General features: G+C 40.1%; 2 protein-coding genes across 2 annotated transcripts; both read right to left on the bottom strand.

The window, feature by feature from the left end:
• Positions 1-12,453: 12,453 nt before the first annotated feature.
• LOC106607533 (beta-1,4 N-acetylgalactosaminyltransferase 1) lies at positions 12,454-48,032 on the bottom strand. Its single transcript, XM_082976117.1, has 11 exons — positions 47,951-48,032; positions 31,731-31,858; positions 31,361-31,510; positions 30,962-31,068; positions 30,781-30,818; positions 28,195-28,372; positions 28,009-28,095; positions 25,238-25,419; positions 18,080-18,223; positions 16,981-17,212; positions 12,454-12,915 (listed from the first exon to the last, which is right to left on the bottom strand). The coding sequence occupies exons 2-11, from the start codon at positions 31,856-31,858 to the stop codon at positions 12,731-12,733; spliced, it is 1,431 nt and encodes a 476-aa protein (XP_082832243.1). The 5' UTR covers positions 47,951-48,032; the 3' UTR covers positions 12,454-12,730.
• Positions 48,033-55,073: 7,041 nt separating this feature from the next.
• Positions 55,074-65,017, bottom strand: nags (N-acetylglutamate synthase). The gene is made up of 8 exons (XM_014204458.3): positions 64,518-65,017; positions 61,314-61,591; positions 61,000-61,213; positions 59,892-60,072; positions 58,802-58,841; positions 57,235-57,366; positions 56,719-56,901; positions 55,074-56,369 (listed from the first exon to the last, which is right to left on the bottom strand). Exons 1-8 carry the CDS (start codon positions 64,881-64,883, stop codon positions 56,195-56,197), a joined length of 1,569 nt encoding a protein of 522 aa, XP_014059933.1. The 5' UTR covers positions 64,884-65,017; the 3' UTR covers positions 55,074-56,194.
• Positions 65,018-72,089: the final 7,072 nt, after the last annotated feature.

The following is a 72,089-nucleotide window of genomic DNA, read 5'->3' as shown; positions in this document are numbered from 1 at the left end:
TCAAAGTTTAAACTGGCCCCAGATCTGTGTTTGTTATGAGAAACATCCACTCTCACCTGGGTCACTCTCAGAGGTCAAAAACGGGAGAAAAAAAGTTTGAAATGGAACACGAATATGAGCATTCTGATTGACCAGGAAATCATTTTAAAACAGCCTGGCCCACTTTACAGACCTTCATTCACACACTGTCTCAGCGCCAAACTCAGGCCCCCAATTCAGTCAACTGATTTGGAAAGGAAAACTGCACTGCACTGTGTTCACTCAGAATGTTAACTCTGTATTGTAAGGACAGGTGAGGATTGTGATGGATTTAATTGGGGGGGGGTAGTTAAGATAAATTTAGAGAAGGGATGGTAATAACAACATGTAGAGTATAAGACCTATACAGTATGACATAGGCATGCTGTTTAAAAATTCTTCGGGATCGGTGTCCCTTCCATGGGACGGTTGAGCTAACGTAGGCTAATGCGATTAGCATGAGGTTGTAAGTAACAAGGACATTTCCCAGAACATAGACATATCTGATATTGGCAGAAAGCTTAGATTCTTGTTAATCTAACTGTACTGTCCAATATACAGTAGCTATTACAGTGAAAGAATACCATTCTATTGTACGAGGAGAGTGCACAATTTTGAACATGAAAAGTTATTAATAAACAAATTAGGCACATTTGGGCAGTCTTGATACAAAATGTTGAACAGAAATGCAATGGTTCTTTGGATCAGTCTAAAACTGTGCGCATGCACTGCTGCCATCTAGTGGCCAAAATCTAAATTGCACCTGGGCTAGAATAATCCATTATGGCGGCAGGTGGTCTAGTGGTTAGAGCGTTGGACTAGTAACTGAAAGGTTGCAAGATCGAATCCCCGAGCTGACGGGGTAAAATAATCTGTCATTCTGCCCCTGAACAAGGCAGTTAACCCACTGTTCCTAGGCTGTCATTGAAAATAAGAATTTGTTCTTAACTGACTTGCCTAGTTTTTTAAAGGTAAAATAACATTTGAAAAAATTACACATTATGGCCTTTCTCTTGCATTTCAAAGATGACGGTGCAAAAAAAATACAAAAGAACGGTTGTTTTTTTCTTTGTATTATCTTTGACCAGATCAGATAATCTTTGACCAGATATATTCTGTTATATTCTCCAGATGGTGGTGCGGTTTGCAGAATGTGGTCTGCAAAATACCTGCCCTCAATGACACCTACAGCACCCGATGTCACAGGAAGACCAAAAAGATCATCAAGGACAACAACCACCCGAGCCACTACCTGTTCACACTGTTATCATCCAGAAGGCGAGGTCAGTACAGGTGCATCAAAGCTGGGACCGGGAGATTGAGAAACAGCTTCTATCTCAATGCCATCAGACTGCTAAATAGCAATCACTAACTCAGAGAGGCTGCTACCCACATTGAAACCCAATCACTGGACACTTTAACGAATGGATCACTAGTCACTTTAAACAATGCCACTCTAAATAATGACACTTTAATAATGTCTTCATATCTTACATTACTCATATCACATGTATATTCTGTATTGAGAACCAATCACTGGACACTTTAATAAATGGATCACTAGTCACTTTAAACAACTGCACTTTAAATAATGCCACTATTTGTTAGATATTACTGCACTGTTGGAACTAGAAGCACAAGCATTTCGCTACACTCGCATTAACATCTGCTAACCATGTGTATGTGACCATTAAAATTTGATTTGATTTGATTCCTTTCACATTTCCACAAACTTCAAAGTGTTTCCTTTCAAATGGTACCAAGAATGTGCATATCCTTGCTACGGGACCTGAGCTACAGGCAGTTAGATTTGGGTATGTCATTTTAGGTGATTTTTTTTTTTAAAGGGGCGGATCCTTAAGAGGATTGTCAGGCATGTTATGAGTTGGTTTCTTGGCAAGACCCATTCAAACCTTTCAGGATCCTTCTGGACTTCACTTGCACGAACAATTCCAATCCCTCATCCGTGTTTTGCCACTTAACAGTGACCTTCCTGGTTGTCTGCTTCTGTCCCATCTGAACCTGAGACCTGGCACATTTGGTATCTGGCCCCATGTCACCTCTTATTAAAGGAGCAATCTTGGACAGATACAGATGTAGGGTCTTAATTTGATCAGTCTTTTGTTGTTGAGAATTTTCCTGCACAGCCGGAAACGCAAACTTATAGTGTATTCAATGTTTAAAAAGGCTTCTAAAGTTTGTAATTTTCACTTTAAAATGTCAGACTTGATTTGCCCTAATGAAAAGTGTATCAACCCCTCTTATGTTCCTGCTGTAGCAAACTGGCTCAAATTAAGATCCTCCATCTGTAGGGCTGGAGAAATGAAACGCTGTCAAACGTATAGACGGTCAGTTCTTGCATCCATAGCATATCTATGAGATCAAAATTATAGTTTTAACCATGTTTTGAAGCGTTACACTGATGGTTTACAATTACATTATTTACAGATAATTTAGTTCAACAATCTAATATTGTTGAGGCATTTATTATTGATATTCTTCAAAAATCAATGGCTATATATCATCAATCCAAAATTATGTATCAATCCCAGATTGTCCCTTTAAAGGCCACATCCTGAATGATCAACCCCTTTAGCCCAAAGACAAATTGCTTCCTGAGTCAAATCCTCCCAATCCCATTTCAGAGTCTTGTCTGTCTTAATCCATTAGATTAATGACTGAACCCTGCAACTTATTTTTGTATGTGTGGGAGGGAGGGGGTAATCTAAAATAGATATTGTGTGACCACTGTGTTACAATGCACATTGCAGCTGACACACAAAAAGACACTGGACACACACATACACACACAATTTAATTTTTATGAAGTTTCAGCACTTTTTGGGAGTATTTTTTGGGGGAGTAAAAATATTTTTTCTAAACCTAACCCTTACCGTACTATTCCCAAACTGAGGTGCAATGCCGTCGGTGGTACGCCAAATAAAAATGTGATTCACATTTTCAAACAGTTTCACTGCCAAAGTGAAATAACAACACAATGTCAAATACAGGTAGCCTATTCAAATAATTAACACCCAATCACATTAACCATTACTCTCTGACGGGAACTCTCTGACGGGAATGTAGCCATACGTAGCTGCTGCTCATTCAGTTTGCTCGAAAATGGATAAATGGTTAAAAAAAGTAAGACCCTCGTCCATAGAGACACATACCAGCTCTACTGGTAGTACTATAATAATAAGGGGCTAGAAGCGTCTTATATGGTGAGCTACCGAGTGGCTCAGACAGGCAAGCCCCATACTATTGTGGAGGACTTAATTCTTCCTGCTGCCGCGGATATGGCTAGGACAATGCTGTGGGAAAAGACCAAAAAAACAATACAGACAATGTCTTCATCAAACAACACTGTTTCAAAGCGCATCAGTGACATGGTAGGAGATGTTTTGAAACAATTACTGCTTCGCAAGCAGTTGCTCCAGATGCCACTTGGGTACACTGCAGCATCCACCGAGAGGCTTTTGCTGCCAAGGGAATACCTGACAGCTTGAAATACGTTTTGGACACTACAGTGAAAATGGTTAACTTTGCATTATGCAATGATATGGTCAGTGACCATGTAATGCTTTTACAACATACAGAATTGCGCTGGTCATCAAGGGGCAAAGTATTGACACGTTTTCTTTTTTATTGAGAGACGAGCTTAAAGTTTTCTTTACTGACCATAATTTTCACTTGTCTGACCGCTTGCATGATGACGAGTTTCACGACTGGCCTGTCTGGGTGTTGTTTCTTCTCGCCTGAATGATCTGAATCTAGGATTACAGGGACTCTCTGCAACTATATTCAATGTGCGGGACAAAATTGAGGCTATGATTAAGAAGTTGGAGCTCTTCTCTGTCTGCATTAACAAGGACAACACACGTCTTTCCATCATTGTGTGCAAATTAACTCAAGCTTATGGACAATGTCAAATGTGATATAGCGAAGAACCTGAGTGAGCTGGGTGCGCAATTACGCAGGTAATTTCCCAAAACGGACGACATAAAATAGTGGATTTGTTATCCCTTTCATGCCCTGCCTCCAGTCCACTTACCAATATCTGAAAAAGAGAGCCTCATCGAAATTGCAACAAGCGGATCTGTGAAAATGTAATTTAATTAGAAGCCACTGCCAGATTTCCGGATAGGGCTGCGCTCAGAGTAATCACGCTGTTAAGACACTGATGCCCTTTGCATCCATGTACCTATGTGAGAGTGGATTCTCGGCCCTCACTAGCATGAATACAGGCACAGACTGTGTGTGGAAAAGGATTTAAGACTGAGACTCTCTCCATTACAACCCAACATTGCAGAGTTATGTGCATCCCTTCAAGCACACCCTTCTTATTAACCTGTTTTGAGTTATTTACAATTTTTGATGAACAAATACGGTTTTACATGTAAAATGGCTAAATAAAGAGCAAAATTATTGATAATTATAATATTATTATTTGTGCCCTGGTCCTCTAACCGAGCCGAGTTGTGGCAAAAACTCACAATCATTCTTATGTTTAATAAATGTATCGTATAGTGTGTGTCTGGCAGGCTTACAATGATGGCAAAAAACAACATTTGAGAGTGCGCTGACCCTGGTGCTAGAGGGAGTACGCAGCTGGAGGTTGAATGTTTGAAGGGATACGGGACTATAAAATGTTTGGGAACCACTACCTTCACCTAACCCTTACCCTAACCTTAACCTGTGTGGGTCTTGCTTGCATGGGGAGGTGTCAGGATAAAAGCTGTGGGTTTACAAGCAGAGGAAAATACTAATATTTCTAAGAAAAAATACATTTAAAAACAGTCTTTACACCTAAAAGAACAATTATACATATAAACATTTATTTTGTTTTAAGTTGTAGTTTTATATAATAATAATATGTAGGATTTATACAAAGGTTTCTTGTCACGTCCTGGCCAGTATAAGGGTTAATTGTCATTGTAGTTTGGTCAGGACGTGGCAGAGGGTATTTGGTTTATGTAGTTCGGGGTGGTGTTTTGGTAGTAGGGCGTTTGATTTAGTATTTCCGGGTTTTTGGTTTATGGTCTATGTTTATGTATTTCTGTGTGTTTCTATGTTTGGTTAATTGGGGTTGGGACTCTCAATTGAAGGCAGGTGCGGTCTATTTGCCTTTGATTGAGAGTCCCATATATTAGGGTGTATTTGTTTGTCATTTGTGGGAGATTGTTTCTTGTTTAGCGTGTGTGAGCCTAACAGGACTGTCTAGTAGATCGTGAGTACGTTGTTTATTATTTTGTGTTCACTTTTGAGTTAATAAACTTCAAGATGAGCATTCACAATCCTGCTGCATATTGGTCCTCCTTTTCCGACGATGATTTCGCTATATCGTCTGACGACGACGATAGCCGTGACATTTCTTAAAAAATATTAGGGTTATAGTTTAATATTGCATGGTAAACTTAATATGTATGCATTTCTGTACTAATGTGTGTGTGTAGCTAGTGACCTGACACCTCATCATGCAACCAAGACCCCCCAACACACACACACACACACACACACACGTTAGTACAGAAATGCATACATATTAAAATTATTTTATTAAATTAAGTTTACCATGCAATATTAAACTATAACCCTAATATTTTTTTTAAGAAACCTTTGTATAAATCATACATATTATTATTATATGTGTAGCTAGTGACCTGACACCTCATCATGCAACCAAGACCCCCCAACACACACACACCACACACACACACACACACACACACACACACACACACACACGGAACCAAGCCTTCTCGGAAAGGGGTTTGGTTGGCCTTCTCTCAGACTTGAGTGTAAGGCTCTGATTGTCCACAAGAGGTCAAGATGTCCTTCTTCGTAGTTGTCTGTGGCTTCAATGACTTGTCATGCAGTCTGGAGCAGAACTAAAAGGTGGTGTTCCCTTCCACTCGTTCTGGAAGAGTGGTCCTCTGAAGACAGGCTAATCAGCCGTGTCGATGACCCCCAGTGGGGTGATGAGAGCAGCGTGGTAGGCGATGGTCTGAAGAGAGTAATAGGATGGTCCTACTTGAATTCACTTTCCTAGATACCGTACTTAGGACAGCTAATCAGCTGTACCAGTGATTGTCTGAGGTGAGCTTCTCGCCTCTTCCTCCTCGTGTTGGTCTTCAGGATTCGAACCATTACATTTTACATTTCATTTTAGTCATTTAGCAGACGCTCTTATCCAGAGCGACTTACAGTAGTGATTACATACATTTCATTTTCATTTCATGCATTTTTTTGTTTGTTGTGATGGACATTTTTTGTGATGGACATGAGCTGCAGCTCTTTGTCTCTCTGGTCTAAAGGAAGGTGAGTTTCTTCACCTTGTGTTGAGGTTCAAAGTTTCAACCATTTCTAACATATAGCTAATGCCTCATGTTTTCTGGTCTGAAGGTTGATTTCTCTTCCAAGCCTTTAGGCACACATAGTCAAAAGGGGCCATCTGTCATGCTGACAAGCTCCCTGGCCTCACTCGGGGTGTGGCTACTTAATGTGCAAAGGATATGATTAGAAGTTCTCTCTTATGACTCCTAAAAGCAAATTCCTATCTTAACAAAAATACTGTAATCATGTATCATATCATATACACAAAGTAATGGAAACTTGACAGATAAAGTTACAGTATTTTGTCCATACAGTGTTTGATGTCATCACAAAATGAATAACAATATGAGCTTAGTTTTCCATAGTTCCTCACTGACCATTCCCCACGTTATGTTAGAAATATTGTTCCATTATTCACTTTTAGGATGACAGAGTTTTGGGTGGAAAATGGACACCAGTTCTATCCTCCCCTCTGCGGGTGGGAGAAGGTCTGGTTCATCTGACCCATTGTGATCCTCACAGAACAGTCATGACGTGTTAGATAGTGTCCATCTGTGTTAACTTTATGTAATTGATTCTCTCTCTCTCACACACACACAATGGGGTAAATGAAAAAGGTTATATATGTATTAGGTTGTATAAGGTATTAGGTTGTATAAGGTTGTATATGTAAAAGGTTGTATAAGATCATAGCTTACATGTAGAAAACAACTCAACGCGTAACTAAATCCAAATATGTATTTGTATTATAACCTCTGAAAAACATGTCTACAACTCACAAGTACTATTAAAAATGTGTAACAAATTGAAAGACATAATAATATATATGTACCACGTCTCAATATTCACAAGAGACATATTCTAAACTTTTAAACAAAATTGTAAACTCTTTACACAGACTTATGCTACTTTCACATAACAAAATGCAATGTCAGTGTCAGTGTATTCATCCTTAGATGATGTGGGGAATGTGTTATAGTGTGCACATGTCCCCCCCCCCCCCCCCCAATAGATATTCCTTAACATCTTAGATACAGTACATTAGTAGTACGTAACAGTGTAATGGTGCAGTACTACAGTACGGACCTGTCTTGACAGTCTCGTTTGAAACTTTAAAGCTTCTTGTTTATTGTCAGAACGAGCCTTCTCGATATGCGTAGTACTGTATATAAAACATCAGTGACTCCTTGATTCACCAAAGGTTCTTGTTATCTACAGTTTAACATGAACAATATTTCCCTCCCCTCTAAAAACATACTTTTGGATTATAAACGTATAAATAAAAAAAAGATTACTAAAATAGCCAATGTATCTTGTCATGTCATATACATCATAACCCAAGGGAGGTCGAAATTGTTGTTTAAATGTGGAATATACATTTTTAAGTACCTACGCATTGCGTTATATGTCAGAATGTCTAATAAACAACTATATTGTACACATTAACAATATTTTTTGGTCAGAAAAATATAAATATAATAATAATAAAGTTTTACCTGCACCTTTATGCAGACTATACAGTTGTGTACTCTATTGCCCGCCCCGCTGATCATGATCTATCTGAACTACATTATGCTTTCATTATTTTACAGAAAACCTTTATTGACCTTAAATTATTATTGAATATGTGCAAAACTAAGTATATGTTGTTTTCTAGAGTGTACGCACAATTTTTCTAATGATTGAAGTGTATGTACCTTGTATGGTGTATCAGTATAGACGTTAAGTTGTCTTTAAAAAAAACATATTGATAAGTTAGTTAATTAAGATGCTGAATATAGAAAGGGGCTTCTTCTATAGAAATAGGTCAGGCAGTAGTCTTCTGTAACAAGCAATATCTGTTACATACATACATCCATGACTGAATGGTTTCATGAACTCCTTTAAAGGTTTTGTAAGTAAGTTGTAACAGGCCTCATTCAGCAGTCTGGATTAACCTAGAGACACCAAAACATCAACGTTTAGAGAAGCTTGGAGATTGTTCCACAAGTAAGCTGCAGAGAGCTGATTGACCTAACTCTGTACAGACCAAAGGAATTTCCAGAGCTAGCAATCCCTGAGACTGTGTATGATAACTCCAACTAGTACGTCTAATGGTTATTGTAGATGCTAGCTACAGAGGGAGATTACAGTATGTCAAAGAGCTTTATAAATGCAGAGAGCAATGAATTGACTTACGTGACCTCAAAGAAGGTCAGCCTACTTTATGATAGAGAATGCAGGGATGTGTACTGAACTTGTACCCATACTAAAGCAAAGTGATCTATGGTCAAATGCATCTAATGGCTTTAATGTAGTGGCAGCTGCATTCATATAAATTATTTTGCCATAATCTAGGACCAGTAAGAACATCAACTAAATGATCTGCTTTGTACTATTAAGCAAGAGGCCTGACCTATTTCTATAGAAGAAGCCCCTTTCTATATTCAGCATCTTAATTAACTAACTTATCAATACGTATCTCACATCAACAACAAAATCTTCTAGAATGTACCTGTTTTCAGTAGAGAACGCATGCTTATTATTACAACTTTTTGTGTTTTGTCTTAATGATTGTTCTTTAGTAAATAGGAAACTCAACAGTGTGTTAAGTCTGAGAAACATTAACTAGATAGTTGTTTTATGTTTTTGAAACCTTGAAATGTACACAATGAGAAGTGATTTTGAAACAACATTTTTGAATGGGTAATTGTTTCAAATATATATCATTGTATGTTTGAATTAGTGCTCATATAAACTGTTTTCATTACTGTCCTGTAAACCAATTCTTGTAAGTTGGAGCTACTGTACATGATTGTCTGGGGCTGCTGTACAGAGAAATCATAGAGCATCTATTTTTTTTTATATCACTCATGGTCAGCTTCTCCAAGCTCATAGTCTTTTTGGGGGTTAATCCATAAGGCCCGGGTGAACAAGCCTTCCTTCATGAACTGGCCTCTGTAAAATAGTATAGAATCAGCTTGATGCCCTCTGTCGAAGACGCTTGGGCCTTCTTTTTTTATATTTTCAGTGGTATTGTGAACAAACACGACCCCATAAAGAAAATAAGAATTAAAAACAGGTTCAGCCCCTGGTTTCGAATGTGATCTTGCTGAGTTACTCCTGTGGCGGATGAATCAGAATTAGTTGGGTAACATAGATAATTAGGATGTTTTATTTGCATATTATGCTTATGTGAGATACTTGTCATTAGAATGTATCCCTTTGGACTCTGGTGTTGGCAGTGGCACTTTTCCACAATGTCTGTGCGCAAGTCACTCCCCTCAGTGAGCTTGTCCAGGAGCGGGATCAAGAGGGGGTTTACTTGAGATGGGAGTATCTAGAGCTGACAATTGATATATGCCATTGGATGAGTTGGTGTTTTTGTACTATGAAGTACCAGGTACGAGATTAGAACCTCGTCATAGGGACCAAACTGAACGATAATTTATAGCGAATGTTATCTGGCTAAGGGATACTCCTTTCTCAAATATGAAGTCCCTTTGTGAACTGTTCTTAAGATCTGTGGTTCGTCATGTACGTTGAGAGGGGCGTATCTTGGCTATAAAAGATCTTTGTACTTTTGTGTTGTCACTTTCAATGGTTCATTGGAGATAGCCATCATTGAAAGTCAAGTGCTTTTGCAAAGCGCTTATTATTAAAGATGAAATTTAAGTAAAACTCTGACTGGTGGTGAAGTTTGTAACTCTCCTCATTTGGTAATGCAGAAATTAGCCACCACACTCAACCTCAATAATTGCATTTGGCGAAAGGCTCGGAACACGCATACTCAGGCTGACTGGCTCTCATTTAGGCAAATTAGAAATATGGCTATCCGGAAGGCCAAAGTTAGTTAGCAGTTCTCTCTTTGTGGGTATAACCCCAATAAATTCTGGAAAATAAACACTCCTCGTCACAGCTGCCCATGTCCTTTAATGTTGATGATGTGGTTGTTACTGACAAGAAGCACATGGCTGAGCTCTTTAATCACCACTTCATTAAGTCAGGATTCCTATTTGACTTTGCCCGTCCAACATTTCCTAATCTCCCACCACTTCTAATTCGATTAGCCTGACGCTTCTCCCTCTTTTTCCCCTGCAGGCGGTCACTGAGTTCGAGGTGCTAAAGGAGCTCCTGAAACTTTACCCCCAAAAAACATCTCGGTCAGATGGTTTAGACCGCTTCTTCTTTAAGGTTGCTGCCCCTATCATCGCCAAGCTTATCTCAGAACTTTTTAACCTGTCTCTCCATTATGGGGAGGTTCCCATTGCTTGGAAGGCAGCCACGGTTTGTCCTTTTTTAAAAGGGGAAGATCAAGTTGATCCTAACTGTTATAGGCCCATTTCTATTTTGCCCTGTTTATCAAAAGTGTTGGAAAAACTTGTCAATAATCAACTGACTGGCTTTCTTGAGGTCTATAGTATTCTCTCTGGTACACAATCTGGTTTCCGCTTAGGTTATGGATGTGTCACCGCAACCTTAAAAAAGGTCCTCAATGATGTCACTATTGCCCTTGATTCTAAGCAATGTTCTGCTGCTATTTCTATTGACTCGGCCAAAACTTTAGACACGGTAGACCATTCCATTGTTGTGGGCCGGCTAAGGAGTATTGGTGTCTCTGAGGGGTCTTTGTCCTGATTTGCTAACTACCTATCTCAAAGACTGCAGTGTATAAAGTCAGAACATCTTCTGTCTCAGCCACTGCCTGTCACCAAGGGAATACCCCAAGGGTCAATCCTAGGCCCCACGCTCTTCTCAATTTACATCAACAACATAGCTCAGGAAGTAGGAAGTTCTCTTAGCCATGTATATGCAGATGATACAGTCTTATACTCAGCTGGCACCTCCCCGGATTTTGTGTTAAACGCTTTCTCTACCCTTAACCTTGTTCTGAACACCTCCAAAACAAAGGTAATGTGGTTTGGTAAGAAGAATGCCCCTCTCCCCACAGGTGTGATTACTACCTCTGAGGGTTTAGAGCTTGAGGAAGTCACCTCATAAGTACTTGGGAGTATAAATAGACGGTACACTGTTCTTCTCTCAGCACATATCAAAGCTGCAGGCTAAAGTTAAATCTAGACATGGTTTCCTCTATCGTAATCACTTCTCTTTCACACCAGCTGCCAAACTAACCATGATTCAGATGACCATCCTACCCATGCCAGATTACGGAGACATAATTCATAGATCGGCAGGTAAGGGTGCTCTCGAGCGGCTAGATGATCTTTAACATTTGGCCATCGGATTTGCCACCAATGCTCCTTATAGGACACATCGTTGCACTCTATACTCCTATGTAAACTGTCATCTCTGTATACCCGTCGCTAGATGCTTATTTATAAAACCCTCTTAGGCCTCACTCCCCCCTATCTGAGATATCTACTGCAGCCCTCATCCTCCACATACAACACCCATTCTGCTTGTCACATTCTGTTAAAGGTCCCCAAAGCACACACATCCCTGGGTCGCTTGTCTTTTCAGCTTGCTGCAGCTAGCGACTGGAACGAGCTTCAACAAAACATTCAAACTGGACAGTTTTATCTCAATCTCTTAATTCAAAGACTCAATCATGGGCACTCTTACTGACAAGTGTGGCTGCTTTGCGTGATGTGTTGTTGTCTCTACCTTTTTGCCCTTTGTGCTGTTGTCTGTGCCCAATCATTTTTATGCCATGTGTGCTGCTACCATGTTGTGTTGTTGTCTTAGTTCTCTCTTTATGCAGTGCTGTTGTCTCTCGTCGTGTTGTGTTTTGTCCTGTATTTTATCTCTTGAGGTTTCTTGTCACTCATGGTGTTCACAGGACAAGTCTAACACTTACTTATACTCAGGGAGACCTACCTAGAAATTACTTTTTCATTCTATAAGGGGTCACAAGCTCACTACACAGCAGCTCCATAAATTCACTACAAAAATTCCCAACTGTTTCAAATGTTCAAACACATTTTCTTTAAAGTTCAACAAGGTCACTTCCATTACTTTTTATTTCAAAACATGTGCTTTACTTCAAAGAGACAGGTGCCCTATCAATTTACACAAGCACACCCGAAATAGCGAGAACAGGATATCCTTAAAAGGGCATAAACACAGGAATAACGCATCACTTTTTGGACCGCAACCGTCTACTATACTCTATCGCTCTTGTGAGCACAGAACTCAGTAGAGGAGAAAGTACCTAGAGCAACAGTTTTCAGACCGTTCTAAATGTGACTCCGTAAAACCTTTATTTTTTTCACAAACAGTAAAAAAAAGATACTGGTTTTGTCGCCTCCTACTCATTTGCTTCCTGTACATTTTTTGCAGAGAACTGCACCACTACAGACGGGATGCCGCGATTACATATTTGGAATGGTGCACCTCACTATTGCGCCTCTATTTTCACTGTTTACTTCTTTGTAAACTATCCATAATGGATACATTTCAGGTGGTTCTTGAAGAAGTGGTGGGCTAGTTTGTCTTCTACATCTTTTGATTGTTGATGTCGGAACGACGAGTACTTTGCGTTTTCAATTTTGGGTTGGTGGTCAATGCTGACATGACTACAGCTGGCAACCAGCAAACTGCCCAACCCATCCACAAAGAACTCTGAAACAGACATATGGACAGGGAAAATGGAATGGAGAAAAGATTAATTACCAAAGACAGCAGTGCCTTAAGCATAAGAACAGCAACTTGGGTTAAAAAAAAGCAACATGTTCATAATCGTCTATAGCAACAATTGACTTTTTCAAAACTTACCACACGTAACCCAACAACACTGAAACGGAACATCACTCTTGAATTTGTTCATTGTCTTTCTTATTGACACAGCTTTTCAGATTTCCTATTGACATAGTTTACAGACTTGCTGCAATCTGTCGATGTGCCGTTGAGCAAAGCACTTAACCCTAATTGCTCCTGCAAGTCACTCTGGATAAGAGAGTGTCTGCAAAATTACTAAAATGTAAAATGTGTGCAACGGTTTTTACGGGGATTTAACGGCCCTCTTAGCATAGGATAAACTTTAATGTCACTGGTGGGAAAATTGTCTTAGACACACAGTACTGCTATAAACACAGTACAAACAGACTGAAAAATACACACTCAACATTATACGATACCGCCGCCATCCACATTGTGCACTTCTCATACTGTATATCTACATACAGATGAAGTAGGAAGTTTACATAAACTAGTTTTAATGACTCCAACCTAAGTGTTTCAACCACTCCACAAATTTCTTATTAACAAACTATAGTTTTGGCAAGTTGGTTAGGACATCTACCTTGTGCATGACAAGTAATTTTTCCAACAATTGTTTACAGACAGATTATTTCACTGTATTAAAATTCCAGTGGGTCAGAAGTTTACATGAACTAAGTTGACTGTGCCTTTAAACAGCTTGGAAAATTCAAAAAAATGACGTCATGGCTTTAGAAGCTTCTGACTCAGTGCCTCTTTGCTTGACATCATGGGAAAGCCAAAAGAAAATCAGCCAAGACCTCAGAAAAAAATTGTAGACCTCCACAAGTCTGGTTCATCCTTGGGAGCCATTTCCAAATGCCTGAAGGTACCACGTTCATCTGTGCAAACAATAGTACACAAGTATAAACACCATGGGACCACGCAGCCGTCAAACCGCTCAGGATGGAGATGTGTTCTGTTTCCTAGAGATGAACGTACTTTGGTGCGAAAAGTGCAAATCAACCCTAGAACAACAGCAAAGGACCTTGTGAAGATGCTGGAGGAAACAGGTACTAAAGTATCTATATTCACAGTAAAACGAGTCCTATAAACGAAGAAGCCACTGCTCCAAAACCACCATAAAAAAGCCAGACTACGGTTTGCAACTTTACTTTTTGGAGAAATGTCCTCTGGTCTGATGAAACAAAAATAGAACTGTTTGGCCATAAAGACCATCATTATGTTTGGAGGAAAAAGGGGGAGGCTTGCAAGCCGAAGAACACCATCCCAACCGTAAAGCACGGGGGTGGCAGCATCGTGTTGTGGGGGTGCTTTGCTGCAGGAGGGACTAGTGCACTTCACAAAATAGATGGCATCATGAGGAAGTAAAATTATGTGGATATATTGAAGCAACATCAAGACATCAGTCAGAAAGGTAAAGCTTAGTCGCAAATGGACAATGACCCCAAGCATACTTCCAAAGTTGTGGCAAAATGGCTTAAGGACAACAATGTCAAGGTTTGGAGGGGCCATCACAAAGCCCTGACCTCAAATCCAATAGAAAATTTGTGGGCAGAACTGAAAGTGTGTGCGAGCAAGGAGACCAACAAACCTGACTCAGTTACACGAGCTCTATCAGGAGGAATGGGCCAAAATTCACCCAACTTATTGTGGGAAGCTTGTGGAAGGCTACCTGGAACGTTTGAGCCAAGTTAAACAATTTAAAGGCAATGCTACCAAATACTAATTGAGTGTATGTAAACTTCTGACCCATTGGGAATGTGATGAAAGAAATAAAAGCTTAAATAAACTCTATTATTCTGACATTTCACATTTTGAAAATAAAAGTGGTGATCCTAACTGACCTAAGACAGGGAATTTTTACTAGGATTAAATGTCAGGAATTGTGAAAAAGTGTATTTAAATGTATATGTAAACTTCCGACTTCAACTGTACATAACACATAAAATAATCAAGAAGCTAAACAAATAATACATATACACAGTACCAGTCAAAAGTTTGGACACACCTACTCATTCAAGTTTTATTTTTTACCATTTTCTACATTGTAGAATAATAGTGAAGACATCAAAGCTATGAAATAACACATATGGAATCATATAGTAACCATAAAAGTGCTAAAGAAATCCAAATATATTTTTCAAAGTAGCCACCCTTTGCCTTGATGACAGCTTTGCACACTCTTGGCATTCTCTCAACCAGCTTCACCTGGAATGCCTGTCCAACAGTCTTGAAGGAGTTCCCACATATGCTGTGCACTTGTTGGCTGCTTGACCTTCACTCTGCAGTCCAACTCATCCCTCGTGTTTCTTGGTCCCACATCTTTTTCTAATTGGTGTCCTTTAGTAGTGGTTTCTTTGCAGCAATTCGACCATAAAGGCCTGATTCACACAGTCTCCTCTGAACAGTTGATGTTGAGATGTGTCTGTTACTTGAACTCTGTGAAGCATTTATTTGGGCTGCAATTTCTAAGGCTGGTAACTTAAATTAAATTATTCTCTGCAGCAGAGGTAACTCTGGGTCTTCCTTTCCTGTGGCGGTCCTCATGAGAGCCAGTGTTGTCATAGTGCTTGATGGTTTTTGCGACTGCACTTGTTCCATATTGACTGACATTCATGTCTTAAAGTAATGATGCACTGCCATTTCTCTTTGCTTATTTGAGCTGTTCTTGCCATAACATGGACTTGGTCTTTTACCAAACAGGGCCATCTTCTGTATACCAACCCTACCATGTCACAACACAACTTGATTGACTCAAACGCATTAAGAAGGAAAGAAATTCGGATTACAAAAGGGACATCAATGGGGCTGTAGTGGAGCGGGTCAAGAGCTTCAAGTTCCTTGGTGTCCACATCACCAACAAACTATCATGGTCCAACCACACCAAGACAGTTGTGAAGAGGGCACGACAACACCTTTTCCCCCTCAGGAGACTGAAAAGATTTGTCATGGGTCCCCAGATCCTCAAACAATTCTACATCTGCACCATCGAGAGCATCCTGACCAGTTACATCACCGCCTGGTATGGCAACTGCCCAGTATCTGACTGTAAGGTGCTACAGAGGGTAGTGTGTATGGCCCAATACATAACTGGGGCCAAGCGTCCTGCCATCCGAGACCTATATACTAGGCGGTGTCAGATGAAAGGCCCAAAAATTGTCAAAGACTCCAGTCTCCCAAGTCATAGACTGTACTCTCTGTTACCGCTGGGTAAGCTGTACCGGAGTGCCATGTCTAGGACCAAAAGGCTCCTTAACAGCTTCTACCCCCAAGCCTTAAGTCTGCTGAACAATTCATCAAATGGCCATCTGGACTATTTACATTGACCCCCCATTCGTTTTTACACTGCGGCTACTTGCTGTTTAATATCTATGCATAGTCACTTTACCCCTACCTACATGTACAAATTACCTCGACAAACCTGTAACACGCACATTGACTCGGTACCGGTACCCCCTGTATATAGCCTCGTTATTGTTATTTTATTGTGATAATTTTTTTACTTTAGTTTATGGTAAATATTTTCTTAACTCTTCTTGAACTGCATTGTTGGTTAAGGGCTTGTAAGTAAGCATTTCATGTACTTGATTTGAATTCCACAAATTAACTTTTAACAAAGCACACCTGTTAATTGAACTGCATTCCAGGAAGCTGGTTGAGAGAATGCCAAGAGTGTGCAAAGCTATCATCAAGGCAAAGGGTGGCTACTTTGAAGAATATAAAATACATTTTGATTTATTTAACACTTTTTGGGTTATTTCACTGTTTTGATATCTTCACTATTATTGTACATTGTAGAAAATAGTAAAAATAAAGAAAAACCCTGGAATGAGTAGGTGTGTCCAAACTTGACTAGTACTGTATGTATATAAAATAAAAGTATCCCATCTAATGCAGATCTTCAGATCTCAGCGAGACTTCCTGGATAAATAAAGGTTAAAAATATATATCAATTTAAAAGCCAACCTGAATGCGCCACTCTCTTCAGCCGGGGGTCAAAGCCCACTTTGCGCACGGCGTCGGTGCGACCAAGGAATAAGTTGACCACCCCGCTGGTGAAGGAGCAGGTGGGGAAGCCTGGAACAGGTTGGTATTTCACTGCACCCTTTCTGTTCAGACAACCCCCGTCCTCCCCATTACCCTCCTCGTACACCAAAGAGAAGTAGAACTGGCCGTGGCCCGCCACAGAGCCCCCCACCTGATCACAAGAGGCAGAGAACAGAGCAGGTCCACATGTAGTAATAATTATTATTATTCATTTAATTTGTAAAGCACAGACAAAATGCGTTGAAAAAAATTCTATATAAACAATCCAAAACACAGAACTTTTATATATATATTTTTTTTTTCCCCTAAGAGTGTATCTAGAACCTAAAAGAGTTATACTGCTGTACCCATAGGAGAACCCTTTGACTATTTTTAGTTATAGGTAGAACCCTTTTCGGTTCTATGTAGAAACCGTTCTACAGAGGATTCTACATGGAACCCACAAGGGTGTAACCAAAAACAGTTCTACCTTGAACCAAATTGGGTTATCCTATTGGGACAGCTGAAGAACCCTTTTGGTATCATTTTTCCCAAGAGTGTGGAACATAGACAACAAGCAAAGCTATATTCATGTGTTGTCAGATGCAGAGGGCATGAAAACAGAATTAGCAGAGGTCCTTGAAAGCTTTTCTGAACAGCAGGGTATTGACCTGTGCCTTAAACGAGGACAGAGACTCTGCACCCTGACAGTGTATGGAAGTACGTTCTACAGCCGCTCAACTGAAAACCCTGTCACATAGTTATTAGTCTGCTGAAGGGAGATGGACCTGGAGGAGTGAAATGTGCGTGTGGGGCAGGAGGGTAGAATAAGGTCAGACAGGTACTTGGATCCAGAGTTGTGGATAGCTTAGTCGGTCTGAAGCAGGATTTTTTATTTTTTTTTCACACCATCAAGATTGTGAAGAGAGTGTTGAGAGTTGTGTTACCACTGAACTCCAGTCCCAGTCTAAGCAAAACAGGTAATACTTGTTCTAGCCTGGTGACATATCGGGGATCAGGCTACAGTGACTCTGCTCACCACATCTAGTTCTGGTGTGGCCTCCATCACCTCCACCAGATTCTCAATCTTCGTTTTGTCTGTGAACAGGAAGTCGTCATCGACCCAGAGGAAGTATTTGGTAGTAACCTGCGAGACAGCCAGGTTCCTGCCAGCAAACCAGCCCTTTGTGAAGGAAAATGTCCTCAAAATTACTTTGTAATCTGTGATGAAAATATCCAATAAAAGAATGGTAAACTTGTTAACTGCAAAATGTGTTCCCGACTCAACAGTTCATCATCAAAAGTCTTTGGGTGCAGGATTCGAAAGGCATACAGATGTAGGATCTTAATTTGACCAGCACTGTCATCGCAAAATAGTCCTGCAGCAAAGGGATTTGAACGTTTAGTACATAATGTTGCTTGATAGGTGGTTAGGGTATTAGCTGGCTAAAATTACACTACTGTAAATTCCGGACTATAAGCCGCAACCTTTTTCCCAGGCTTTGAACCTCGCGGCTTAAACAATGACGCGGCTAATATATGGATTTTTCCCGCTTTTTTCTACAAAAAAAAACACATTCTGTGACGTGCTCAGTTTTTTGGCGGCATGAAGCTTTCATTAGACCAATGAAATTGCTGAACGGGTTAAGGTCAAACAACTTTTTTGTTTACTGTTTAGATTAAATCGAGCGCTCTCAAACTTCCCATCATTCTGATAACGGTAGTCATTTTGTCACCCTCATCATGGCAAAGACACAGAGAAATGCATATGATGCAGCTTTCAAGTTGAAGGCGATTGATCTGGCTGTTGGAAAAGGAAATAGAGCTGCTGCACGGGAGCTTGGTCTTAATGAGTCGATGATAAGACGTTGGAAACAGCAGCGTTAGGAATTGACTCAGTGCAAAAAGACAACTAAAGCTTACTGCTAATTATTTTTATTTTTTTTACAAGCCGTGTTTCGTTAAAGTCTATTTATTTTTGTTACAAGCCGTGTTTCGTTAAAGCCTGTGTAAAGTTCATATGTTTCAATGTACCGGTAGGCACCTGCGGCTTATAGACATGTGCGGCTTATTTATGTTCAAAATAATATATATATTTTTTTATTCAGTGGGTGCGGCTTATATTCAGGTGCGCTTAATAGTCTGGAAATTACGGTACATAAGTGCAATGCTGTTAATATAACCATGTGTTAGTACGGGTTTTCAGTGAATTTATGTAAATCCCAAAGCTCATCTGTATTTTCTTACGGTGCGTGAATATTCACAGTAACAGTGATCAAATTAAGATCCTACACCTGTATAACATAGGAAAGGAAACCTTGCACTAACTGAAATAGAATGTCTTTAGCAGCTGCAAATGTCTAATGAATGGACGGGTTCTGCCGACAACCTTCTTTAGCGGTAGGAGAACAATTGGCATGCGCCTATTATTTCTAGCTTATGTCACATTGTCATACTGCTTTTCTTCATATTGAACATTTCTTATGTTAATGATAAAAAAAACACTTTTTTTAAAAAAACAATTCCATAACAGCTTCACAATGGTTGGCATGATTATACAACACAGTAAGGACACCTGCTCTTTCCATGACAGAGATTGACCAGGTGAATCCAGGTGAAAGCTATGATCCCCCATTGATGTCACTTGTTAAATCCACTTCAAATCAGTGAGTATGTTTACATGCACGCTAATAATTGGATATTAAACTTATTACGGTAGTAGGCAGATTATGCAATAGTCATCTTACTCTGTTTATCTTAAAAATCGGCGTCAGGTCAAAATCGAAGTAAGCATACGCCGATTAACCTGTTTGGGATAGGGGGCAGTATTTTCACAGCCGGATAAAAAAACATACCCGATTTAATCTGGTTACTACTCCTGCCCAGAAACTAGAATATGCATATAATTAGTAGATTTGGATAGAAAACTCTAAAGTTTCTACAACTGTTTGAATGGTGTCTGTGAGTATAACAGAACTCAATGGCAGGCCAAAACCTGAGAAGATTCCATACAGGAAGTGCCCTGTCTGACAATTTGTTCTCCTTCTGTGGCCTCTCTAAAGAAAATACAGCATCTCTGCTGTAACGTGACATTTTCTAAGGCTTCCATTGGCTCTCAGAAGGCGCCAGAAAGTGGAATGACGTCTCTGCAGTCTCTTGGCGAAAAACAGCAGGAGTTTTTGTGAGTGGTCAGGCAGGGAACAATGACAATGGAGATGCGCGTGCACGAGATGACTCCATGTTTTTCTTTCAGTGTTTGAATGAATACAACGTCGCCCGGTTGGAATATTATCACTATTTTACAAGAAAAATAGCATAAAAAATTGATTTTAAACAGCGTTTGACATGCTTCGAAGTACGGTAATGGAAGATTTTGACATTTTTTGTCACGAAATGCGCTCGCGCGTCACCCTTCGGATAGTGACTTGAACGCACGAACAAAACGGAGGTATTTGAATATAACTATGGATTATTTGGAACCAAAACAACATTTGTTGTTGAAGTAGAAGTCCTGGGAGTGCATTCTGATGAAGAACAGCAAAGGTAATCCAATTTTTCTTATAGTAAATCTGAGTTTGGTGAGGGCCAAACTTGGTGGGTGTCAAATTAGCTAGCCATGATGGCCGGGCTATGTACTCAGAATATTGCAAAATGTGCTTTCACCGAAAAGCTACCTTAAAATCTGACACCGCGATTGCATAAAGGAGTTCTGTATCTATAATTCTTAAAATAATTGTTATGTTTTTTGTCAACGTTTATCGTGAGTAATTTAGTAAATTCACCGGAAGTTTTTGGTGGGTATGCTAGTTCTGAACATCACATGCCAATGTAAAAAGCTAGTTTTTGATATAAATATGAACTTGATTGAACAAAACATGCATGTATTGTATAACATAATGTCCTAGGAGTGTCATCTGATGAAGATCAAAGGTTAGCGCTGCATTTAGCTGCGGTTTTGGTGACATATATGCTTGCTTTGAAAATGGGTGTGTGATTATTTTTGGCAGGGTACTCTCCTGACAATTTAATGTTTTGCTTTTGCTGTAAAGCCTTTTTGAAATCGGACAATGTGGTTAGATAAAGGAGAGTCTCGTCTTTAAAATGGTGTAAAATAGTCATATGTTTGAGAAATTGAAGTTATAGCATTTTTGCGGTATTTGTATTTCGCGCCACGCTATACCATTGGATATCGCTAGCGGAACGTCTGTCCCTAACAGGTTTAAAACACCTGGTTGTCTGAGCAATCTTTCAAATGATTAGGACATGGAAACACCTTAAATCAGCGTAACAGAGGTATTGGATCTGCGCATGTGATACCACCAGCCGAGCGAGCCTCCCTCTTTAGCGCGAGTGAAGTGTGTTCAGAAACAACTGAATGTATGGCTCTTAGTAGTAGTTCACATACAGACTTTATATGTCCGAACTCAGAATAAAACATGCTTCCCAAAAATAGCATGCTCGCTGTGGTAGAACGTTTATTTTGATTGGCGTTTGTCTGCATTTATCAAAGTAGCATTAGGTAGCCTGATTTCAGGTGTGTCCATGTCAACAGGATTGTTATGGCAATCGTTCTTCTTACAAAGCATGTGAATGCCTTAAATCAAACTATTGTATTAATTAAGGGGGGAAGGCAACTCAATATTGGGAAGGTGTTCTTTATGTTTTGTACACTCAGTGTCAGTGGAGGCTGGTGGGAGGAGCTATAGGAGGATGGGCTCATTGTAATAGCTAGAATGGACTAATTAATTTAATTCCAGCCATTACAATGAGCATGTCCTGCTATAGCTCTTCCCACCAGCCTCCACTGCTCAGCATATATTGACAGTCAAAATAAAATCTGATTCTGATATGGTTAGATTGGTGAAAACAATTTACATTACTGGAGTTAGCATAATATGACAAGCTACCCTGACACTGACAAACAATAGGGGTTTCAGCTATATTGTTACAGAATAGCTTTTTTAACAATTGTAGCACAAAAACTACAACCAGTTTCTATGTTGATAAGGTTAATAAGAAAATATGTCAAATGACTTGAATATGGCAAAGGTGTAACAATTTGTATTTGCGTCAGTAAGTGACTGAAACGCATCATACAAATATTGATCGTTAAAAAAAATCTACATTTCTTCAATTGCGGTTTTGTCACAGTACCTTCTAATGCAGGGGCGAAAATCTGATATCAACTTGAGGGGACAATTACATGAAATTTTCTCAAGAGCAATTCCTGAGGGGGACACCAAAAGTAGTGCTGTAACACATAGCCTACATTGTAATATGGTAAATGTATATTGAGGAACCAAAGAAATAAGGTGTTTGCCGTACTCCTAACTACCGGTACCCAAAACTACACAACTAATCACAACAGCAATACCATTGCCTTTAACAAATCTTAGTTCAGTCACCAGTTTAAGTTGAGAGTGGGGGTATCCATGGCATTTTCCAATTATGTTCCTATTTTACAAGTCAAAAAAATTGAGAACCTTTCATAATGTTGCCAAACAAAGACTCAATAAACTTACCTGAGACTCCCTGTCTCTGCCAGTCTGTCCCTGCCTATCTGTCCCCAACTCTGCTGTCTGTGTGCCATCTGTTGCCTGCTCTGCCTAAGGACATCATTGTGAAACATTTCCATTAGAATGTCATTTCTTTCTTATGAACATTTTATCAACTAGTCTTTGAGATATTAGGCTACTAGGGTTCTTACTATGCGTTTTGGTGTATTGAAAAATACTCTGATGTCCGTCTTTTATTTTTCTGCCATTTTTCTACCTGGCTGGCTGGCTGGCTACACACACACACAGTGTGTAGGTTATTTACAGTAGGAGATGGGCTTCTATCATCTATCATTCTATATGGGCTTCGATCTAAAAGGTAGCTAGCAAATGTGAAACGGATTAAAATGACAAGAGTTGACAGCTGTATGAGTTCACCATTTACACAACATATGCTGCAACCTTTTGTAATTTTAATAGTTTGTTTGATATTGGCTGGCTTCCAACAATAGCTGAATTTGCAAAGCTAGCGAGCACCAATTCAGTTTCAGTGGTGTTTGCTATAATCTTTGCTACCCGGGTTAAATAAAGGTGAAATAAAATAAATAAATAAAAGTTCCCTTGCGACAATTTTGCTTTTGCAACGAGACCATTAAATATATTTAAGACAATGGTAGAAGAGAGTGTAGTTCTGTTCAGTTTGGATTTCAGTTTATCGCTAACCTTATCACAGGGACTAACTTACATCATCTGCATGCTGATCTTGGAATAAATTGACGATAGCAAAGATTCCATCTTTGACGACGCCACATAAATGGAATAGGTACTAGCTAGCTTAATAGTTAATATTTGCGCGCTAGCTCTGAATATTCAGCTAGTGTGTGTGCGCGATTGACTGGATTAACCTCACGTCAGTTACGTTCATTGAGTGCCTTTCAGACAGTAGACACGACCCCTCTGTTACCTTGCCAACTAAGGAACTGGCAGTGGATCAAACCATTGTGAGGCAAAGGGTGGGGGGGTTGCAATCTTTTGAAACTTAAAAACACACTATTAAGTTTCTATAATCAACACAATTGCTTTCATTGCGTAATATTAATATTATTTAAATTACATAGTTATGTTTCAGTGATATTTTGGGGGGGGACAAATCATATTTTTCCCAGGATGGGGGGGGTCGTGTCCCCCCCGGGATTTCCGCCCCTGTTCTAATGTCTCCTGCGTGGCTGGTGAGCATTGTGAAGTGAAACAGTCCTACTTCTCAGGAATGGGGTGATAATTAAAGTTAGAACAAAAGTTTGAGCGAAATGTGTAGGAACAAAACCACTTAACTTCTGATTGCGGAACATTTCATCTTCAATCTGAGCCAGATTGACAGCGCTCTGACCCAATGAGAATGGGGAGGCAATCATATTTCGGGGGGGATCCACCCCTGCTACCCCACTGACAACGCACCTGTCCACGTTGTAACCGTTTGCGTCTACACACTGTAGTAAAATGTCTCTTAACCGTCCACTGTGTCTTCATTGTGACCATATCCTAGTGTCTCCCTCTATTCAAAATATTTGACAGATATTCTTTCTAAATAATATTTTATTTTAAGACATATTGGATGCCATAAGTCAATGGCGTCACTTGTCAATGATTTTAGAGGGCGGGATAATGATGATTTAAATGGTTTCACTGTCCAGATCCATCTACACTTGTAAGATATCCAGACAGAATGCGTGTCTTCCTCGGGAGGTGGTCATAAAGATCTGATAACAATTAGATCACAATGAGTCTTTTAATCGTCTACACCCGTCTAAAAATGTGGGCACAATAAGAAAGTGGACAAGATCAGGACAAAGGACACATGTTAGAGCCAGGTAGGCTGTGTTTACGCCAGCTGCCCAATTGTAATATTTTTTGCACTCATTGGTCTTTTGACCGATCACATTAGATCTTTTCACATTAGCTCTTTTTCAGGGCTGATATGATTGGTCAAAAGACCAATTAGTGAGGGAAAAAAATAATCAGAATTGGGCTGCCTGTGTAAACGCAGCCATTTAAACAAGCCTTTTGTTTCAACAATAGCCACCATGAATGAGAAAAATGTATGTGACGTCATCTAAATAAACGTGCATAATTACGAAGGCTGTTTCCTAAACCTGCTCATTTGTCTGACTGCTGCTGCCGATAATGACAATTAAAACTTCAAGGCTTTGGTGGTTGTCTGCGTTCTTCTCAAATGTATTATTATTAAATTCCAGTGTGGCTGACTGGAGTTTGTTACAGACGTAGGATCTTAATTTGATTACTCTTTTGTTGTTGAGAATTTTCCTGCACAGCTAACGTTTGTAATTTGCACTTCAAAATTTGCCAACGAAAAAAAGCGTCAACCCCCACAAAAATGTCCATTAATTATAATCCACATTTACTGTTGCTGCAGGATTATTTTCCTGCTGTAGAAAACTGGCTCAAATTAAGATCCTACATCTGTAAGCGAAAGTCTATGGCAGGTTACCCTTATTGCACTGATCTGCTCCTGGAGACAAATGCATACACCTGGGTTCATTAATAACATTTCAATAAAATGTTATTTCTATTCCTTTCAACTCAGAAATTCAATCACACATGCTCAACATGTATTTTATATCCATCATCAATTCACGTTGAATGTCCACTTTGAGGTTTTCAATTTGACCTAAACCAGCTTGTACCTGTGCTGGGGGCATGATGTACTGTTCAATGTTGGGGCCGTTCACTTTCTGTGGCTCCAGGCTGTCGTCGGCGATGATGATTTTGATGTCCTTGTAATAGGTCCTTATGCTACTGATGAGGACCTGCAGCTCGGTGTATCTCAGAAACGTCTTGGTGACGACGGTCACCCGGTAGTTGATATCTGCAATGAGAGATAATCTCTGGTTTAATGCAGCGACATCCGAGATCCTACTGCAATTGGAGGTAGACGCGTGTTTGCTTTGTATAATGAAAAAATATATAAATGTAACATGTAAAGTGTTGGTCCCATGTTTCATAAACTAAAAGATCCCAGAAGTTTTCCATACGCACAAAAGATTATTTCTCTCAAATGTTGTGCACAAATTTGTTTACATCCCTGTTAGTGAGCATTTCTCCTTTGCCAAGATAATCCATCCACCTGACAGGTGTGGCATATCAAGAAGCTGATTAAACAGCATGATCATTACACAGGTGCACCTTGTGCTGAGCACAATAAAAGGCCACTAAAATGTGCAGTTTTTTCACATCACAATGCCACAGATGTCTCAAGTTTTGAGGGAGCGTACAATTGGCATGCTGACCGCAGGAATGTCCACCAGAGCTGTTGTGCGATAATTCAATGTTCATTTCTCTACCATAAGCCGCCTCCAACGTCATTGTAAGAATTTGGCAGTAAATCCAACCGGCCTCACAACAGCAGACCACATGTAACCATGCCAGCCCTGGATCTCCACATCTGGCCTCTTCACCTGCAGGATCGTCTGAGACCAGCCACCCAGACAGCAGATGAAACTGTGGGTTTGCACAACCGAAGAATTTCTGCACAAACTGTCAGAAACCGCCTCAGGGAAGCTCATCTGCATGCGCGCTGTCCTCACCAGCATCTCGACCTGACTGCAGTTTGGTGTCGTCGCCAACTTCTGTGGGCAAATGTTCACCGTCGATGGCCACTGGCATGCTGGAGAAGTATGTTCTTCATGGATTAATCCCGGTTTCAACTGCACTGGGCAGATGGCAGACGGCGTTGTGTGGACGAGCGGTTTGCTGATGTCAACGTTGTGAACAAAGAGCCACATGGTGGCAGTGGGGTTATGGTATGGGCAGGCATAATCTACGAACACAATTGCATTTTATCGATAGAAATTTTAAAATGGACAGATACCGTGACGAGATCCTGATGGCCATTGTCGTGCCACTCACCACCATCACCTCACGTTTGATAATGTACAGCCCCATGTCACAAGGATTATAATGCACTGCCCCATGTCGTAAGGATCTGTACACAATTCCTGGAAGCTGAAATGCCCCAGTTCTTCCATGGCCTGAATACTCACCATGTCACCCACTGAGCATATTTGGGACGCTCTGGATCGACGTGTACGACAGCGTGTTCTAGTTCCCGCCAATATCCAACAACTTCGCACAGCCATTGAAGAGTGGGACAGCAATTCACAAGCCACAATGAACAACCTGATCAACTCTATGCGAAGTAGATGTGTGACACTGCATGATGCAAACGGTGGTCAAATCAGATACTGACTGGTTTACTGATCCACGCCCCTACAATTTCTTTTTTTAAAAGAAGGCATTTCTGAACAACAATACATATCTGTATTCTCAGTCATGTGAAATGCCGTATTAGGGGTCCTTTTAAGGTTTTATACACAATGTTTGCTAGCGGTAGGCACCAACATCGATAAATCAATAAGATATTGATAACTTTCATATTGGTTTATTCTCCCTGTTAACCTACACTCTTATGTAAAGCACACATGACTGTTCCTGCATGCACAAATCCCTCTCACTGACCTCACAGGCTTTCACATTGGGAAAGTCGGTTTAATAATACGTTACCAGGCAACCGGCAGAGTAAGTTGAAATTCAATTTTATTTAACATCTGGCTTCCCACAGAGCGTTACGGTGGTGGATCTTTGATATTATGGGGCTTCTTTTTTGCTTCCACTGGTCCAGGTCAACGGCATCATACCAAATACCAGGATGAAGGATCTGTAAAGATTCTGTATGAAGGAATGGTCTAAGATCCCTCCCAATGTGTTCTCCAATCTCACAAGGCATTTTATAAAAAAGTCCGTCATTATTCTCGCAAGGGGAGGGTGCTCGAGTGTTGGAAACAGTCATTTTGACCCCATCTTTTTTTACTTCTTAAAAAAAAATCTAATTTCTCTGAGCAATTGTATTACTATAAAATAACACTATTTTCTTGCATACAATATACAGCAACTCAGTGTTTTTTATTTTAGAGTCTTTTTAGCGCATCTTATTCAAAGGTGCCAATAATTTGCTGATTGCAGTTAGGTGATGGCATGTTGAAGTTGGTAAGCCAGCAGAGTTTGTGGCGCTCATGATGAAGATGCTTAAAGATCCACTTTTCAGGAATGGAGGAAGTAAGGTTACGGAATGTTGAATTTGGCAAGCTGACAGCATGTTTGCTCTGCTTTCATATTTTCATTATATGAGGGGTGATGTCATTCTTCCTGATGACCTAATCTTGGTACCTGACGATAGCCCTAAGTTTTGCAGTTTAAAGACGCCGCCATTTGCACATATCTGTAGAAGCTTCATGACCAAACACAACGAATTAACAATCACATTATCTTTAGTGTACCCTTTATGTCTATCCCACCACTCTGATCCTGAGTCTTGATCCTCCCCCTATGGTTGATTCATTATCCCCAATTTCACTTTCGGATACTGGCTACATTACAAGGGAATAAAGGGGGATCTCACCGTTTCCTATGTCATATAAAACAGGCATTGATGTCTGCTGGATGACAATAGGGAAGACAGCCTCATGGTGTTCAAACGTGAAGTGAGCTGGTGAAAGAGCAGGGAAGGGTGGTTTCATATATTGGTTTCAGATCATGTGGAGAGGAAGACATGGGTATGGTAGGAAAGCTGGATCTATGGCCTTACCCAAGTCTCCAGTCCTCATCCGGTACACAGTGCTGGTGTAGGTAATTCGTCCCAGAAGATTGTTGAGGTCAGATAGGCTGGTAGACTGGACAGTGATCTCTTTCTCTACCTGTCCCTCTTTGTCTCTCTCTCCAAGGGCCATGATGGCCAGGACACCACTGGACACACTCAGAGTCACCTGCAGGTACATAACACCATAGCGTTTTCATAGATTCAGGCCAAAAGGTTGAGAAGATGGACCATTTTCCACTTCTATGGAACTTGTGATTGTACAGTTGTTGAATCAATGTGGTTCCTGTTAGCATCTGCATACTTCTTTCGCTAATCAATTAAGTTCCTCTAGGGTGTATTAAAATTAAGTTTTGCTGTTAAAAGTTAGATTGAAGCAGAAAAACACTATGCGAATTGAGATTTAGCATTTAGATATACAGTTAAAGTATGTGTATCTTTTGGAGCACAAAACGTGTCAGCATTACTGTCATTGTAGACAAATGTGAAAAATAGGTGGATGATTTGTTCTACATGGTAAAACATACCACTGCTGGCTGGCTTGCTTCTGAAGCTAAGCAGGGTTGGTCCTGGTCAGTCCCTGGATGGGAGACCAGATGCTGCTGGAAGTGGTGTTGGAGGGCCAGTAGGAGGCACTCTTTCCTCTGGTCTAAAAAAATATCCCAATGCCCCAGGGCAGTGATTGACACTGCCCTGTGTAGGGTGCCGTCTTTCGGATGGGATGTTAAACGGGTGTCCTGACTCTCTGAGGTCATTAAAGATCCCATTACACTTATCGTAAGAGTAGGGGTGTTAACCCTGGTGTCCTGGCTAAATTCCCAATCTGGCCCTCATACCATCACGGCCACCTAATCATCCCCAGCTTACAATTGGCTCATTCATCCTGAAACTATTCCCCAGGTCGTTTCTGTAAATGAGAATGTGTTCAGTCAACTTACCTGGTAAAATAAAGGTACAAAAAAATTTAAAAAAATGTGCCATTAATATTTGTGAAACTGTCTGTGGATAGGCAGTTTGCTAGGTAAAACATTTGAAAAAAACCTTGTCAATACTGTTCATTTCAATGCGGTCTCAAAAAGACATACCATAACCCGAGGAATGAACCAGTGGGGAAAAAAATGATTTGCTGCTAACTTCAAGGAAAGGAAGACAGTGAGAACCGGTGTGATGGTACTGATGATTTGTTTACATAGCAGGTTAGGATAACTAACGTGGCAGGTTATGTGATTAAACTTATCATGCATCCACTAAATGAAGCTGTTGTAGGCATAACAGTGGGAGGAAAGTAACACTGGGTGAAAGTAACATGCCCATTTTCTCAGGTAACACAGAAGCCATCGGACACAGAAATGTTTTTTAGTTGTAGAGTTGTGCTTACATATGTATGGCATCATAGGTTTTAAAAATCATGTTAGCTAGTCTTGGGTGAGACGAAATTTCAACTGATGACCTGGAATAAAACAAACAAATGTTTAAGCACTGGCCATTGCCTCTTCTAGTTCATATTGCTATCTAAATGTTTAAAGTATATATGACATCTTTAAAATAATGCCTTAATTGACTTGATTAGCATCTCACAATATGCTTTTATCGACAGGTTAGTGGTTAAAAAATATATACATAGCTATGATTCTGGGTGTCAATTACCTCAAGCCATGGAAATGTGATAAGCATGATGAGTTTGCCATTTGTGAAGATAATATAAACGTTTATTCTATTAAGTTACAAGGAGTACGCATGACAAAGCCAACTGGCACACATCTGATTTGTAGGGCTAAACATGAATAGTCATTTAACATTTCCATTAAAGAAATGTTGGTTAATATAGCTATTATGTGATCATTTTAGTCCTATTAATAAGCAAAATAGTGGTTGCGCGACATTGCGATGTTGAGGCATGGTTAATTTGAATGAATTTCGAACCCATATACTTATTTATTGAATCGACACAAACAAGAAACTATGGCTGATAGTACCTTTTTTGAAAGAAAAGAGCATTACAAACCAGAAAAAATTTAAATAAGACAGATATTGTGCACTTTTGGCCAGCTGTTAATTTTGCCCCAATCCTGTTTCAGTTTAGACCCGCCTGGCAGGTACAAAAGTAGTATTGTGTTCGTTTCGTTCTCGGTCTTTTTATTTAAAAATAATGTATCCTAGACATTTAATTACAGTTTATAATGGTATAGGACATATATACTGTAAGTTGTTTATCATAAAATATGTTTTTTCAAGCACTATCGATCTCTGAGTAAATAGGAAAAAACTAAAGTGTTACTTTCAACCCGGTTCTCCCCTACATGAAGTAAAAGCTAAGCAGAAAACGGTAGATATGACACCTGATGTAAAGAACCACCACCAAAAAGAGCAGGTAACGCTTAACATTAAGGGTAAAATTGACTTTGTTTGTATCCTGCGTTTGTCTGTACACTGGCTTTAGCCATAACATACACTGCATAAGTTAAGTCAATAAATATCCTTACTGTAAAGTCTTACCAAAGATTCCAATCAAACAGTTGTTCATTACAACATGGAGAACATAAGACCCATTATCCATTCAAAGCGTTTCGAACCAACCTTGTAACTTTGTCTTTTTGCTGCATGGAGAGCTAAACCTGAAATAATATTTTTATAAGCACAATTTAAATATCGAGTTACTAATCTATTGTGTAACTGCTTTGCAAAGAACATACTGTATACAGTTAGTCGTTATTGATGATGGACGGTACATAAACCAAATGGTTATTGCATAGGCTACCTGGTATCAATGTCTTCTGAAGAGGGACAACAGTGAACCCCTGGATTGGATACTGAAGAGGGGAGTTGGATGGAGCAAAAACAAGCCTGTTCAGACTGGAGCTTGTCCTAGGTGATTATCAAAATGGTCCCATTAATGTTTCCTGAGTACAGCACGTACAGTAGGCCGTGCGCATGTGCATGTTTAAGACATGCCAATCAATTTAGTGAGTATTCATGTTCAGAAATGACCTGCTTGCCAGTGTAACGGAATTACAATAAACTAACTCCACAGTTGTGGCTTGAAATGTTAAATGGGTGGCGGTCACGGGGGGGGGGGGGGACGACGACGACGACGACTCGCTAAGCAAGCTAGAGATTTCAGTAACACCAGGTTACATTTGTAGTATTTTTCACCCACCTGATATGATGCTTCCTGTACTCCTCAGCTCTTCGTTTGACTATGTCATCATACCGGTCTTTTGGAAGGTGATCTTTCAGTATGAACACTCTGCTTCCCTGACAGGTGCAATTGGGTTGTCTGAGACTGGTGGATGGTACGGCTCTATTCCTTCACAGGGACAAATAGAACACAATCTGCAAGAACTGGAAAGGTTCCATTGGTGAAGATTGAGGCCCAATATACAATTTCAAAACTGATACAGTACATTATTGATTTTCACGATGGCAAAACCGTTTTAAAAACAAGTGTGTTTTCAGGCTTCACCATAACCGGTGAAAGTCGTCCAACTAAAAGTTAAAACAAACAGTTGCTGATAAAGAAAATGTACCTTATTTGCTGAGGAACTAATTGATACGAGTCTTCCTCTGGTGTGCTATAGTGGTATATGAAGGAGTACATCACTGATGCTGACAGACAGAAAATAGCTAGGACAAGTACCTGCTTGCACCTACCCATCTGTAGAAGACAAGAGCATCAAATTCTGACCAGGTAAGCAATGTCAAATCTTGAAGGGGCTAAGCACTGGGAACAAACTGGTTGAATCAACGTTATTGCCATCATATATATAGTTAGTAGCAGAGCTGTAATTTGAGTGATAAAGCATATTACCCACGGGGCACAGACGTCAATTTAAGTGTAGTTTTGATGTACATTTGAGTTGTCAACTAACAAACAATTTAAAAGTGAAATCAACAACGTGGAACCATATCATTGGATTTAGGTTAAGAGATCCACAAAATTCCTTTTAAATTGTGTGTTAGTTGACAACTCAAATGTACATCAAAACTACACTTAAATTGACGTCTGTGCCCCGTAGGTAATATGCTTTATCACTCAAATTACAGCTCTGCTAATAACCCTTCACAGGGCAGCTTATTATTATTTTTTTGCCAAAAGTTTCAAATCACCACGTTTCCAACCAGTTTTTATGCAAATAAAGTCATACCATATAAACAAGTAATGACAGCTGTGAGGAAAACAGGAAATTTCGATACAATTATAGAAATTAATTATGCAAGAAATGGAGGTGGAAACGTCTTTATGCGGAAATATTGATATAATAACCAACTTATCGAAAGTAATCTTGGAGTCACGTGAGGATATGGTGCGTTGTCCTCTTACAACGACTCGGGAAACCAGGCAGTCTATTAGGATACAGATTAAATAAATGATTAACTTCACAGGGCAGTGAAAGTGCACACCATAGCAGCACCCACTCGTAGCACGCGCTCCAGCAGGTATATCTCACTGGTCACCCCAAAAGCCAATTCTTCCTTTGGTCGTCTTTCATTCCAGTTCTCTGCTGCCAACACTGGAACGAACTGCAAAAATCTCTGAAGCTGGAGACTCATATCTCCCTCACTAGCTTTAAGCACCAACTGTCAGAGCAACTCACAGATCACTGCACATAGCCCATCTACCTACCTCATCCCCATACTGTATTTATTTATCTTGCTCCTTTGCACCCCAGTATCTCTACTTGCACATTCATCTTCTGCACATCTACCATTCCAGTGTTTAATTGCTATATTGTAATTACTTCGCCACCATGGCCTATTTATTGCCTTAACTTACCTCATTTGCACTCACTGTATATAGACTTAGTTTTCTTTTGTTGTACTGTATATTTTGTTTATTCCGTGTGTAACTCTGTTGTTGTATGTGTCGAATTGCTATGCTTCATCTTGGCCAGGTCGCAGTTGCAAATGAGAACTTGTTCTCAACTAGCCTACCTGGTTAAATAAAGGTGAAATAAAAAATGTAAAAAATATTAAGGGTCTTATTCTGGTGACATGATGATCGATGCTTGACTGCCGTTCAGTGCATAATTTGAGCCGGATGCACCTCTCAGTTTTGGACTGTTTCGTTCCGGAACCTATTTGCCTGGATCCGGTACCTCTCATGGCATGAATAATAATTTTCACTGTTTGCAATGTAAACATTTTAATAAAAGCGATCAAAATGTATTTCAGTTGCCTTCTCTGTAATTATCCTGCCACCTAAAAAAAAAACGTAATCTAAGGTGAAAACGTAGATTTTTCAGCCCGCGCCTGATAAGCGTGGCTGTATCTCACAGAACCAGAATTTCTATGATCTTTCCCTCTCTCTGCTCTGAGACATGAGCCTGCAACTACCATCTCTCCAGAGTTGTACTTCATTTATTTCATTAAAGAATCATTGCCATGGGAAGGGCATTGGTGGTGCTGCAGCACCCCGGATACATTGAAATACATTTGCCTGTAATTTAGCCACAGAGGATCAATAGATTACAAAATAAATCATGTATAGCCTAGCTGTGGGGTGTGTGTAACCCAATCACAATGCATTGCTTACAGTCGGGAACGCATGGCAAAGCTGTCAGTGAAAGGCATACAGCTAAAACCGGCCTTTTGCAATATTTCAAATGCAATTATGGGAGAGCACAGGTTGGAAAGCAAATCGCTCCTGCTGAAACAAAATAATTAAAAGCCTATCTTGAGAAAGATCGGCGATGGGCTCCTGCCAAAGGTCTATCTTCAGTGAGTGAGCTGCACATCATTGGGTGAGTCATTGAAACTGTAAAGCGGTTTGAGGACTATAATTTCCTCATATAAAATGTCATTGGTTACATCCACATATTTTGCAGATGTTATTGAAGAAACATTAGTATACAAAACAGACAATGATAACATATGCTAGGGGGCACAACACATTACAGATTGAAGACCTTAAAAAGGTACACACGTATTGACTGTTTTAACAGCTTTCTTATTGGAAGAATGTAGAATCATCTGTACTGCTCGAATTCCTTATAGAAAACATGGAAGACTGTTTATATTTATGAATATGACATTTTACCATTAGCACAAATAGATTTAGGAGGTAAAATTGTTTTTCCTTTATCCTTATTATAGATAAGGAAACCGAGCAGCCCATTCTCCCATAATAAACAAACATGTATTTATAACATTATACATATCTTGCCGTAATGCCAAAATAAAAGCTAAATTGTTTCTGGGTGCACAGCAATGTGTTGTTAATGTCTTTTTTGAGTTTCTTCAGGTAAATGATTCGCAGGGTAATACTTATGGATCATTCTGAAAGAGACCTCTGACCTTGTTAACAAGCAGGTACTTGTGTGGTAATAACCATACTTTTTTCCCCAACAGATATTGACAAATGTATTCCAGTAAGTTTTGACATAAGGAATATACAGTATCCCTTTGAAATAAAGCACGTATAGATCTGTTGTTCTGAGGGAGGAATGAGTAATACATTTTTCCTATTGGAGAGTCAACTGGATTAAGCGAGAGTAGCTCAAGAAGTTGAGGTCTGGTTACACCTCTAAACAACATGAGAGTTCATGATGGAATAGCATCAAAGACAATGGCGAACTCTCTAGGTGTTACAGGGATATTGTAACGAGATAAACATTCCTCATAATTGAGTAACAATCTTTCTGCATTAAAAAGTTGACTCACCAGGAGGATATGAAATAATAAAAAGACGTGTTTCTATACAAAATATCCTTACTGCTCCAAATTAAATACCTATGCGGGGGATTTATATATATATATATATATATATATATATATATATATATATATATATATATATATATATATATATATATATATCCACACTAAGAATACGTGTCTATGAAAAGCAGATCATTTTGCAGGAACCTTATCAATGTTATAGTTAAAGTAACAAAATTGAAGCTGATATTATTTTTATTTGTCAAACGGCAGCCAAGGATCGATCATAATTTCACCAGAATAAGACCCTCGATATTTATTGGAGTATAAAACTCCATCACAGCATTTTCACCACCCTGTGAAGTTCATAACATAGTTTAGCCTAATAAACTGCATGCTTTCCTGAGTCATAGTAGAGGTACAACACCATCGCGTGACTCCATGTTTAATATGATGGTTATTATATCAATATTTGCCGCATAAAGGCGTTTCACCGCTATTTCTCACAAAATTACCGACAAAAAGATCCCGCCTTGTCTAGTGTATTTTGTTTTGTCGACATTTGGAAAGTTTACCGACAAATTTGCCGGTCATAACATTTTTTATCCGACACAGGCTACTCGCATACAAATGTTGGATGGAAAACTAGTTAGTGAAGCTCCGCGCACTTCTAGTTGTAGGCTACAATCTTATTTTGGGTTTGTGGTGCGTGGACCAAAAAGTCATCGTAATGAATAGAAAAAAAGAACAAGGTTAGGAGAGTTGATCTAAGAGGCATGCATTTATGAGCTCCGAGTGGCGCAGCGGTTTAAGGCACTGCATCGCAGTGTTAGAGGCGTCAATACAGACCCTGGTTCGATTCCAGGCTGTATCACAACCGGCCGTGATTGGGAGTCCCATAGGGCTGCGCACAATTGGCCCAGCGTCTTCCGGGTTAAGTGTTTGCTAGGGTCATTGTAAATACGAATTTGTTCTTAACTGACTTGCATAGTTAAATAAAAGGTTTAAAAATAAGTTATATTCTTTTTTTTTTTTTTTTTAATCTACCGATTTTGAAGAATGGCTTGCCGATACTTACTGGATGGATAAACCACAATAAATGTAAAATTGTATAGCCTAATGTAAATACAAAAAAAAGCTGTTATAATAATAATAATAATAATAATAATATAATATAGCCATAGCCATGTAAATATTAGGCTACGCCAAATTCATGATATCACTAATAAAAACATTAACATAAGACAATATGCAAAGGTGAATGTTTACTATTCATTTAATTAATTTTCCGTAGGTCTAGTATTTAGGCCTAATTATATGCCTTGACGCATAGCCTACTAGTCTATACAAACGGAAAGCCTATATCAATTATTCTAACTACATTTTAAAACTGCTTAGTGAAAAGTAAAGCTAAAATAAACCTTTTTGCACACAATTCTACGATGGTTCAGTCTGTCCAGTCATTTAACTTAGAAAAAAAAAATATATAATAATTCTACAGCAGATCTGATCAGAGGGTAAACCAAAGATTATGGATATATTGACATGGTACACGTCTCTCTGCCCTAACAATGAGTTGTTATCAGCAAAGCAGCACAACGGCTGTCTAGCTCCCGCCTACACTTTCTTTAGCTTGGTGTTTAGGTCATTATTGTAATCCTTGTTTGAATATTCGATGAGGTTGTTGACGTCACCCGCCTGTATTCAATGGAGAGAGATGCTATTGTAACCCTTGTTATTTTGGTGCTTTGAGCGGTATAGTCCATATCCTTCCGCCCCCTGATAGTAATGTACCTAGGCTATTCAAATTAGATGTGTACGTGTTTTAGGAATGCTGCTGAGACACGTAGTCGCATCCTTGCTCATCGTACATTACTGTGGTTCAAAAACGTCACATAGGTAAGCAATACTTCTGTGAGCTGTTTTATATTGATTTATAAGTACTTAATATAACGTAGTTCCATGCGTAAATGGTGTTAGTGAAAATATGTTAGTATTTACAGTGCATTCGGGAAGTATTCAGACCCCTTAACGTTTTCCACATACAGCCTTATTCTAAAATGTATTAAATTGTTTTTTTCTCCCTCAAATACACACTACCCCATAGCGACAAAGCAAAAACAGGTTTAGATTTTTTTTAGCAAATTTATGAAAATAAACAAATAATCACATTTAGATAAGTATTCAGACCCTTTACTCAGTACTTTGATAAAGCACCTTTGGTAGCGATTACAGCCTCGAGTCTTCTTGGGTATGACGCTACAAGCTTGGCACACGTGTATTTGGAGAGTTTCTCACATTTTTCTCTGCAGATGCTCTGTCAGGTTGGATGGGGAGCGTCGCTGCACATCTATTTTCAGGTCTCTCCAGAGATCTTAGATTAGGTTCAAGTCCGGGCTCTGGCTGGGCCACTCAAGGACATTCAGAGACTTATCCCGAAGCCACTCCTGCGATGTCTTGGCTGTGTGCTTAGGGTCATTGTCCTGTTAGAAGGTGAACCATCGCCCCAGTCTGAGGTCCTGAGCAGGTTTTCAACAAGGATCTCTGTACTTTGCTCCATTCATCTTTCCCTCAATCCTGACGAGTCTTACTGTCCCGGCCACTTAAAAAACATCCCCACAGCATGATGCTCCCACCACGTTTCACTTTAGGGATGGTGCCAGGTTTCCTCCATACGTGACGCTTGGCATTCAGGCCAAAGAGTTCAATCTTCGTTTCAGACCAGAGAATATTGTTTGATACGTTATTAGGATCCCCATTAGCTGTTGCAAAAGCATCAGCTACTCTACCTGGGGTCCACACAAAACATGACATAACATTAATAAACAAGAACAGCTCAAGGACAAAACTACATACATTTTTTAAAAGGCACACGTATCCTACATATACACAAACTATCTAGGTAAAATAAGGGAGAGGCATTGTGCCGTGAGGTGTTGCTTTATCAGTTTTTTTTTTGTTTAAATCAGGTTTGCTGTTTATTTGAGCAATATGAGATGGAACGGAGTTCCATGCAATAATATAATACTGTACACTTTCTTGAATTTATTCTGGATTTGGGGACTGTGAAAAGACCCCTGGTGGCATGTCTGGTGGGGTAAGTGTGTGTGTCAGAGCTGTGTGTAATTTGACTATGTAAACAATTTGGGATTTTCATCAGATTATTGTTTCTTATAAAAAGAAGTGATGCATTCAGTCTCTCCTCAACTCTAGGCCAAGGTAGAAATACTACGCATGCCAGTCTATCAGCCCTCTGATTACAATGAAGAGCAAGATGTGCCGCTTTGTTCTGGGCCAGCTGCAGCTTAACTTGGTCTTTCCTTGCAGCACTGGACCACACGACTGGATAATAATTAAGATTAGACAAAACTATACCCAGCAGAACTTGCTTTTTGGAGTGTGGTGTCAAAAAAGCAGAGCATCTCTTTATTACGGACAGACCTCTCCCCATCTTTACAACCATTGAATCTATACGTTTTGAACATGACAGTTTACAATCTAAGGTAATGCCAAGTAATTTAGTCTCCTCAAATTGTTCAACAGCCACACCATTCATTACCAGATTCAGCTGAGGTCTAGAGCATGGGAAATAATTTGTACCAAATACAATGCTCTTAGTTTTAGAGCTGTTCAGGACCAGTTTATTACTGGCCACCCATTCCAAAACAGATTGCAACTCTTTAAGGGTTTCAGTGACTTCATTAGCATTGGTTGTTGTTGTGTATATGGTTAAATGAGCAGCATACATGGACACACATGCTTTGTTTAAAGCCAGTGGCAGCTCATTGTCAAAAATAGAAAAGAGTAGATGGCCTAGAGAGCTGCCCTGCGGTACACCATACTTTACATTAAATCAAATCAAAGTTTGTTACCTGCACCGAATACAACAGTGAAATGCTTACTTACAGGCTCTAACCAATAGTGCAAAAAAAGTATTAGGTGAACAATAGATAGGTAAAGAAATAAAACAGCAAAAAACAGGCTATATACAGTAGCGAGGCTACATACAGACACCGGTTAGTCAGGTTGATTGAGGTAGTATGTACATGTAGATATGGTTAAAGTGACTATGCATATATGAACAGAGTAGCAGTGAGTGCTCTGCAATAACGATGGCTGGTCGACAGAACACTCTTGACTGTTGGGTTGAGAGCCCTGACACAAAGAGTACAAATATATTTTATAGCAAAGATACACCCCCTTAGTCTACATGACAAAACAGCTGTGTGGAATGGGTCAAAAGGTTAGGATTCGTATGAAAGAAATGAATAATTCATATCAGACAGTATCTGCTGTAAAGACTGTTCACATTGTGTGGAAACATCATTATCCATACCCGAGCCATCTACACCCTGGTACCTCCCATTACACAAACACCAATTGGTAGGGATACAGGTATCCTGTATGTGTATTTCTTTTCTCTCCTTCTCCTCCTCACAGGTGGCAATCACTCCCCAATCAGTCATCAATCAGTCGCTAATCAGAAGACACCTGCTCCTTTTCACTTACCCTATCACAGTCCCTTTCCCTTGGTTTAAAACCCCAGTCAGTTGCTCTCTTGTTAGTTAAATCTCACTGTAGCTCGATCTCTCTTTGTAAGCTCGATCTCTTTTGTTTTGCACCTACATGTCACATTTGTCCGGTACCTGTGAGTATTGTTTTGTGGTGCATGACTGTTTGTTTTATGGCGGGAAAAGGGGCTGAGCTGGACCCAAGGAAAGAGACAATAAATCCAAAAACACGCCTGAGCTAGACTAGCCTACTTCAAGAACAGCTAGCTAACTAACCAAAAATACAGTGGGTGGTCCGCCCAGTACTAACTAGTGTATTTAGACACTGTTTTCCTACGTGTAATGTAGGCCCACGGGCGACTGGTCTTGTTACCCCCTTTTCCCACCATCAAACAGTCATGCACCACAAAACAATACTCACAGGTACCGGACAAATGTGGCATGTAGGTGCAAAACAAAAGAGAGGGATGGGGACACAGAGAGATCGAGCTACAGTGAGATTTAACTAATGAGAGAGCAACTGACTGGGGTTTTAAACCAAGGGAAAGGGACTGTCATAGGGTAAGTGAAAAGGAGCAGGTGTCTTCTGATTAGTGACTGATTGGGGAGTGATCATTGCCACCTGTGAGGAGGAGAAGGAGAGAAAAGAAATACACATACAAGATACTCACACAGGATAGCTGTATCACCAACTTTCTATGGAATGCGGCCTCCGAGAGAGGACAAGACCATCATAAATCAGTTGTTAAGAGTTCAATCTCAGAAGCTCCTCTCAGTTCACACAGACTTCTAAGAACCCTATTCCACTGGTTCTCAATCCTGGTCCCGGGGACCCAAAGGGGTGCACATTTTTGTTTTTGCCCTTGCACTACAGTCGTGGCCAAAAGTTGAGAATGATACAAATATTAATTTCCACAAAGTTGGCTACTTCAGTGTCTTCAGATTTTTCAGATGTTACTATGAAATACTGAAGTATAATTATAAGCATTTCATAAGTGTCAAAGGCTTTTATTGACAATTACATGAAGTTGATGCAAAGAGTCAATATTTGCAGTGTTGACCCTTTTTTCTCAAGACCTCTGCAATCAGCCCTGGCATGCTGTCAATTAACTTCTGGGCCCCATCCTGACTGATGGCAGCCCCTTCTTGCATAAGCAATGCTTGGAGTTTGTCAGAATTTGTGGGTTTTTGTTTGTCCACCCGCCTCTTGAGGATTGACCACAAGTTCTCAATGGGATTAAGGTCTGGGGAGTCTCCTGGCCATGAACCCAAAATATAGATGTTTTGTTCCCCGAGCCACTTAGTTATCACTTTGCCTTATGGCAAGGTGCTCCATCATGCTGGAAAAGGAATTGTTCGTCACCAAACTGTTCCTGGATGGTTGGGAGAAGTTTCTCTCGGAGGATGTGTTGGTACCATTCTTTATTTATGGCTGTGTTCTTAGGCAAAATTGTGAGTGAGCCCACTCCCTTGGCTGAGAAGCAACCCCACACATGAATGGTCTCAGGATGCTTTACTGTTGGCATGACACAGGACTGATGGTAGCGCTCACCTTGTCTTCTCCGGACAAGCTTTTTTTCCGGATGCCCCAAACAATCGGAAAGGGGATTCATCAAAGATGACTTTACCCCAGTCCTCAGCAGTCCAATCCCTGTACCTTTTGCAGAATATCAGTCTGTCCCTGATGTTTTTCCTGGAGAGAAGTGGCTTCTTTGCTGCCCTTCTTGACACCAGGCCATCCTCCAAAAGTCTTTGCCTCACTGTGCATGCAGATGCACTCACACCTGCCTGCTGCCGTGCCTGAGCAAGCTCTGTACTGGTGGTGCCTCGATCCCGCAGCTGAATCAACTTTAGGAGACGGTCCTGGCGCTTGCTGGACTTCCTTGGGTGCCCTGAAGCCTTCTTCACAACAATTGAACTGCTCTCCTTGAAGTTCTTGATGATCCGATAAATGGTTGATTTAAGTGCAATCTTACTGGCAGCAATATCCTTGCCTGTGAAGCCCTTTTTGTGCAAAGCAATGATGATGGCACATGTTTCCTTGCAGTTAACCATGATTGAAAGAGGAAGAACAATGATTCCAAGCACCACCCTCCTTTTGAAGCTTCCAGTCTGTTATTCTAACTCAATCAGCATGACAGATCACCAGCCTTGTCCTCGTCATCACTCACACCTGTGTTAATGAGAGAATCACTGACATGTCAGCTGGTCCTTTTGTGGCAGGGCTGAAATGCAGTGGAAATGTTTTTGGGGGATTCAGTTCATTTGCATGGCAAAGAGGGACTTTGCAATTAATCTGATCACTCTTCATAACATTCTGGAGTATATGCAAATTGCCATCATAGAAAACTGAGGCAGCAGACTTTGTGAACATTAATATTTGTGTCATTCTCAAAACTTTTGGCCACGACTGTACACAGCTGATTCAAAATGATAATCTCATCAAAAGGCTTTGATGATTTGAATCAGGTGTCTAGTGCTAGGGCAAAAACAAAAATGTGCAACCTTTTGGGTCCCCAGGACCAGGATTGAGAACCACTGCATTCTGTTGCAGAAAACAACCATTTGATGCAATAACAATATATAACATAATCTTGTATGTTAAAAATATTTGTTGGTCTGATGTGATTAATAAGGAGCATCCAGATGCATTTATGAAATTTCTTCTTCCAATTGTTGATGAACATGCACCTGTTAAGAAACTGACTGTTGTAACTGTTAAGGCTCCGTGGATTGATGAGGAATTGAAAAACTATATGGTTGAAAGAGATGTTGAAAAAGGGGTGGATAATAAGTCTGGCTGCACATCTGACTGGCTGACTGCAAATGTGACTAAACTCAACAAAAAGAAGAAACTGTATTATGAAGCCAAGACCAATGACATAAAGAATGATGGAAAAAAACAGTACTTTAAATGAAATTATGGGCAGAAAGACAAATTCAACTCCATATTTCATCAAATCGTCACAAGACCATTTGATTTTGCCAATTATTTTAATGGTTACTTCATTGGCAAAGTGGGCAAACTTAGGCAGGAAATGCCAACAACGAACAATGAGCCATCGTATTCATGCATAAAAAAACCTAATAACAATAGAAAAGCATTGCAACTTTAAACTTTGTAAAGTTAGTGTGGGAGAGGTGGAAAATGTATTGTTATCGATCAATAATGACAAACCTCCTGGCACTGACAACTTAGATGGAAAGCTACTGAGGATGGTAGCTGACTCTATAGCCACTCCTATTTGTCATATCTTTAATCTGAGCCTAGAGGAAAGTATTTCGCCTCTGGCCTGGAAGGAAGCCAAAGTAATTCCGCTACCCAAGAGTTGTGAAGTGGCTTTTACTGGTTGCAACAGCATATTTACAAGCTTGCTGCCAGCTCTTAGCAAACTGTTGGGGGGGGGGAATGGTGTTTCACCAAATACAATGCTATTTCTCTGTAAACAAATTAACAACAGACTTTCAGCATGCTTATCGAGAAGAGTACTCAACATGTACTGGACACTAGAGAAGCTTTAACCAAGTTTAATTCGTCCCAAAGGTTCTGTACAGCTGTAATCAGACAGCAAAACATTTCTCACATCACAGTGAAATACATCCTACTTTAAACACTCCTCTCCAATCCTTACATTTTATGGCTCTACAGGAAGCTAATAAAGAGGGTAACAAACCTTTATTACTCCCTTAAGAGAATCTGTCCTCACCTCCAGCTAATCTACAGATGTCCATCTGTCTCCCGTTTCACACATTGCTCTCCTCTCATCCCACAATACATTCCGAAGCCATCTGTCTTTCTTCAGAGAACCTTTAACTTCTGACATAGAACCCAGTCTCTTTCGCTCATTTACTACCACAATGATCAAAGTTTAGCCGATTCCAACAGTTGAAAGAAATTGTTAAGAAGATTGTGGGAGCTGTACTGCAAGATTTCAGTGCAGCCATTGATATTATTGACCATAACCTGTTGTTAAAAACATTTGTTTTATGGCTTTTCAACCTCTACCATATCGTGGATTCAGATCTATCCATCTAATAGAACTCAAAAGGTTCTCTCTAATGTCAAACATGTAAAGTATGGCGTACCAATGACCTGCCACTGGCATTAAACAAAGCATGTGTGTCCAGATACGCATCAGCCACCACAGCTAATGAAGTCACTGAAACCCTTAACAAAGAGTTGCAATCTGTTTTGGAATGGGCGGACAGTAAAAAACTGATAAAATAATTTCTATGTTTAAAGATAAATGATTAAATAATTCTACCCTGAAACCTAAATAATTAGTAATTCGTTGTTTATTTAGCATGTATAATGAATAACTAAAGTACAAAACGTAAGTCCCATAAGGTTCAGTAGAGACCTGTGAGGAAGAGAAATGTGTGTGCGTGTGTGTGCCTAAGAGAATACCGAGAACAATGAAGACCGTGTTTGACCCGACCTAGCTAGAACTTTGAGAAATTTATGATAGGACAAAGGTGCGGAAATCCCAGGGGGGACACGACCCCCCCCATCCTGGGAAAAATATGATTTGTCCCCCCCAATATATCACTGAAACATAACTATGTAATTTAAATAATATTAATAATACGCAATGAAAGCAATTGTGCTGATTATAGACACTTAATAGCGCGTTTTTAAGTTTCAAAAGATTGCGACCCCCCCACCCTTTGCCCCACAATGGTTTGATCCACTGCCAGTTCCTTAGTTGGCAAGGTAACAGAGGGGTCGTGTCTACTGTCTGAAAGGAACTCACTCCAGTCAATCGCGCACACACACTAGCTGAATATGCAGAGCTAGCGCACAAATATTAACTATTAAGCTAGCTAGTACCTATTCCATTTATGTGGCCTCGTCAAAGATGGAATCTTTGCTATCGTCAATTTATTCCAAGATCAGCATGCAGATGATGTAAGTTAGTGCTTCAAAGTCCCTGTGATAAGGTTAGCGATAAACTGAAGTCCAAACTGAACATAACTACACTCTCTTCTACCATTGTCTTAAATATATTTAATGGTCTCGTTGCAAAAGCTAAATTGTCGCAAGGGAACTTTTATTTATTTATTTTATTTAACCCGGGTAGCAAAGATTATAGCAAACACCACTGAAACGGAATTGGTGCTCGCTTGCTTTGCAAATTCAGCCATTGTTGGAAGCCAGCCAATATGAAACAAACTATTAAAATTACAAAAGGTTGCAGCATATGTTGTGTAAATGGTGAACTCATACAGCTGTCAACTCTTGTCATTTTAATCCGTTTCACATTTGCTAGCTACCTTTTAGATCGAAGCCCAAATAGAATGATAAAAGATATGATAGAAGCCCATCTCCTACTGTAAATAACCTACACACTGTGTGTGTGTGTGTGTAGCCAGCCAGCCAGGTAGGAAAATGGCAGAAAAATAAAAGACGGACATCAGAGTATTTTTCAGTACACCAAAACGCAAAGTAAGAACCCTAGTAGCCTAATATCTCAAAGACTAGTTGATAAAATGTTCATAAGAAAGAAATGAAATTCTAATGGAAATGTTTCACAATGATGTCATTAGGCAGAGCAGGCAACAGATGGCACACAGACAGCAGAGTTGGGGACAGATATGCAGGGACAGACTGGCAGAGACGGAGTCTCAGGTAAGTTTGTTGAGTCTTTGTTTGGCAACATTATGAAAGGTTCTCAATTTTTTTGACTTGTAAAATAGGAACATAATTGGAAAATGCCATGGATACCCCCACTCTCAACTTAAACTGGTGACTGAACTAAGATTTGTCAAAGGCAATGGTATTACTGTTGTGATTAGTTGTGTAGTTTTGGGTACCGGTAGTTAGGAGTACGGCAAACACCTTATTTCTTTGGTTCCTCAATATACATTTACCATATTACAGTGTAGGCTATGTGTTACAGCACTACTTTTGGTGTCCCCCTCAGGAATTGCTCTTGAGAAAATGTCATGTAATTGTCCCCTCCAAAGTTGATATCCGATTTTCGCCCCTGATAGGACAGGGAGTACCTCAACATTCCTCTAATCTCGGGGGAATGGAACAGACAGCACTGGGTAGTGATTAACCATGGTGAGAACTCTGGGGAGGGATACAACTCACCTACTGTTCGTGTGTATGTATGTGCGTAGGTTATCTACTGTTTGTGTGGAGGTATGTGCATAAGTGGGGAGTGAGTTATAAAATTAATGTCTTTGTATAATGGACTTCAGAACGTTCTCTGAATAAACTGTTCAGACCTTTTGCAGAAGCTGTCTTTAATTATTATTAACCCAGTGTCTTACAAACCTTGGGGATTAGTCAAAGCTTATTGATTGTTAGTTATCATTTGGATTGAAAATTATCATGACAAACTGGTCCTGAACATCTATAAAACTTAGTGCATTGTATTTGGTACAAATCATTCCCTAAGTTGTAGACCTCGGCTGAATCTGGTAATGAATGGTGTGGCTGTTGAACAAGTTGAGGAGACTAAATTACTAGGCGTTACCCTAGACAGTTATAAAACCGCCCTATTGTAGCGGGCATTGATGCAGTAACCGCCCCTCCATCAACTTTTTTTATTAGACCACTCGCAGAACAACTCCCCTCCTTTAAAAAGGACACCAGCAGTATGATCTCTATTATTGAATCTCTTGATCCTCTCCCTGAGAATACTTTGTTAGTTGCTTTTGATGTTGAGTCGTTATACACAAATATTTCACACGAGGGCGGTATTGTAGCTATGGAACATTTTCTTCTGCAACGTTACCCTAATGAACTACCTTCCAGTGCATGCATTATAACGTTGGCTGAAATAGTACTCACACAACTACTTAATGTTTCTAAATGATTTCTTTATTCAGACGAAGGGTACTGCTATGGGATCCCCCATTGGCTTTTAACTATGCTAATTTGTATGTGGGTTACATGGAGAAACAGTCTATTTTCAATCCTCGCAAATGTTCTCTTGCCTAACATTATTTGGAAACGGTATATTGATTATATTTTTGCTCTATGGAGGGGTGATGCAAAACAGCTCCAGGCGTTCCATGCTCGTCTTAACTCCTGTTCTGAGCATCTGATAACTGATTTGACGTGTTTCTTGATCTTCTGATCTTGTGTGAAGATAATGTTCTATACACTGATCTTGGCAGGAAACCTACTGATCGTAACAGTTTGTTGAGGGCTGATAGTTGTCACCCACTTCCCTTGAAAAACAGTTTGCCCTAAATCCAATTCTGTCGAATCAAAATCATTTGTAAAAACAGATTGACAGAAATATGGCTGAGACGCAAAGGAAATTCAAGGAGGGGGTACAAAAATGGTCAGATAAATACTGCCATTGAGAAAATTCAAAACGAGACATGACCTTTTTCAAGGTGAGTATAGCAAAAATAAGCATTCTTGCGTTCTGGAGAAACCTGCTATTCAAAGTGCTCTGAACAAATTAAGGGAATCGTTCAAACATTGGCACATTCAAAGATCCGATGATAGTATCGGTAATGTGTTTTCGGACCTTCCCTTGGTCGTATTCTCGCGGGGCAGACACCTCACAGATCAATTGGTAAACTGATCTACCACCCCAAGATATCCCTGCACAACGTCTATTTCCGTCCCTGCTGAATGGAAACTACAAGTGTAAGAATGGCTGCGCTCAATGCAATGGCACTTATAAATGTAGATCCTTCAAACACCCCCAAACAGGGAAACAGATGGATCTTTAATTTAAAGACCATTCTCCCTTCGGTCTCAAAGTAACCTTTGATCTGATATCATTCTTGTGGTTTTGCTATTGTAAATGTTTGTAGGCTTATGCAGCCAAATTGTATCTATGATCGTACGCTATCAAATTGTTTTTGTATGCTATTTTAATATATGATAATTAACCAACCAATGGTATCAGGCCACACCCGGCCATGATTACAGGCACCTGTGTGCAGTGTTGCCAATTTATATTTAGTGAGTATTCAGACCCCTCTAGCGACAAATCTAGAGACTTTTTCCGGTGTTTTTGGAGACTGACGTGAAAGCACGTATCGTTTTTACTGTTCTCAACGAGCAGCGGGTGCTGCCGCCCCCGTCCCAAAGCACTCACAGCCGCCCAGTCATTTTGCGGTCAGAGCAGGACATGTTCACCCCTCCGCGTCCAGACTGCAAATGAAACGTTCATGCCGGAAGCAGCCGCTGGCTGATGCCGCCCTGACTTAAGTTCAAAAAAACGAATTAGGGCCAGACTAGTTACCATCATTTTCTCACATTGCCACTGAGTTTTTTTCGATTGTCTTTTTTATCCATTTAGATTGTATACGTAAAACTGTAACTGTAATAAAATGTTATGGTTAAAATGTTCATGTTTTACTGAGACTTGTTGTAGGCTCCTAAGTGGACCATAAGGTTAAAAACCAAACCAAATTAAGAAAACTTTTTAAAAAAAATTTAAAAAACGAAGTAACTCCGCCAGAGTGTCTAATTTGGGTAACTTTTGCCGGTCCCAAGCCCGGATAAAAGAGGAGGGTTGGAATTGTGACATGAAAAAAAACAAGAATCGACAGAAGAAAGTTCATTTGTAGTTCTAAACATATTTAGGGTGTTTTTTACTCACTTTTTGTCTCTCCCACGACTTTATTCTTCTCTCCTACAGCATCCATCACAATTACGTTCACGTGGCCAATTATGCAAATAAGGAGATGACGTCAATTAACGACTTTTAGGACAGCCAATAGCTACTTTCCTTACCTGCTAAATTGGCTAGGTTTCACCAACAAGCTTTAATAGCCTGGAAAATGTTTCCTGCACAATTTTTCCCCACATAAAGCTCTTTTGTGGAATAATTCAGACATAACTGTAAGGAATAAGTCATTGTTCTTCCCCAGCTGGCATGAGAGGAATATTGACTTTGTTCTTGATGTTTTCGACAACAAGGGTAATATTTTCACATATGAACAATTTATAATACATTTCAGAGAGTTTATTTCTGTGATCAAAGCTGTTCCCAGTGGTCTAACTACACTAATGAAAACTCACCTTAGTTTTGGTAATGATCACAAAGTTTATCCAGAACTCAGATTGGAAGGTGTGGGCTTGCTTGAGAGATCTTGTTGTAATAAATATATAAGACAAATTCTCCATTCACAAAACCAACTTACACCAGAGGAAAGTTTTTCTGGAACATGCTTATTCCTGACATTGTCTGGAAAAATTTATGGTTAAGGCCTTACAAATATTGTATACCAACAAAGTTAAGGAAGTGCACTTCAAAATTTTACATAAGATATATCCATGTAATTCTATGATATCCACATTTGTGGCTATTGATGATATCTGCGTTTTCTGTGAAAAAGGTGAGAATCTGTCTAATTTGTTCTTTGAATGTAAATTTGTGTCAGAATTTTGGGAAAACCTTCCAAAATACTTATTTACCATTATGAACACTACCTATGTTTTTGACATGAAAGATATATGTTACTATTGCAATGATAACAAGACCACTGAAATGATTGTGCATTTTTTTATTCTTGTTGCCAAATATGTCATACACAAACAAAAATTCCAAAATTCTATACCAAAACTACAATTTTTTTTGGATTGAATGTAACTATTTTATTTAAACATTAACCCTAGTAAACAATAACAAGAATAACATATTCCTAAATCATTAAGATTTCTTCAGAGTGATTACAATTGCACTAGAATTGTTTATTTTTAAATGTTTTTTTTTCTCCAATATTTTCTCATTAATACCTGCGTTCTGTTTTGATGTAATGTAAGAATGTAAGAATGTAAATTGATGATCTGTATTTTGAATTTAAAAAATAAATAAAATAAAGTATAAAATAAAAATGAATCTGCAAAATAAATAAATAAAAATAATAATAAAAAATAGCTACTTTCCTTACTGAGGAGTTGGCAACACTGCCTGTGTGTGTCTTTTGACACTATATAAATTAGTCATCCCGCAGTGTTTGTCGTTATATGAAGATGAAGACAGCTTGTCTGTCGAAACGTACTTATATTTTTGCATCTGAGCTCCTAGAGTGTACGGCTCTCCTTTATTTTTTTTAAGTGTTCCACTCCGCTAGCCAGCACCTCGCCTAAATAGGTGTGCGTTTCTTTCGCTTCCAGAAAGACAAATTAAACTCCATATTTCATTGAATCAGATGGTTTCTTCATCACAAAACTATTTGATTTTGCCAGTTATTTTAATGGTTTCTTCATTGGCAAAGTGGGTAAACTTAGGCAGGAAATGCCAACAACGAACAGTGAGCCATCTTATTCATGCATAAAAAAAAACGAATAACCATAGAAAAGCATTGCAACTTTAAACTTTGTAAAGTTAGTGTGGGAGAGGTGGAAAATGTATTGTTATCGATCAATAATGACAAACCTCCTGGCATTGACAACTTAGATGGAAAGCTACTGAGGATGGTAGCTGACTCTATAGCCACTCCTATCTGTCATATCTTTAATCTGAGCCTAGAGGAAAGTATTTCGCCTCAGGCCTGGAAGGAAGCCAAAGTAATTCTGCTACCCAAGAGTTGTGAAGCTGCATTTACTGGTTCTAACAGCATATTTATAAGCTTGCTTCCAGCTCTTAGCAAACTGTTGGAAAAAAATGGTGTTTCACCAAATACAATGCTATTTCTCTGTAAACAAATTAACATACTTTCAGCATGCTTATAGAGAAGGGTACTCAACATATACTGCATTGACACAAATGACTGATGATTGGTTGAAAGAAATTGATAATAAGAAGATTGTGGGAGCTGTAGTGTTAGATTTCAGTGCAGCCATTGATATTATTGACAATAACCTGTTGTTAAAAAAACGTATTTGTGTTATGGCTTTTCAACCTCTACCATATCGTGGATTCAGAGCTATCTAATATAACTCAAAGGTTTTCTCAAAGCTTCTCTAATGTCAAACATGTAAAGTATGGCATACCAATGACCTGCCACTGGCAATAAACAAAGCATGTGTGTCCATGTATGCTGATGATTCAACCATATACTGAAACCCTTAACAAAGAGTTGCAATCTGTTTGGAATGAGTGGCCAGTAATAAACTGGTCCCAAACATCTCTAAATCTAAGTGCATTGTATTTGGTACAAATCATTCCCTAAGTTCTAGAACTCGTCTGAATCTGGTAATGAATGGTGTGGCTGTTGAACAAGTTGAGGAGACTAAATTACTTGGTGTTAGCCTAGACTGTAAACTATCATGGTCAAAACATATAGATTAATTGGTTGTAAAGATGGGGAGAGGTCTGGCCATAATAAAGAGATGTTCTGCTTTTTTTTGATACCACACTCCAAAAAGCAAGTCCTGCAGGCTCTAGATTTGTCTTATCTTAATCATTGTCCAGTCGTGTGGTCGAGAACTGCAAGGAAAGAACAAGTTAAGCTGCAGCTGGCCCAGAACAGAGCGGCACATCTTGCTCTTCATTGTAATCAGAGGGCTGATAGAAATACTATGCATGCCAGTCTCTCTTGGCTAAGAGTTGAGGAGAGACTGACTGCATCACTTCTTTTTATAAGGAACATTGTGTTGAAAATCACAAATTGTTTGCACAGTCAACTTACACACAGCTCTGACACACACACTTACCCCACCAGACATTCCACCAGGGGTCTTTTCACAGTCCCCAAATCCAGAAAATATTAAAGAAAGCGTATAGTATTATATAGAGCCATTATTGCATGGATCTCATATTGCTCAAATAAACAGCAAACCTGGTTTCAAAAAACAGATAAAGCAACACCTTGCGGCACAACGCCTCTCCCCTATTTGACCTAGGCAGTTTGTGTGTATGTATTGATATGTAGGCTATGTGTGCCTTAAAAAAACAAGAATGTGATGTAGTTCTGTCCTTGTCTACTAATGTTCTGTATTATGTAACGTTTCATGTTTTGTGCGGACCCCAGGAAGAGTAGCTGCTTCTTTTGCAACAGCTAATAGGGATCCTAATAAAATACCAAATACCTGACAGGTGTGGTATCTCAAGAAACTGATTAAACAGCATGATCATTACACAGGTGCACCTTGTGCTGGGAACGATAAAAGGCCACTCTAAAATGTGCAGGTTTGTCACACAACACAATGCCACAGATGTCTCAAGTTTTGAGGGAGCATGCAATTGGCATGCTGACTGCAGGAAGATCTACCAGAGCTGTTTCCAGAGATTTGAAGGTTAATTTCTCTACCATAAGCCTCCAATGTCATTTTGAGAATTTGCCAGTATGTCCAACCAGCCTCACAACCGCAGACCATGTGTATGGCGTCGTGTGGGAGAGCAGTTTGCTGACGACAACGTTAACAGAGTGCCCCATGGTGGCGGTGGGGTTATGGAATGCGCAGGCATTAGCTACAGACACCGTGCTTCTACACCTGCATTGCTTGCCGTTTGGGGTTTTAGGCTGGGTTTCTGTCAGCACTTTGATATATCAGCTGATGTAAGAAGGGCTATATAAATACATTTGATTTGAAATTTGATTTGAATACAATTGCATTTTATCGATGGCAATTTGAATGCACAGAAATACTGGGACAATACGGAGGCAAATTTTTTTTAAAAAGGTACCTGTGACGAAGGCCTGCAGTGTGAACAAGGCTTAAATGTACAGATAATCCCTGTCATTTGGTTACATTCATTAACATAAATGTATCTAATAATTAGTCATTTACCGTTCTCATTGAGTGGATAGTTGTTTGCAGAGTTCACAACCTGCTACACTTGTGAAACAAGTGGTGGTTTATTTCACAACCATCATTTACAAATGTGATTCTTTTCCCATTGTCTTTTGTTTAGTGTCCATGTCTACCTGAGCAGCTTGACCAGTCTTAAACTCTATCCACCTAAGCATTATAGAAATAGTTTTTATCTAACTCCAAAATCTTCAAACACACTAACAAAGCTTGGTTTACCCACCAACAGACCCCAAACAAAAATGCCCATACACCCACTCAACCTTCAGTGCTCCATTCAGGGATACAAACTGGTGAGGGCCCAAAAAGGTGATACTTTTTTGTTTGTTGCACTGAAACATGCTAAAAATCCCTGCTAGAGGGAAATGCAGGTTTTAACTAATTAAACAACAAAGAATATGATCTACATGATCAGTCTCTGTGTGTAAAATAAAGTGGTTCATGTGAACCTAACTCACAGCTAAAAAATGTATAGAAGGCAATCCAATGTTATTTGTTGCCTAGACTTTACTGCAAATTACACTCAAGTCTTGAGAAAAAAACAATACACTAATATTGCAGTTAGCCATGACAGCCTTTATAATAGAATACATATACAGTTGAAGTCGGAAGTTTACATACACCTTAAACAAATAAATTTAAGCTCAGTTTCACAATTCCTGACATTTAATCCTAGTAAAAATTCCCTGTTTTAGGTCAGTTAGGATCACCACTTTATTTTCACAATGTGAAATGTCAGAATAATAGTAGAGAGAATTATTTATTTCAGCTTTTATTTCTTTCATCACATTCCCAGTGGGTCAGAAGTTTACATAAACTCTATTAGTATTTGGTAGCATTGCCTTTAAATTGTTTAACTTGGGTCAAACGTTTCTGGTAGCCTTCCACAAGCTTCCCACAATAAGTTGGGTGAATTTCAGCCCAATCCTCCTGACATAGCTGGTGTAACTGAGTCAGATTTGTAGGCCTCCTTGCTCACACATGCCTTTTCAGTTCTGCCCACAAATTTTCTATGGGATTGAGGTCAGGGCTTTGTGATTGCCACTCCAATTCCTTGACTTTGTCATCCTTAAGACCTTTGCCACAACTTTGGAAGTATACTTGGGGTCATTGTTCATTTGGAAGACCCATTTGCGACCAAGCTTTAACTTTCTGACTGATGTCTTGAGATGTTGTTTCAATATATCCACATCATTTTCCTTCTTCATGAGGCCATCAATTTTGTGAAGTGCACCAGTCCCTCCTGCAGCAAAGCACCCCCACAACATGATGCTGCCTCCCCCTTTTTCCTCCAAACATAACAATGGTCATTATGGCCAAACAGTTCTATTTTTGTTTCATCAAACCAGAGGACATTTCTCCAGAAAGTACGATCTTTGTCCCCATGTGCAGTTGCAAACCGTAGTCTTTTTTATGGCAGTTTTGGAGCAGTGGCTTCTTCCTTGCTGAGCGGCCTTTCAGGTTATATCAATATAGGACTCGTTTTACTGTGGATACAGATACTTTGGTACCCGTTTCCTCCAGCATTTTCACATGGTCCTTTGCTGTTGTTCTGGGATTGATTTGCACTTTTCGAACCAAAGTACGTTTATCTCTAGAAGACAGAACACGTCTCTTTCCTGAGGGGTATGACAGCTGCGTGGTCCCATGGTGTTTATACTTGCGTACTATTGTTTGTACAGATGAACGTGGTACCATCAGGTGTTTGGAAATTGCTCCCAATGATGTACCAGACTTGTGGAGGTCTACAATTCTTTTTCTGAGGTCTTGGCTCATTTCTTTTGATTTTCCCATGATGTCAAGCAGAGGCACTGAGTTTGAAGGTCAGCCTTGAAATACATCCACAGGTACACCTCCAATTGACTCTAATTATGTGAATTAGCCTATCAGAAGCTTCTGAAGCCATGACATCATTTTTTAGAATTTTCCAAGCTGTTTAAAGGCACAGTCAACTTAGTGTATGTAAACCTCTGACCCACTGGAATTGTGATACAGTGAATAAGTGAAATAATCTGTAAACAATTGTTGGATAAATTACTTGTATCATGAACAAAGTAGATGTCGTAACCGACTTGCCAAAACAATAGTTTGTTAACAAGAAATTTGTGGAGGGGTTGAAAAACAAGTTAATTACTCCAATCTAAGTGTATGTAAACTTCTGACTTCAACTGTAAATATTGCACTTGGGGAAAAAAAAAACATCTTAAAGTAGAAATATAATGAAACAAACAGGCATTCTATTTCTGCTCTATTATAGTGGCCACTAGACATCGATCAAGTGCACAAGGCTACATGTGTGCAAAAATAACGTTCACTGAGTAAAACAAATTATAATCCCCTCACACACACTTTGTCAAATTACACACAACAAAAACAATATCTTTGGGCTACACTGCACATTATTACTTTGTACAGTTTCTGCCTGTGGACATCTGTTCTACAATGTGCCAGCAAAAGTGAGAAATAGGGAAGTGTGTCATGTTCCATTCACCTCTATAGTAGCATCCATCTTAAACCAGGCCCAGCTACACTTGATCCCTGAATCCACTTGTTTAACAAGCAACGCCTCATTTTTCACCTAATTCTCTCATTCTGAAAATTAACCACATACTGCAGAGGGAAAACATTAGTTAACAGTGGTTAGTTTGTTAGCTAGTTAACATTTCACACAGATTACCAGGGTCCAGTAAGCAACTAACGCGTTATAACTTGAGGAACGTTGTTACCGAAAATCTCCCCCCTGACAGAATTCTCCCCCCCCCCCCCTTCTCAAACGCGTGCACACAATTCTTCATTGCTGCGACTTGCTTGCTAGTTGAGATATCTGCTCTTCACTCAGTTGTCAGTTTAGCCCCCCCCCAAAAAAAATAATCTCATCGGATCTACACAAATCACGTAGGTCCCCTATTTTGGATTCAAAACGGCGAATTTCCCCGAAAGGTGACTAGTTTGCATCCCTGTCCATTGGATTGTTGCAGTGAATTTAAGGCATTCACAGAATTCCAGACAGAATCCACAGTAGGTGTGTGTCAAAATGTCAACTTTAATTCCATGTAAAATGACACGTTGAACAATGGCTGATATCATTTTTATACATTTCAACTATTGTTCAAAATATGCATGTTGTAAACCTCCAGAATGTATGAAGTCAATTACTGTTTTTTGTCCCCCAGATGACTAAAGTCATACCCATTTTAAGTCAGTTAATTTGATTGGCAATCTTTTGTGCATTTAACAGTGGAGGTCAGCCATGTAAAAGGCTAGCTGCATTTTTTTTATATTACCTTGGTCCTTGAATGGACTACCTTAACTCCAAAACCAGCATTGAGTCCATTTGAAATTCTTGTTAAGATTCAAGTAAAAAAAGTCACATAAAAATTCAAACTTCACATTTGTTGTAGAGTTAAGACAAGTGTAAAAAAAAAAAAAAAAATTATACTGGCATTGACCACTGTGGTTAATGCAGCATGAAAGTGACCGGATGCTGGATATACACTGAAGAAATACCCTTTGAAATGTAAACATTGGCACAAGTCTCTTAAAGCGCCATCTTGAAATCTTTGTATTTGAAACATATTTCTGAAATGTAAAAAATTTTAAAAATTAAAAAATCCAAGATGAAAAAGGGAAGCCACTAAACTACTGAATACATTAATCGCTCATCATATATTTCTTAAATTAGATTTTGCGTCAGGGCTTTCTAAGGGCCAAATCATAACCTGAGATCTGCCTTCAACACTCACATATCCCCCAATGACATCAATGCAAGGTGCACATAGAGTGTGAGTTATGAGCATGTACCTCAATTTGGGATTTGGCCCAAGCACAGTAGTGGAATCAACTACATGAGGGGGGTGAATCCAGACAAAATGTACAACCTTTTCCACCAAACAAACCTTCAGCAGCCAGAGTGCTGAAGGCAGGCTTACTGCAATTCTGCCAGATCCAAATACAACCACCGCAGTCTAACCCAAGATGCTCTCTGGCACTCAAAACAAACAATGACCTACTGCTCCAAGCCACCAAGCAATACCACACCAAACTTACCACAAAATAGTTTGTCAATGGGAGGAACTGCTTATTTTAGCTTGATGTTTTGCAACCATTTATTTAGGCTTGGAGGAAGAATGTTGGGAGAATTCATTCAGGATCCTGGGGGGGGCTGCTGGGGGGCTCCCCCCATTATCGGACCGTGGAAGGAGTCTGGAACGCGTTTGGCATACTCTACGAGCTGGTAGGACTCCCTGATGTCTGAGAGGCCGAACCAAAAGACAATCCAGCTGCCGTTGACAAAGCTTCCATCGCAATGCTTGAAGTACCTGAGAGGATAGGTGGAGAAAAGGAAGGAAAAATAAATTCTAAAAAAAGAGACAACCCTGTACACAGCAGTGAGTCTAGGTGTTGGTTAAGGCAGGGACAACTAGTATCCAAAACATCTACATTCGAAAGACAGAGCTTGACTTCTATTTTTAATTCACAGTAAAACAAAACAAAAAAAAGCATTTTTTTTTGTAGTGAAAAAAAACGTTACACAAATTGCCCCGCAGAATTGGAGAGCAAATATTCTAGATACTCTCAACTTGACTGATACTTCAGCCATTATGTGGGGCCAAAACAGCCAAAAGTCATGTTTCTTGTGTCCATTGTGCAGTGTCATGTTCTTCTCACCAGGGGTTGATGCGGTTGGTGGCACGGGACCTCCAGAAGAGCTTGCCCAGGTCCTGCCTGATGCACTCCCACAGGATCTGGCTGGTGCCCTCGCCCTGCTTGCTGCTGCTCACCACAAACTTGTCCAGATAGGGTGTATCACTGCTCAGAGGCTCCCTGGTGATGATGGCTGCTGCACTGTACCTGCAGGTGATAGAACATTCCATGTTGTGGTTTCTTTGAGACACAGGCTAGGTTCCTGTTCTTTACCTACTCTTCTCCAGTAGTGTGAACTCGTTCACTCCTCCTCATGCATTGAAAATCATTGGGTTAGTGTAAGCATGGCTGGAGGGAGTTTCCTTCCACCACCATATTCCTCACAACATTTTTTTGGTTAATCTATGAGAGCGGTTTATACAAGTTTACACATCTGGAGAAGGGTAGAGAATCAGAATGTAGCCACAGATCAGCAAAAGACATAGAAAGGAAAAAAGGATGCCACACAGGAAGACGTGTGTGTGGTGTGTGTGTGGCTACCCTTCAGAGAGGTAGATGGAGTGGAGGCGGCCTTTGAGTGACTCAATGTAATCCTCCCTCAGGTTCTTTTCGAAAGACTTGTTTATCAGGGCCAGTAGGCGATCTAGGTCTATGTCATCCAGAGTGCTGTACCTGGCCAAACAAAAGGAGAGAGAGAGAGAGAGAGACGGTAGTTGGACACAGTAGTTGTGATTAACTTTGCATCACTTTTAACTGACACCTGACAAGCTCAACTATCTATGACAAGACCCTTGGGATGACAGGCACACAATCACCCGTCTCAAAGTCAGAATTAATTCAAGACAACTGGCTGACGGGGAAAAAGTCACCTTTCCCCATGCCTAATTGCACACATGCAGTGCACAAAAGATTCAAGTCAGAATTTATCTTATCAAACACTATAAAGCTGTAGTTGATTTGTTTCTTCCTGCGCAAGTCTTAACTTGCTAATTCTACATTTAGTTAAGGAGTTGTGGTTGTAGGAGCAGTATTTGTTCCAATGTCCTTGTTTCACATCAGATAGCACAACGGCCATCTGCACTGACGAGAGAAAAATACATCCCTTTAAAGATTGTACGATCTTCACCCCGAAAAGTAAATGTTTCATTAGGTTTTATTATTGGGCTCGTCATGAGGGAGTACATTGTGCACAGCCTGTGTGCGATTAGAAGTGGAAAATACCCCCTGTGATGTGTGAACAGACACTCGTCTCCCTAGACTTATTGTTCCAGAGCCATCACTGTAACAGGTGAAATTATTATGGTGCCGATACGAAAGGCTTAATGAGGAAACTAAGCGATATAATGTCAGAAATAAACGTCATGAGCAAGTAGCCTAACTGTTCCTAAATTTCACACAAAAATCTTGCACTGATGTCAATGGAAGATTTTTCGTAATAGTCAGGTTAAACATGCATGGCTCAAGTTAGGACGCTCCGCTCACAGTGAATAACACATCCAAGTTGAAAGCAAAATTGCAAGCTAACAGAGAAGAGAGTATGATAGAGAACTTACATATTTAGCTGGTTTATTTGATATTAATGGTTAACAATTAATATTTAACTAATAGTAACACTGTCCTGTTAGTGTCTGTGTTTTCATGGGCTCCACTAGTTCCCTGCAGCTAATCTGGACGTATGGTCATTAGAGACGGCTTGAGCTGACAAATGAGTTAAAGACCGCATTACATAGACAAGATGTGGTGGGTGTAACCGAGATAGCCAGGAGGAGTTTAGAACAATTCCTCATTATCTCTAAATCATCCTTGCATCTGGGAAACTAAGCCAGGGAGGGGTTAAGACAACAACCCAAGTGCAGATAACAACAGGATGAACCCAGAGTGGCTTATGATGCTCCTTGGTCTGCATGAGAGGGGATTGAACCAACCATGGCTGAGCATTGTTAGTGTCAGCTATATATAGTACTCTGCATTTGTGTAAAGGTTAGATTACTCGGTCGACCAGCCTCATTGCAATAATTAATCGATATTAAATAAAGATGATTGTTTGAAGAAATGACCAAATCTCTCGCAGTACTGAATTTCCACAACAAGAGACTGAAATACTCACTTGTGAATGGGGTCTCCATTTTTGAACAGAGTACCAGAACCTATGAAAACAGAAGGGGTGAAAGTGAACAATTGTGTACACAAATTCAGGAAGCACACATACACAGTAGCGTATGACTATCACCTTGCCCCATACAATGCAAGGTGAACTTGCTTGAAAAGTGAATTACCCAAGGACTGTTGAGGAGTCTGTCATTTCCTTGTGTCAGTACTTTGAGTGTACGGAATGGGATACATCTAACCAGTAAGGTCCATGAAGGATTGATTACCTGTCGTGTAGACTTTGCATGCAGTGACTCACATTACATATCTGTGCTGTATGATAAAGAAATGGAGCCACCCAGATCAATGAGTGCATCTTTAAAACCTCTGCTGTGCTAAGGTCACTTCTCAAAATACACATCCTAGGACCTTAACATGACCCTTGGTCGGATTTCAGGTGTCACAGATACACATAGATGCCATGCACAACATGAGCTGCATGCATGGACATACAGTCTACTACAGTGGAGGCTGCTGAGGGGAGGACGGCTCATAATAATGGCCGGAACGGAGCAAATGGAACGGCGTCAAACTATGTATTTGATACTATTCCACTCCAGCCAATACCACGAGTCCGTCCTCCCCAATTAAGGTGCCACCAACCTCCTGTGGTCTACTACACCTCGAGGGCCAGAGTGTCTCCTGGAGTCTGTTCTTTACTTCAATTCAGCGAGTAATTAAGAACTGGGACACCGGAGGCCGTATGTATGAAGTGTCTCGGAGCATAATGAATACGATTATATGCACAGGAAAAACCTGATCCCAGATCAGCCCTCCTACTCTGAGATGCCTGATACATAAAAGCCCCTGGGAGATTAAAGGGAAGCAGCAGAAAGGGAGAGAGCAGAAACTGACTCCAGAGGAATGAAGTTGCAGAACGCCTATGCCTGCCTTAAGGGGCCCCAAACTCTGCTCAGCAACATGAGAGGTGAGCCCCACGTGCTATCAACAGCAGCAATGACAGGTGCAGAGTGTGAGTGAGTGTGTAGAGAGCATCGGTTAGACGTGGGGGGGGGGGGGGGGGTCAAACACATACAGGTCTCCCTCACCCTTGTGGCTGAACAGCTCTGTGAGCAGTGTGCTGGCAGAGGTGATAACTGCAGAGGACTCGCAGGGAAGCTGGTTCAGGAGCTGGGCGATGGTGCCCACCCTCCGACGCTCAGCCAAGCTCAGCCACGGCGCCCCCGACAGGCTGGGAAGATCACCGGGCAGAGACACTAAATCCAGCACCTGATATGTGGACAGGAAAGTGGGACAGAAACACATCAAGGTGAACAACCTTGATAAGGAAGTAAATGAAAGCAACAAAACGACATGAGTTGAAAACAAATAATACTTGTGATATACAGGTAACTGACAATATAAAGGAAACACTTGAGTAAATGAAGATTCTGGCGGCTCGGTTATGGATTGGGGTGCATTTTCCTGGCATGGTTTAGGTCCTCTCATCCCCTTAGAGGGTAAGGTAAACACCAATAAATACACAGCCAGGCCTTCTGCGTGATCACCTTCAACCTATGGTGATCACTTCTATCCTGATGGGAGTGGCCTCTTCCAGGATGACAATGCCCCCATCCACAGGGCACGAGTGGTCACAATTGTTTGATGAGCATGAAAATGATGTAAACCATATGCCATGGCCGTCTCAGTCAGCAGATCTCAACCCAATTGAACACTTATGGGAGATTCTGGAGCGGCACCTGAGACAGTGTTTTCCACCACCATCAACAAAACACCAAATTATGGATTTCTCATGTATCCCTCCAATAGAGTTCCAGACACTTGTACAATCTATGCCAAGGCGCATTGAAGATGTTCTGGTGTTCGTGATGGCCCAATGTCCTATTAAAACACTATGTTGGTGTTTCCTTTATTTTGGCAGTTCCCTGTAGTCCTATACTGGAGAGCAGGCAGGTGTTAGGCCTCTTCTTTGATTGGCAGTAAATAGCCCACTGCTTCTAATGTACAGGAAATGTACAGAATTATCTTCTGTGAAAAGTCTGATGAGCCTACCTTCAAAGAGCAAAGATGACAGCGACAAGCTCCTTAACTACATAATGTAGGTCAAGTACCATGAACGCACATGCATTGAGAAAATACTTAACCTCTAGCAATCTGCCACCCAACCCCCCCAAAATAACCCCAAAATCAACCCACCTTGTGACTCTGATTGCGGAGGCCTCCCCAGCTGTTGAGGAACATGACTTTGAGTGGCTGCAGGACTTTGGAGATGGCGGCCGTGACATCCACCGAGTCCAGGGCCATCGAGCGGCCCGTGATGTCCCGCCCCACAGGGCACACTAGGGGGATGGCCCCGCAGTCCAGGCTCCACTGGAGCAGGCCTTTGTCCACTGCAATGGAGGACCCTGCACTGACAACACATAGGGCCGTTATTCCTCTTAAAAAGAAGACAAAACAAACGAGTAATATCGTAATGCAAAGGAGGATAGAGTAAGTGTGGTAGGGGAGACCTGCTTCCTTGGGGTGGATCCTGCACCAGCAGCAAGGCCTCTGCACTGAAGAAAGGTATGACACTGGCTGAGTGGTGCTGTAGGACCTCTGTTAGGGTCTGGCACCGCTGAATGATATCAGCCCTGGAGTTGGAAGTAAACCCGTCTGGGGCGTCGTCATCCTCAGGCCGTGACAGTCCCATCACCACCACTGGCTTCATGTCCATCCGCTGCAGAAACGAGAGCCCAAACGCCAGACTCTGCAGCATCTCTCGGCTCTCGAATACAGATTTGTCCACCTGACATGAAGATAGATTCAAATGACAGTGAACAAGTGCTACATATCAATAATTTATTAAAACTTAAGGGGCCAACCATTGAGTTTCTTCTTCTTTCGGATTTGGAGTGGCGGATCGCATCCAACTTTTAGGCGCATACACCGCCACCTACTGTACTGGTGTGTGAAGCCATTCACAGCCTATCTACATTACATTCTTGATACGGTAATAAAAAAATATGGGAAAAGGTAAATCTTCGCAATCCCAAGTATTTCTCTGCCGCCTCAATCTTTATTTTCTGTGAATTCCAATCCATTTCTGCAGTACAATTGACAATCGTGGCTATGAATGCTAAGAAACCCACCTTACTGAAGCACATATTATTCCCATCTCTCTATTGGTCTCTGCTTACTCACAGGAATCCTCTCAGTATCCCTCACCCTGTAACCATCTTCCCCTACTACTTCTGCATATGACACTTTCTGTACTACTATGACCATGGTAACCTCAACCTCACCGGACACCTCCGATCTCCAACCCCATGGGCACCCCCACAACTAACCACTTTCTCCAACGATACTTCACAGTCCTCCTGCACACTTCTCACGTCAAGGAATCTCTCTCCTACACACTGCTGCAACATGCCCATAAATTTCACACCTAAAACACTGTAGTATTTTCAGAACAGAATCTCTCACGGGATATCTTACACTTCCTAACTTGACCTTATCTGGCAAAGACTCTGCATCAAAACTCAGCAAGACTGAGTCTTCTCCGTTTCCCCATGCTCTCCTCCGGATCTGCGTGGCACCAAACGGCTGGCATCGCAGAGAACAGGAATCTTCCATTTCAACTGATCCCCCTTAACACTTAATGCCTCCCCGTTATCACTCCTTTCAACAGCACCCTGCTCTGGAGAGCAAACAAGTTACATTTCGTGTCCCTAAATCGCGTGATCCGCAGCACCCGCTCCCTGAAGAAACACAAATCACCACTAGTCCACTCAGTTAATCTCACCAACTCAACAGTCCCCAACCTCTTCTCTACCCAACCTGACACCACATATGGATCAGCCAAAATGCAATGATCCATTCTCTCCACAAATCTCACTCCCACTAGGCCAGAATCATCTTTTTCATCCTAGGGATGACGCACAAACTCTGCAGTCCTCACTGCAGGTACTACATCCATACTCTCGTCAGGTTTCATCGCTGAGCTACTAGAGCCCGTATCCCTCTTTTCGCACTTGACACCAACCTCCCTCACCACACTGCTTCCCTCTACACTCAGCTTCTTCTCGGTGGTCATCACTGCGCCTGCCACCACAATTAATTCACCCTCACTCTCTTCATGTTCACTTTCCTTCTCTAGCAAAACTTCTGTGCGATCCTCAATGCCATATTCCCTCAAAACAAAATCCAATTTCCTCCTGATCTGCCATCTTCTCCTTCACCAGATCTTCCAGAAGGCTTGTGCAATCCCCCCACTTCATATTTACCCAGAATATGCTCCTCTTTCTTCATTGTCTGCCATCTTCCCACGGAAGGATTACCAAGCGTTTGCTTGTCTTTTATGAAATATTTATAATAATAATCCGGCTCTCAAACTACCCCAAACAGATATAGCCTGTGGTAGAAAGAGTATGTGGCCTTTTCTGTAGCCTACAGGCTGGAGATAAAAATGTATGACAATGTAATGAGATGGAAACTTTTTACATAATACAGGTTTCTCCGATCAAATAGCCTAACCTAAATGGCACCCAATCAAATAAAAAAAATGCTCTGACATATCCTAAAAACAGGACAGGTCAAAGTAAAATGGACACTATGGAATCAACAAATCAACCAAATGGTTTTATAAAGCCCTTTTTACATCAGCAGATGTCACAAAGTGCTGTACAGAAACCCAGCCTAAAACCCCAAACAGCAAGCAATGCAGATGTAGAAGTACGGTGGCTAGGAAAAACTCCCGGCTACTCACAACTGCTATCCAGGAGTTGCATCCAGTGGGCTAAATTGTCATGATCAGTGGCTTCAAGTTTGTAACCTTACATTTTTTACAAGCTGATCATAGTGAAAAATAAAATACTTCTGCATTTCCAGCTGTGTAAACACATTGCAAATAGACTCTGAATAACTCCTCCTGATAAAGTTGGGTAGCTGATATAAATTACATATTTTAAACTTTCATTCAGATCTGAAAATGAACCTGATTTCAACATCTGGAAAAAACATATTTTAAACATAATTTTGCTCACTGGGACTATTCTAGTAGGGGAGGCAATTTGTTTATTGTCGGCAGAATGTCCAGTAGCAAGCAGCCCCGATGCGCAGTCATATTCCAGATATACTCTAACACACCTGATAAAGTAATCAAGGTCCTGATGAGTGGCTGATTAGAATAAGGTGTTCAAGCAGGGCTATAACAAAAGCCTGCAAGCAGCACACCTAGTAACTCTTCAGGAGGGTTGGCCACGCCTGCTCTAAAAGTGGCTGACTGGTGAACCTATCCTGTTCTTGATCTACAGTCACCTCACAATGTCAAGAATTAGATGCAAGCGCTACACTCCTGCCCATAAAGCTATGCAGCTCCAGCGAGTTTTGTTAGCGACTATTGTTTAAGGTTTGTGTGTAGCACACGAGCATTGTGCAGAACGTTAAACGGAGGAGATAATATTTGCCTATGAGCCACACGCTACTAGTAACAGTTAGCATAATTAGAATACGCAATTGGATAGGTTATCATGAGCTATTTAGCCAAGCTTGTTGGACTGGTACCAGGCAGTAGCTAGCTATAAAGATTCTCTGACAGCTGTACACAGCAATTATTAGTTCGCTTCAATCACTTGGTAACGAACGAACTATTCCGTTTGACATTTCATTCATTGTTCCCCTACAAAAAAAAATGCAAGTTACGCTGGCATTAGCCTAGCTTGGTAGCCACTTACCTCGAGCACTGCAAATGCTGGCGCTTGTGCCAAACTGGCTCTCTGAAATTGGGTCAACCAGTACCGAGCTTCTCGAGGGTCTCCACCAATTTCATTGAGAAACGCTTTCACATCCCGATAAATTAATGTGCGGTTTGGCAGAACGTAGCGGTCAGCGGCTGAGAAAGAGTTAGGGAACTCTTGCTGGGCCAAAGCCGGGGTTTTGCCTCCCTGGCCGGCCGCCTTTGAACTCGCCAAGCGTCGCTGAAGTTTTAACATTCGCTGGTGACATGTGCCCGGGACAAGCCCCGGTGAGGGGTTCGTCAAGTATTTACCAGCCATTACCATGACTCTACAACTGGAGGTACCACTGTTGACTTTAGCCATGTTTGCTGGCTAATACAAGTCGTTTAATAACTAGCTAAGTAACTAAACTGCTTCTACACCTCTAACACGCCTCAAAATATTACTGACAGACGGGTTTCAGGCAGAGGGATTTAACTAGTGTAGACGCCGGAAGGAGGGTACTCAAAAGGCGTGGTTACTCTCGCCAATGTGGTTGCCATAGACACCACTCAGCTTCATAGAAAGAGGGTCCGTTCTAGGTTATCACTCAAACTCCAGTTGTAACGGTGATTCCCCGAGGTAAAGTACGTTTTATATCAGACATTCACCGTTCGCCTATTTAAACGTTGACAATGTCAATTTCCTCTCTGATTACTACGAAGGATATATAATATATATTTTTACTGGGATGAAAGTGCGATCACTATAAGGGCCCTTGAGTTTCCCAGTGACGTGGTTAATTCCACCAATTCAATTGTTTATTTTGTATTTTAAAACAATTATAACCTTTTAACTGAAGTTCATCTTAATTTATTTAAGTACTGTAGCCTAATAAACTGCATGGTTTCCCGAGTCGTAGTGGGAAGACCACACAACATACCATCGCGTGACTCCAAGTTTACTTGGATATGATGGCTATTATGTCAATATTTGCGCATAAAGGCGTTTCCACCGCAATTTTCGCATAATTAACTTTACGACACACAAAAAAATCCACCCTGTCGAAAGAACAAATTGTCAGTCTGCATTTATCAAATTGTACCGGCATATCCTATTTTCATCAGCCGTGTCGTGACTTTTTTCAGTCATCAGGTAATTCATCCGCATGAAGTGGTTGGATGGAAACCTCGTTATATAAACATCAAAACAAGTGCACATTATTCTAAAACCATCTGGCCTACTTCTACAGCCTTTGATTTGCACAAAAATAAAGTATTCATTTTATAGAAATAATTGATCACATAAATTGCATTTAAATCTCTTATCTGCTATAGCTTTTCCATGGATTATCATAGAAACATCAAACTAAATCCATATTATTAAAACAAGACACTCAATGGAACTGACCCAAGCCATCACCACCATACACATTTCGACTGTACAAATGGTGCTACAGAATTACCTGCCGGTGACTCTTGGCACACCATCTCACAGCCCTCTCTGAGACAAACTCTGTAAATTGTTTGCTAGGGGCCAGGTGCCTTATTAACACACCTTGGGGTCAGCCAATCAAGGGCAGTCATCTTGGGTTCCAGATCCCGAATTCCTTTCCGTCGTCTTCAAGCAGTTGCAGAGAGAGCATCAAGCTCCTACACCTACACCTCTGCCCTGCCCAACACAACTGGAACGTTGTGTTACAACGTTTTTCCCAATAAATGACTGGGAGTTTATATATGGACTGTGCGACTCTCTTTATTTTATAGCTTATAGTTTATTCGCCGTTAGTCAGCACCTCTACATAAAATATTTTTTTCTGGGAGTGTGCCAGCTCATGTTTTTTATTTACAAAGTTGGATTGAAATAGATTTAATTTTAATACAAATCACATAATACGTTATTTGATCACACTCACTCTGTGTGAAATAATAGTGGTTGACATGATTTTTGAATGTCTACACCTTCCTCCTTCCCCCATACATACAACATATGTAAGGTCCCTCAGTCAAGTACTGAATTTCAAGCACAGATTTAACTACAAAGACCAGGGAGGTCCCTTACTGCCTACATACAGACTTGAAATTATTGGCCACTTTAATAAATGGATCACTAGTCACTTTAATAATGCCACTTTAATAATGTTTACATATCTTGCATTACTCATCTCATATGTATATACTATGTTTTAGGTAGTTGTTGTGGAATTGTTAGATTACATGTTAGATATTGTTGCACTGTCAGAACAAGAAGCACAAGCATTTCGCTACAGTCGCAATATCTGCTAACTATGTGTATGTGACCAATACAATTAATTGTATTACATTTTTACAGTGCAGTCGGAAAGTATTCAGACCTCTTCCCTTTTCCACATTTTGTTAAGTTACAGCCTTATTCTAAAATGGATACAATTATTGTTTCCCCGCATCAATCTACACACAATACCCCATAATGACAAAGCGAAAACACGTCTTTAGATAAAAATGTAAAAAATAATACAAAAAATACCTTATTTACATATTTCCCCCCCAAAAATTCTAAAAACCTGCTTTTGCTTAGTCATTATGGGGTATTGTGTGTAGATTGACGAAGGGGAAAAAACAATTTAATACATTTTAGAATAAGGCTGTAAGGTAACAAAATTAGTAAAAAGTCAAGGGGTCTGAATACTTTCCGAATGCACTGTATATCAATATTTGCGCATAAAGTCGTTTCCACCACGGTTAACTGCATAATTAATTTTACTGACACAAAAATATCCTACCATGTTGAACGAACAAATTATCTGTTGGCATGTCAAAAATTACACCAAAACTTCCTGTTTCCGTCACAGCTGTTTTGATTTAAAAACAAATATATGATATGACTTTACTTGCATAAAAACTGTGTATGGAAACGTGTGATTGAAATTTAAAGGCAATGTTCCCCATTAGTGGAGACTGCATTCACGGTAAATGCTGCAGATTTTGACTCAGTAGGACATTACCTTTACATTTCTAGCGCGCTATCTGTAAACGCTTCAGCAATACATATTGAATTGGAAAAATAATGATTTTATTTATAAAACGAATTTACTGAGTTTCAAATTGCACCTCATAGCCCCTAATGTTTGCTAGCACCTCTGCTATACACTTAGACTGTCATGCAGATCTGAAAAAGGTTGAATAGGTTGAAGGAATATGGCAATAGAAAATAAAGAATATTTTATTGACGCATAATCCTTGCAGTCCACAGAAATACATCTTCTGCTTTGATCCCAACTAACCCGAAAGACACAAGCACACAGGTTGGAGAGTTAGGTCGTTTTCCCATATTGGATATGCCTACATTTAACCAATCCTCAACCTACATATTGATTTTCAACTCGTGTATCCCTTTTCCTCATACAGTACCTGAATCACTGCATCTAGCCTACAGCTGTGATTTCGCTTTGATGGAGATATCAAGAATCAGAAGTTTGCCTTTCTGTCCCAACCTGTTTGACAAGCATGATAATAAGGTATGAATTACTATGATTTTGTTATACTCTTTGGTGTGGTGAGGGGAAAGGCTAGTGTACTAGAGTAGGCCAAGCACCAAAACATCACTGCAAGGGGCATTACTTTCATAAATGGTTTCTTTAACAAAATTGTATGCACTCATCATCAAAATGAATCCCTTACAGGGGATCCTATATATTTGAAAAATAAGCTGTCCTGAGTCTTGCACATATAGGTCAATGCAATGGTCTCTAAGCCAGGGCAGCACATGGCCAGCACATGGTTGATCAAATATGAATGAAACAAAGGTAGGCATCTTGAAATAGGCGTGTGGTTTCAAAAGTAGGCTATGTGCAAGGCTGGCTAACGTGATTGAGTGCATTCATTTATAGAAATAATATGTTATGCCATAAAACTATTACAATATTGGTAGGCTCTATGGTTAGGCTAGCTACTGGTGATACATAACTAGGTGCATTGTGGATGTTATTTTTTTACTTGGACAAGTGCTCTGCTGCAACCAGTGATAACGATGATGTCATAGGCCACCTGCACCTGACATGGCATTTCCATTGTTTTGGTTGAATTCGATTGATCTCTTCACCACATCTACATATGTAGGATCTTAAATTGAGTCAGTTTGCTCCAGCAGGAAAATCATCCTGCAGCTACAGGAAATGTGAATTAGTATGTGGATTATAATTAATGAACATTTTTGTAAGGGTTGATACATTTTTTGTATGGGAAAATCAAGTCAGAAATGTTAAAGTGGCAATTACAAACTTCAGAAGCCTTTTTTTAACCTTAAATACACTACAAGTATTAAATGTCCTGCATTGCAGCAAAGTTCTCCTGCAACAGGGTGATCAAATTAAGATCCTACATCTGTAAGTATTCCGAAAAACTGCTAAATGAATGCAAATGTTATGTTTTTCTTCATCAGGCAATGGAAAATGATCCATGAAATCATGGAAGAAAGACCCTGTAGGTTAATCTGTCAATGTTTAATTCATTGATAAGACAACTCTGGCAGAGCATTGGATGTAGGAGTTAAGTAGTAGATCAATGTTACTTTGTTCATTATATAAAACATTTGACATCACAACTATTTTTGTTTAACACAGATGACCAGAGTGCAGTTTGGCAGACTCTGCCAAAGAGAAATGGTTTCTGTGATAGGATTACACATTCTCCTGCCAGCCCTTGCACACATTCTTTAGCTTGACTGAAACTTTGAGGAACAGGAGGCTTCTTTTTAGCAGAAGAGGGTGGGCTTGATGCAGGACTTCAACCACCAGTCCAGGGAGATGTGAAAGGGTGGCACCGATGCACACTGCTATAGGTCCCGCAAACCCACTTCCATACAGCAAATACAGTAACCATTGATAAATGGTCAATGGTTACTGTATGATTTGTGTATGTCTATCTCACACATTCTTATCACTTATAATCACATTTCTTAACATACGTTTTTAATTAAATGTACTGATGAGCCCACGTTTTCTACTGTGTAAAATGTTTTTTACAAAATCATCCTAAATCACAGACAAATATTTCACTGTATACAAATTCTAAGGGAAAGATAACTGTCCTCATTGAAATGATTATTACCTCCAGAAAAGGAGATAGTAGTCGGAAATATTAACACCGTTTGGAAATTATAATTAATTGTAAAATGAGAGAGTTAATCAGAGATCAATGCTTTAAAGTTCCTAGGCCTCGTTGAAAAGGGCGCATGAAGGAGAGGCTCCCATCACTGAACCCCTAAAAGACATCTTTGGGTCACAGAGGACACAACTTTGCAGTCACTGGGTGACTTGTAGCTCACCTGAATTGACCAGAGCTCTCGTGGGGAAGGCTTAACTCTTTCCTCTCAACTTAACTCTTTCCTCTCAATAGTAGTCTCCAATTCACCTTCAGGGACATCTTCCCCACTGATGAGTGATGGGCAGTATGCCATGGAGGTTGCTGAGAAGATGATGCGTGTGATCTCTGACACGATGCAGAAGATTGAAGAGGCAGTGACAAAAAACAAGATCACTCCTTGTGAACCCGATCCAGACATTGAGTCATTCCTTGGGTCAACGACAGGTAAGGTCCTGGTAGTCATTGTTGACACAATGGGAGGATGCAGCAACACATCTGGAAACGGACAGGGGGCAAGAACTTGCTTCAAGAACTTGCATAAAAAGTCAGCATTTTGTCATGACCAAAGGATCTAGAAGACACATCTGCAGCAGAAAACACCAGCAATAATATAGGCCCTGACTATACGGTGCACCAAAACATTACAATACTTTGGCACTCCTCATTCCTTTAAGATGTCAAGTGCTCTTACTAACCTAACAAATGTGCGTGATTCTGCAGCTTCCCCATCAGTCCTCACCTCTCTGCAGCGTATTCATTCTACAGCCATTGTGATTATACAGTATTTTGTAGATGATATGGAGTCTTTTACAGAATCCATTCAATGCACTTCAGAGGTCAATGCAAATCCACTCAATGTCCCCCAACCTGGTCTGAAGTCTTTTAGGAAAAATACATTCTCTAAAGTTTGTCTCCAGTTGAAGACTGACATTGTTTCTTCTAAGTCAGCTTCTCTTATCTCATGGTAAGGGTGTGAGCAAATCTGTCATCTCTGAACAGCCACAGGATAATTTGCAATCTGCTGAAATGGTTGCAACATCCATACATGATCTACCAGAACCTAGCCAGAATGATGCCCAGTTGTCAGAGGTCAGCCCAGTGGAGGATGTAGAGATTGACGCCTGCACCAAGGAATTTCTTAGCATGATTCTGACTTCCAATGAATCCGAAGACCAGGAGGAAGAATGCTCCCCTGTCGAGATGCATCCCCACTGCTATCCAGTATCAGGACAGTTTCATCTCCCAACTGGATGACTTCACTACTTTTCACTTTCTGCTTGTGAGTTATCATCCGATGTGAGTCCACAGGAAAGCGCAACCAGCACCAAAGCCCTTAAATCTTCATTGGGTCTTCCAATCCCAAGCATCAGGAAACTATCCAGTATGCTTGGGCGGTATACCGTATATACCGTATACCGGGGTTTTGGGATGGTTTTTCAATACCGTTGAAACTATTTCTTTGAAGTTTTTACATAACTGTTTATATTGGTAGCTACTTTTTAAAGGTGCAATATGCAGAAATCGCTCCTCCATTTCCTGGTTGCAAAGAATTTGAATAGTTAGCCTAATTTCAGTTTATGCGACAAAAGAAGCAAGTATAGTGTCGAGAATCATTGTACCATCGAAACCGCTGTGAAATATAGTTTCCATAACCGGAAATATTGTATTTTCAGCTGTTTGAAGCTGGTGTACAAAAACAATAGTAAAAGACGCAAAAACTAAACTTAAGAATGGGGGGGCATAGAAATATAGAACATAGAACAGATCTACAGCTTCTTATATTGCTTTCAATGAGAATGACAGATCTATAACTCACATTTCTGTGTGACTGGTCAGCTCGCTCAAAAAGTTACATATTGCAGCTTTAAGTAAATACCTGCAGTCAACTTGTGCAATAGGTTAGGAGATAAAGCAGATAGAGTTCTTAATATCACCTGTCACATTATTTTACATTATGAAGCTTACGGTAGTTTCCCAGAACAGTTGAGTCAGTCATGTGTTTGTTTGTAAATAGCACAACAGGAGAAAGTGGGAGTAGTCGAGTCCAGCTGTGTATTGACAGGGGTCGCATTTTATATTGAAAGTCAACTGTATTTTTTTGCTTCAACAGAGTGATCAGGTTTGAGCAACTTTAGTTTTCCATCACAGAAAATACATTAGTGCAACACATTCAGAATAAAATAGCTTAATTTTCATCAGATGACAACAGAAGTGCAATGCTATTTGGCTGGCAGCCATACAAGTAAATGAGCTTACAATGAAAAAGCAAGGTATTTTTTGCAAAAACAATGCATGGCCATAACATTTCTAATGTTTTGTCATAGAAAGAATGTAGCCAGCTATATTTCCTAATGTTTGGCTTAAAGTTAATATTGCATTTTACTGGAGAAAAGTAGGCTACACCGAAAAGTACCAGAGAAAAATAGCTACACATCAGTCAGAGCACTGTCTGCTGATAGAATGCTCT

Source organism: Salmo salar, chromosome 06, assembly GCF_965601325.2.
Source record: "Salmo salar chromosome 06, fSalSal1, whole genome shotgun sequence".
NCBI lineage: Eukaryota > Metazoa > Chordata > Actinopteri > Salmoniformes > Salmonidae > Salmo > Salmo salar.
This window is presented reverse-complemented; position numbering and strand designations above follow the sequence as displayed.

Coding starts and splice junctions, on each gene's coding strand:
- nags (XM_014204458.3), bottom strand. CDS start 64,883: ATGGCTAAAGTCAACAGTGGTACCTCCAGTTGTAGAGTCATGGTAATG. Junction 60,073..60,999: donor TCCGCAATCAGAGTCACAAG/GTGGGTTGATTT, acceptor TCCACATATCAG/GTGCTGGATTTAGTGTCTCT. Junction 57,367..58,801: donor AATGGAGACCCCATTCACAA/GTGAGTATTTCA, acceptor TTGTTTGGCCAG/GTACAGCACTCTGGATGACA.
- LOC106607533 (XM_082976117.1), bottom strand. CDS start 31,858: ATGGGTAGGTGCAAGCAGGTACTTGTCCTAGCTATTTTCTGTCTGTCA. Junction 28,096..28,194: donor GATGAGGACTGGAGACTTGG/GTAAGGCCATAG, acceptor CTCTTTCACCAG/CTCACTTCACGTTTGAACAC. Junction 18,224..25,237: donor ACATCATGCCCCCAGCACAG/GTACAAGCTGGT, acceptor TCCTTCACAAAG/GGCTGGTTTGCTGGCAGGAA.